The following is a 72,089-nucleotide window of genomic DNA, read 5'->3' as shown; positions in this document are numbered from 1 at the left end:
GAACAGCACTATGAATATGGAATAGAACTACTAATGACCTTTCTGGACATTGAAAAAAGTGTATTATGGTGTACGCAGAAGCAAAGAGGGGAAAGCCCTGGAGAACAGAGGAGTAGCAAAACAGATTATTTGGAGGATAAGAGAAATGTATCATGTAAGTGTGAGTTGTGTGAACGTGGGAGGAGAGAGATCAGCTTGGACTGAACAGAAGAATGGCTTGAGGCAGGGAAGTGCACTTTCGCCATTACTCTTCATTGTAGTGTAGGATGATATAATGAGTACAGTAGCACAAGTAATTGGTGAAAGGAAGATGAAAGCTATGGTGTTTGCAGATGATCTGATGATTTGGGGCAGTAAGGAGGAGGAAGTACAAGAGCAGTTGGAAGTATTGGAACGAACAGTACAAGAATATGGGATGCAATTTAGTATAAGTAAGAGTGAGGTGATTATCATAACAAGAAAGTAGAAGAACAACGTGAATAACAGTTGGTGGGGAACGATTGAGTAGAGTGGAGAGTTTCAAGTACCTAAGAAGCCTGATACAGGAAGATAGAAAAAATGACAGGAAGAGTAGCAGAAGCCTGATATGGAACAAGGATGTACCCAAAATCACTAAAAATGTTATATACCAGTCATACTATGTCCCGATCCTGACATATGCATCAGAAACCTGGGTTACGAAAGGAAGAGAGAAAAGCAAAGTACAAGCTAGTGAGATGAAATTCTTGAGAAACAGTATGGGAGTGACAAAGAAAGACACGTTAAGAAATGAGAGGATGAGAGAGTAAATGAAGGTGGAACCATTGCAGGAGGGGATAGAGAAATCAAGTCTGAGATGGTGTGGACACGTTAAGAGAATGGAGGGGAAGAGGATACCCAGGAGGATACACGAGATGAAACTGGAAGGAAAGAGACCAAGAGGAAGAACGAGAGACAGATGACTGAATGGAGTAGAGGAATGCGTCCAGAAGAAAGGAGAAGACTGGACCAAGGTGAAGACGAAGAGATGGTGGCAGAAGACAAGTGTTGTCTTGCTGCACACCGTGCTCTGTTCCACTGTCGCTTTTTTTCGGTATTTTGTCCTTGAGAAATTCTAGATGTTCTACACGTTCGGTCGTCCATAGGTCATAAGTTACATTATATGAAGGGGTTTCGTATGAAGATGCACTGAAATTTCAACTGGTTCAACCATGTTGAGTTCATATCTCCCATATGATTCGGTGGATTGCTATGTTTAAATATCCACCTTTATTTATTCCTTCTGTGCCGTCCTTCCCCATTTCTGAGTCTCTAATACTCATCTTTACACTGAAACGACATCACCAGATTACGTGTCCTTTGCACCAGTAACGTGGTGAAGGGAATGCCAGACATTCACCTGTAAACTCTTCCACTATAGAATTTTGGAAACTTCACTAGCACAAATAATGGCTGTGGAAGACTCTATTTATATTAAAGCCTCAGCTATTTAATCAGAGGTGAACCGACAATTCGCAATGTGGCGAAATATGCAGGGTAAACCAGAACGCCACCGACACACTTTGAGAGGGAGACTGTTTAGGAATAGGTCCTGAATATTGTAGCGTAAGGCACAAGCTGTCTACAGCGGATCGTTACCGAGTTCTTACATTTCATTTGATTTCTTGCCTAATTTAGCTTTGTACCTGTACCGCACTGAAAATGGTATACACAGTGCAAATATGAGTGGTATGAGTTCTGTTTTGTTTGGGAGCAACATAGTTTCATTCACTCGCGGTACTTGACATAGTAATGCCCACTTAAGTCTATGCTGTCGACGTTCCATTTAGCACAGTTTTGTTCTGTCTCGGGTTTGTTTACTGGAAATGTAAGTTGCACACCAACAGCGATACGCAGCAGTAGGGACAAATTTAGTGATGAACAGTAGGCCTCGTGTGTGGGTTCACTGAATACGCTGAGCTATTCCTGCAGAGACAACAATCTCGTCACTCTAGTTTGGCGTCTGAACGTAGGCAACTACTGAATACTGGATGCATCCGTGTAAATGATTGTCTAGAACAACCAGTTTCAATTATGCTCGAAACACGTCCATGTATGCTGTCCATTCTCATTAATGTGGCCACCCGCGTAACGACATTTGCAGCGCGAGACAAGGAGGAAGAGAGTCGATGAGGATCCAGTCCGAAAGGGATCTGGAGTCACGCTGATCCCAGTTCAGTGACCAGTTGTGATGGATTTGTTGGTTAGGGATCCATGCAGCTATCAGCCCAATCGAGGTAGTGCACAGATTGTGCACTGGGTTTAAATCCAGGGAGTTTGGTGACGAGTGGAGTACGGTTAATACATTCTGGTGGTCTTAGGACCACGCACGTATACCGTGAGCTGTGTGACACGTTACCCTGTTCTGCTGGTAGATGCCATCGTGCCGATGAAGAACAAACAGCATCTGGGGGGGGGGGGGGGGGGGGGACATAGTCCCCAAAGATAAATGCGCACGTCTGTTGATTCATTGTGTCGGCCAGAAGATCACCCAGGGAAAATCACGAAAACCTTCCGGAGATCGTAATGTTCCCTCGTGCTTGCAGGGGGCTTGCTTTTAGACGTTTCATGCTGTAGAGGAAACGGTCATCTGACCAATGGAGCACAAAACGTGATTCATCTGAAGAGGCCGCATGTAGCCACTAAGTGGGCTATCATTTGCGGTAACGGCGTGCAAATTCCAATCTTCGTCAATGTGAACAGCAGTCAGCTTGGAAGCATGAACCAGGTGCCTGCTGCGGAGACCCATACGCAACATCGTTCGCTGAACGGTGATTGATGGGACACTGGTGGTAGCCACTTGGTTCATCTGGGCTTTCAGTTGCTCGTCTGTTCACAACTCCGCAGTCGTGTTTCATCCATGTCGTCTGTAGCGTGTAGCGTATCATACCAGCTGGGTGCCGGTTTTAGATAACGCCATTTTGCCATAAATCGCTCATTTTCCGCATTACGACAATGAGTGCACTGTTTTCGTGTTCCCTTCGACACTTTTTATATGCTCTCCACTGCTAGTGCTGCCACCTGGCGTCTGGGAGGGGTAACTACTCTCTGATATCGAACGTAGGTGGTAGTCACTCTAATGTCTACAGCATATCATGTCGTTTTATGAGATACGAGCTCCAACATCGTAGCACTTCATTTCTGGTGCATGTTTTCACATATCGTAGACACATGGTGTTTCATGGGCTTCACGATGAAACATTCGTATTAATCTTCTGCTGTCGAAGAGAATAGTAGCCCATGTGTGGCATCAGAATGCAGTCAGTCAACTTAATGGTTTGCTGCATGATGAGACGGTATGTCGAGGAGAAAGATGAACCATGGCAATAACAGTTAATGTATGAAGTAGTGCAATCAGCAAACACACTGAGAGATGAAGGAACCGGCTTGGAAGGCGATATCCAACAGACGATACATGAAACATTCGTGTACCATAATTATCCAAAAATCGACTTACAACTTCCAGTAATGGAACGGATTAATACACAGCTGAGGTGATGATTAAAAATACTGTTTAGTTGAGAGTAACTGTCATTTATGTATATCCGGAGTGAACAGTTTGTTACAAGTTTATGTTGCTACACATATCACATGTTTAATCCACATTACGTAACTCTTATCGTCGACAACATGGGTATCCGTTGCTTCTAAGCCAGTCACAGAGTGCCACCATTTTTCTATTGGAACACAACAGCTGTTTCGTATTACATTTTTAAATTTCATGATGGAGTATCAACCACATCATGCTGTTCTTTCAACAATACAGACTACTGTAATTATATTGCCGCCAAACAGCGTAGCCACGCCCAGTCTCAGCTCTGTAACAGTTGATATGCTTCTCACTCGGGACATTTTCAAACAGTGCTGCGGATAGTTCATGGGGCATATATGATTACACAATTCGATGCAATGAATTCAAGTCAAGTCATAATTCATTTCAAATGCGCAGACTTCATCACATTTCATTCATCATTGTTTCGATATGTCATTGCAACACAGAATCAGACAGAGCATCACATGTTCTGTCAGCTAAGTGAATCTGTAAGTCCTATGACTTCAACACAATCATTGAAGTTTGACTACCCTGAATTTCACAAGAGCTCAGATAGCCAAATAAAGAGAATTTAGTTAATACTGTGAAAACATAACATAATTATCTTTCTAGGCATTTTTTATAATGTTGCTTGTGTGAAGTAGTACTGAGTTATGCTCTTGCGTGACTCGAGAAGTCATACGCACAACACTTGGAAAAGGAATTACAAGAGCAGTAGAACATATGTATTCGATCCCACGACCCACTCACAATGATTATTATACAGTAACACCTACCTTGTGTGAAAATCCTTTCCAAGGTATCACAACAGTACAGATCTGCCTAACCTGAAAAAAACGTTAGCACAATTACTATTTCGAAATTCATGTAGATCGTTCCTATTAAGTATAAACCTTGGTCGACATGTTTATAAGTGCAGGTGGGACTACTTCCCTGGATTTGATTTATCCATCATTTGAGAAACTTTAACGTAATTCAGCTATTCCAAGAACAATATAAACTTAAAAATCTAATGAGATGACTGGTAAAATCCTGAAACAAACATGGATTTCAAAAACATACACACAAAAATGCAACTCTATTACGCTACTTTGCTTCAAAGTGAAGTCTCCTTATTTTCAGTCATTTAAAAACGAATGTATATGTACACAGACTAACACATGTGAAAAGAAACCTTCGTTAGATATGTTACCAGTACACCTGAACTGTATTTATACACACTTTGTGTAAGATGCTATTCACAAGCTATAAGATGCTACTTACAAACTACGAAATTGATTTCATCTTTACATACATTTAAAATTCATTAATACTTCTGTCAGTTAGGAAAAATATTTCTTCGGATCCTTGTGGGGATGGAATCCTTTAATTTTGTGACTGTTAGAATAAACTATTAAATAAGCTCCTGGATGTGGCATGTTTACAATTTCAAGTAGTCCTACATACGATGGCAGTAGTTGCCACTTCTTGTCTCCCTTCTTCAACATAAAGGTCGAGGATGATTCCTCAGTAACACCTTGTTCCCAATATCAGACTTCTGAATCTTTATAACCTTATTATCATAATATATCTTCCACTGACAGCTCTTTGCTGTCAAGGTGATCAATGCTGCTCGTATTTTTTTCCTATGAATCATCCTTTCTAATGAGTTGTGGAATCCTTTGCACCCACCTACTACTCTCATTTTTCCTACAAATAAACTCTGCAGAGGCACAGTTCCTTGACGAGTGGGTCAAGTTGTTACATATTTCTTCAGTCGTCCGGATGTAGTGTATTCACACAGTTTGTCTGTTGTAACTTTTCTTCTGTATAAATTCACGAAGCTTCCATACCATTGAATTTGCTTCCAGGTGGTAGTATGAAGTCATACCTGCTTAATTTATTTCATTGTAAAAAAATTCTCGAGAGATATCAGGTAAAGTTGGTAGAATTATCAATAACAAAACAAGTGGTTTACCTACGTGAGGAACGTAGTCTTCCACTAGGTCTCTGCTCATCTATTTCCGCGTCACAGTTTCCATTGGATAGATTTTCATGCACTTAGTGAAAAGATTGTAGGATGATGCTGCATATTTCACAGACTACAGATATTGGTACAATACAATCTGCAGTGATTACTTTGGTAAAATCGAGTTTAACACCTCTTTACTGCCCTGGTTGGGAGGTCTGACTTTTTGACAAAGACAACAAGTTCTTAATAATTTCTGTACGCTCCTCCTTAGATATGGAACACGAGAATAGCCATATATATCACTTGCACATTTTATCACTCCATAGTGATTCCTGGTGTGATGCGAGTGCCATATCAATCTACCCTCATATTATGCTGTATTGCAGACAGACAAGTGTTCAGAATGATGGAAGTACACAACTCTGTGTACTGTACATGATGAAGACATCTTGTTATATTGATTTTGCGTTAGTTCTTAACACCGTGCCAGCGAGGATCGTAAGTGATATTTTCTGTGCACATTACCCTCCATGAGCAAAATCTTTAATGCAGACAATTGATCTTCTTCTTCCACAACTTCATTTAATCCTTCTGGTAATGATGAGACAGCATCAGCTAAGATATTATCACTTCCCTTCATGCAAACAATTTCAAAAATATATTCTTGTAAAATGAAAGGCCATCTTGCAGATGTCGGATGTAGCAGTTTACATGCGTAGTGCCTAATGGTCGCAATGGCCTTTAGTATGCTTTTCCGCTAGGTAATAACGAAATTTTTTGAAAGACCACACCACCGCAAGTGCCTCCGTTCTGTGGTGGTGTAAGTTCGATCACAGTCCGATAGATCCTACTTGCAAAGGCAGTTGCGCTAAAGGTCTGTTTTCGTTCTGTATCCTTCACTTTGAATAGTCATGAATCTAATCCGATAGCTGATGCAACAGTTAATAATCCAAACTCAAAGGGCATGTCAGAACGGTGTAGCAATTTTGAATCCACGAGTGCTAACTTAATATTATCAATGGCAAGTTGGCAGATGAGAGAACAGTGCTAAGGTAGATCCTTCCTCAACAGATTAAGTAGTAGTTATGCATCTGAACTCAGAGAAGGAAAATTTGTCATAGCACTAATCTTCTCGTTAACAAGTAGGATTCCCTTTGACGTAATTAAGTGACCCAGAAAGGGTATTTGTGGGTGCACAGTCTTTTCCAGGTTTACTGTTACTCCTGACTGTAAAAACCTCTCTAACACATTCTGCAACAATGATACGTGTATATGGCATACCTGAGATGCGATTAACAAGACATCAAGGAACAGAGTAACTCGGTGACGTAGTTTGTGTCAAAGAACTGTATCCAAAGCTGTGATATATACACTAGCATTTACATATAGTCCAAAAGAAAAAAAAAACAACCTCTGAACTGATATTTTCTCCCCGAGTAAATAACCGCTTTATATGTTCTCCATGCTTGGTCAAAAGAAACTTGCCTGTAATATTCGCACAAATCAAGAGCTGTCAAATAATTAACGTCTTGAAAGTACTGATATAATGCTTCTATAATTTGTGGTCAGCTTTAAACTGGAACGATCAGTATATTTTTCCTGCATGTCTCACACTCCGTCCTGATTTAGGCACTACAAACAGTGGATTGTAATAAGGACTATCAGATAGTTTCATTACTTCCCATTTAAGCATCCTTTTAGTTACGTGGTCGGTGGCTGATTTTCTTGTCTAGGGGACTAAGGATGAACTGAGGTAAAAGATTCTGTGGGGTACAGTGTTCAAGTGGTGTGAGTAACCTTGTAAATGCCAGGTCTATCTTCAAAAACTCTTGCACATAGCATTAATAGTTCAAGCAATACAAATAGCTAGGATTTCATCAACAAATTTATGTCACAGGTCTTGGACTTAATTTCTTCCTGTATTGATGAAATACTTTCTGTTACATGCAGCTGTCTTCGAAATCTGTTATTATCCCTAAGCATCTACCTCATTGTTATCCCCTGAGAATATTAGCCAGGGATTCGCTCTTTATTAACACATTCATGAAAACTTGGACAACGTTAACAGTAAAGTGGTACTTGTCCGAAGGAAAATCGAATACTGCATCCCTTTCCCTTAAGAGACTGTTCTGTGTGACTAGGAATTCTACATTTCCTAGCTTTATGTTGAGTCATGTCTGCGGTCTTAGATTCCATATCACGTCGCATCTGCTCTAATGATTCGACACTTAGTTATAGGAAGTAGCTCAAGTATTCTTTCAGACAGTGCAGTCGATATCATATTAACAGTTGAGACTGTGTTTGAGACCTCTGTAACTGTTTTTACTTCCACTTTTGCGTCTACGGCAGACTGAGACACAGCAAAGGTATCCAAAGTTATTATTCAAGCCTCGATTAACATCTTGTGACAAATCTTCCTGAATATCAGCTCCATCGTTCCCCATCCATGACCGACATTTGACGGTAAATATATCCTCACGTCTGTGGTTACTGGGTTTTGGTTCCGCCAATCAGTGTTACTTGACTGCAGCTGTTGACTACTTTGCCACCGACTGTTGCTATCTGAAAACTGATAGTCCAGATTGTCACCCTTGCCTCTTACACTTGTACGTATCTGTTATGATGGTTACTATTATTTCGATATTTGCTATTTCTGTTGTTACTCTTGTGACGCTTATTCGCTGTGATTTGGAAGGCGCCATTTCTTGGTCCACGATTGTTTCCACTACCGCTGATATTTTGATCATGTTGTGCACCTGATACATCTGCCAGATTAACGACCTGTGGCAGTCTTGGTTCGCAACTTTACGCATTACGTCGATTGATTCAAGGACAGACACATACTCTGCAAGATCCGATCAGATACATGTATCAATTTTTCGTGCGTTTCTTCTGGTAAAATTCGCAGTATATCGTGATTTGATGTCGCTTCATCCCGATAGCTAGCTTTATTGACATATTCCCCTAAATATTTTTGCAAACCAGCTTCTCTGAAACGGAAAGGTTTGGGACTGAAGACATCCGTCCTTAGTCTTTTTTATACTTCGTTGGGCTAGTGCTAAGCTAAAAATGTCCTTTAGAGTTCTTTGTAGTTTGCACATGAGTCAGTGGTTTCCACAGCACAAAGCACAGCCATTTGACTGCATCCATTGATGTAACATATCTTCTGGGTTTCACTCCAAGAATGTGAGAGTGCACCTCTAAAAGCTCGAATGAAGGCAACAGGGTGTACACATCTTTATTTGGTGAGAACGCTTGAAACTGCATATGCTTTGCTCTGTCAACGTAGTGGTGTATTTTGTCGACATCACCCATGCAAATGTGATGTTGTTCAGAAGTCTGCATCTAATTCAAATTTCTTATTTTGTGGATTCTATCACAATGTAGTAAGTACTTGCATCTGCTCACATTCTTTCGGTATAGACTGATCGTCGTAAATTGCTTGCCTACTGTTAAAAAGTTCCTTAAACCTGCTTTCGTCATATTCGCTAATATTAGCTCGCCACGGCACAAATATCTCCTATCTAATCTTCAGTCCAGTGAACCCCATACGCAAGTTCTTCGGCTACACTGTCCCTCTTGGAAGTCGCTGTAGACATGCTAGTTTCTAATTCGACATCTTTGTACAAGAAACTGCTCATTTATCTTCTCTTCTTCTTCCAGAGATATGTTGGTCACACGTTACGACAACTGTTTTACGGGTTCCCAAAGTGTTTCCTGGTTTTATTTTATCTCAGCTACCTCATTAGTTAAACATCTGATTCCTTCAGATAAATGCTGATCAGATTATTTCAAATGAGATACCTCATTAGCTAATGATACTTGTTGATCTATTAAATCCTGCTTTTCCGACATTTCGTCCCATTTCTTTGACATCACTTCCTGCTTCTGAGTAAGAACGCCCACCTGATGAGAAATTGCAGCCGAAGTTCCGCCAATTTTATCCATTCTACGAAATGTTCATACAGCGGCCTCATTATTTCCACAATTTGGTGCACATTACTTTCGTCTTTATTTTGCTGTCTGATTTGGTGTTGCATCTTAATCTTAACCTATAAACTAAGGAAAAACAGAAAAACTCCTACAATAACTATTAAGAGAATAATAACAGTCCCAAAATACGCTTCTGTTATTTAAATATAATAATAATATAGTTGAAATGTGATAACTAAGAACAAACAATATCACATCACTTATTAGTATGTTACATTACAAGAGCAGTTCTCTGCTGTAAAATTCTAAATACATCTACATTATTGAAGAACGGAAAGTGCCAACTTTAGAATGAATTCTCAAAGTCTTAAACGCCCTTCGTTCAAGCGAAATGTAAAAGGGAACATGCAACAACGTACGCCCATTCCAGCCTCATTACTTTCCTGGTCCTCCACTCACTGTACAGACTATGAAACAGAGGAACAAATAAGAGTTCTAATACACTTTACATGAATATACGAAGAACAATTTTATGACAATTATCCTACAAATTAATTCTTTACACGTTCTCTAACTTAGTCGACAGTAAGGAATACTTCTGTATTCTTTATGTGGCCGGACCGTGTATAAGAATTTTCGAACAGCAAAGCGACCAGTTATTCTAGTGACCTATTCAGCAGCGGTACATGTCACCTAAAATTTACGCCGTGGTGGCAGACTTCTTGCGCGACTTTGTGTCGCACCTTAAAAAATAATGATGCTGGATTTCAAAAATAAATGGCTGCGATAGCGGTTCAATCTCGGACCGATGTCGCTATGTTGTACACCACTTCGGCTGTCAACCATTCCCGCCGCAAAAAAGTCAGTGATCGGTATCTAAAGTTGAAAAGGGGCTTATTTGCTAGACCAAACTAAGTACACATACTGCATTGGAGACTACACGCCCTGTTAAACTGCAGTGAGAACGGAGTTCTACTTCCATTACATAGGTGTCTGTACACGGCAATTTCATGTGGTCGGAAGGGTGACAAATTACACAAGTATGCAAGTCATGAGACCGCAGTTAAGCATTTATTGAGCATTTGTCGTCTCCCGGTTATATTCTAATCGAGACAGTGACGACATAGAATTCACGACACCTGATGAAGTATTCGTCATTCTGAAATATTTGCTTATCAATAGTGCATCAGCTTTGACTGTACATTCTAAACACGTAACAAAAGTTCCTCAGATGTCTAAGTCAGTACTCGTTATTAATTTATCCAAAGATGAGAGCAGAGGGAAGGCAAGTGTCGACTACAGCCGAATGTCGAAATACTGAAAACACGCGTTTTGCGGTATTCTTACAGTATGTCAAAAGTAAGAAATGCGAGACGCAGAAGTACGAGGAGCGAGGTGAAGATGGAAGATGCTTCATAGAATGTCGAGTTGGTAGACTACCATTTAAGTTGGCTGCAAAAGGGTGAAACGCCACTACAAACAGGAACTGACTTCATGTACATCTACATCTATATGATTACTTTGCTATTCACAATAAAGTGCATGGCAGAGGGTTCAATGAACCACCTTCAAGCTGCCTCTCTAGCGTTCCACTCTCGAACGGCGTGCGGGAAAAACGAGCACTTAAATTTTCTGTGCGAGCTCTGATTTATCTTATTCTATCGTGATGATCATTTCTCCGTATGTAGGTGGATGCCAACAGAATGTTTTCGCAGTCGGAGGAGAAAACTGGTGATTGAAATTTCATGAGAAGATCCCGTCGCAACGAAAAAACGCCTTTGTTTTAATGGCTGCCACTCCAATTCACGTATCATGTCTGTGGCACTATCTCCCCTATTTTCCGATATTAGAAAACGAGAAACCCTTCTTTTTTACTTTTTCGATGTCATCCGTCAGTCCCACCTGATGCGGATCCCACACAGCACAGCAATACTTCAGAATAGGGCGGACAAGCGCTGTGTAACCAGCAGTCTCTTTGGTAGATATGTTGCACCTTCTCAATGTTCTGCCAATGAATCACAGTCTTTGGTTTGCTCTACCCACAACGTTATCTATGTGATCCCTCCAATTTAGGTTATTAGTAATTGTAATCCCTAAGTATTTAGTTGAATTTACAGCCTTTAGATTTGTGTGACTTATCGCGCAATCGAAATTTAGTGGATATCCTTCAGTACTCATGTGAATACCTTCACACTTTTCTTTATTCAGGGTCAATTGCTAATTTTTGCACCGTACGTATATTTTACCTAAATCATTTTGCAATCCGCTTTGGTCATCTGACGACTTTACAAGACGGTAAATGACACCATCATCTGCAAACAATCTAAGAGGGTTACTCAGATTGTCTCCTACGTCGTTAATATAGATCAGGAACAATAGAGGGCCTATAACACTTCCTTGGAGAACGCCGGATATTACTTCTGTTTTACTCGATGACTTTCCGTCTATTACTACGAACTGTGAGCTTTGTGACAGGAAATCACGAATCCAATCGCACTACTGAGGCGATATTCCATGGGCACGTAGTTTGGTTAGAAGACGCTTGTGAGGAACGGTGTCGAGAGCTTTCTGGAAATTTCAAAATATGGAATCAATTTGACATCATCCGTCGATAGTACTCATTACCTCGTAAGTATAAAGAGCTAGTTGTGTTTCGAAAGAACGATATTTCCTGAAACCGTGCTGAATATGTGTCAATAAATCATTTTCTTCGAGGTACTTCATAATGTTCGAATACAGTGTGTGTTCCGAAACACTACTGCAAATCAACGTTAGTGATATGGGTCTGTAATTCAACGGATTACTGCTTGTGGGTATTGGTGTGAATTGAGCAATTTTCCAGCCTTTAGGTACGGATCTTTCTGTGAGCGAGCGCTTGTATATAATTGCTAAATACGGAGCTATTTTATCAGCATACTCTGAGAGGAACCTGACTGGTATACAATCTAAACCAGGAGCCTTGCCTTTATTAAGTGATTTAAGTTGATTTGCGTCACCGAGAATTCCTACTTCTATGTTCTTCATCCAGGCAGTTGTTTTTGATTGCAATTCAGGAATATTTACTTCGTCTTCTTTGGTGAAGGAGTTTCGGAAAACCGTATTTAATAACTCTGCTTTAGTTGCACTATCATCAGTGTTTTCACCGTTGTTATCGTGCAGCGAAGGTGTTGATTGGGTCTTGCCACTAGTGTGCTTTATGTATGACCAGAGTCTCTTTGAGTTTTCTGCCAGATTTTGAAACAGAGTTTCGTTATGGAAGTTATTGAAAGCATCTCGCATTGAAGTACATTTCGAACTCCTGCAAAACTTTGTCAGGCTTGGGGGATTTTGCGTTCTTTTAAATTTGGCATGCCTTTTTCACTGCTTCTGCAACAGCGATATGACCCGTTTTGTGTACCATGGGGGATCAGTGCCATCTTTCAATTGCTGTCGATACTATCTCTTTGAAATCATTTCACAACTTTTCTGTGCTTACATGACCAGATCGGAAGGAGTGTAGACCCCCTCTTAAAACGGCGTTTAGAGCATTTTTATCAGTTTTTTTAAAACAGGTACCCTTTGCGTTTCTTTTTGATGGTTATAGGTGTTACGGTATTCAGCCTAGCAGCAACTGCCTTGTGGTCGCTAAATCCTATATTCTCTATTTGTTCAGAATTATTTGTTACTAAGAGGTCAAATACGCTTTCACGACAATTTACGCGTCGAGAGGACTCACGAACTAATTGTTCAAAGTAATTTTCCGAGAAAGCATTCAGTACAATATCGGATTACGTTTTATGCCTGCCGCCAGCCTTAAACGTATAATTTTTCCAGCATATCAAGGGTTGATTGAAGTCACCACTGAATGAAATTATGTCTACATTCGCGCGCACCTATATATGTACGTTTGTGTGTGTGTGTGTGTGTGTGTGTGTGTGTGTGTGTGTGTGTATTCGTATGTGACCTATATGTCTGGATGAGAGAGGAGACTTGGAGTGTTGAGAAAGGAAGGGAGGAATGGTAGAGTAGCGCTGGAGACCGGTTGGAATGTTGCCTGGCGACGGTGTTTATCGCGTGGTTCCTGGCGTCCTTCGTCACTACGGTAGAATACATTTCCCTCGCACTCGGTTGACTCAGTCCAATCGCAAGTCGCGAACGCTACTCAACGGCACTTTATCTCAAAACAGACTGTCTAAAAAATGGTTCAAATTGCTCTGAGCACTATGGGACTTAACTTCTGAGGTCATCAGTTCCCTAGAACAACTTAAACCTAACTAACATAAGGAAATCACACACATCCATGCCCGAGGTAGGATTCGAATCTGCGACCGTAGCGGTCGCGCGGTTCCAGACTGTAGCGCCTAGAACCGAGACTGTCTAAAAATACCACTCAGTAACTGCTGGCTCAACTGAAAGCATACCTTATCTTCAGACAGACCGGGACATCCACTCTTACGGTATATTTTTGAAGTATGATTAAATTCTTCAGTTGGATTTATAGGTCTTGCTTTACTATTTACTGATTTCGGCGCCCAAAGATACTATCTGTATGCCCCTATGCTACCTCCATTCCTTTACGAACTTCTCGCTTTGTGTACAGTGCATATTATGTGAAGTTTTGCTTCGTGGCCAGCGAAGATGCAGAAGTGACTGCAGTGAGTTAGCTCTGCGCTCTCTGGAACGAGCGACGCTTACTCCATACCATATCAATATGAACTTGAGAGATTTCCTACATATTACTTCTACTTGATATTACGTACAGTCTAGAAAGGATTGTATACCACTATTTTAGTTAAGTGTCACTGCTTGACGCAATTAACCGAATAGTTGTAATTTATCAGAGTACCTCCGGTGTGAGACAAGAATCCACTCATTGCGTTAAAACATAATAAAGCTGTAAACTATGGAAATTCTAGAAACATATAGTTATCCATATCAGTGAACGCACGCTCAGCGAATACCTCGATACTTACTAATTCCTATTTCATGTACCACGAACCTCCTGTACGTAAGATACAGGGAAGAGTGATGGCTTACGTATCAGTCGAATTGTGCAACATGGTCTTTGCTATTTACGTAACCCCTTAAGAAAGGGAATTGCATATTAGAGTATAGCATAATCAGAATAGTCAAGCAACCTCCATGCACATTACGCGAACTCCCTTGTTCTTAGATCAGCTGCAGCATTTCACGGCAGAGTAAAAGTCATTCACCGATAAATGATCTGAGCAAAGCTCCTCAGGTGTTTTGGCAGATCTGTCATGCAGCGTTGGAGTTTGCTGGACTACAAAAGCTAACGACGTCAACATTTGTTTGATTATTAACAGGAAGATTCAGTACCAGGAAGATGATGGAGACATTGAAATACTTTTCTGCAAAAGGAGGAATCTGATTACAGTTAACAGCATTATTTATCCAATTTCATCTAGTTCGTGTCTGATAGACTACAAACGTAAATGTCAGCTGCACCAGCAACCTTTACAGACACTCCATAGTTCTTTAGTTACCACCTAGCATTCAGTGACGTAGATATTGTTTAAATATTCCGGTTAGGTGTAGATAAGCGGCGACTGTGGTGGGACTCTAACCTGCAATCTTAGGATATTTTTCAGCATATCCTGACGCTAAAGGATATACATTATGTATATAGGCATTTCCTTACCAAACGCTTTGCCACAGCTATTATGTAATTTCTGGGTCCCTGCAGAAGGTTGTTGACGACGGAATTAAGAGAATTTAGGAGTTGGACAAGGTTAAAGGGCTATACTCTCATCAAGATTTAAGTAAATATTGTTCATGAGTGGAAGATAGTGACTCCAATTTCAGGGATCTTCAGTTGTTAATGTTCGATGAATGATAGTTACATGTTATTTAAGTACTACTAGTATATGGTTTAGCCAAGGGTGTGCTAATTGAGCAAAATTTGGGTTTTTTTATTTACAGTATTTTTTATTTACAGTACAGATTTTATCATTATTTCACTACTCAGTTTTTTTTCAGAATGTTACGACTTATATGGGTACTTTTATAGATTGTATCCCCCAGTTTGTCTTGTGTACAGGACTTCTTGAAATTTTGTATTGTTTTTTGAACAGCTGACTGAATTTTTGTTTTCAATTTTAATTATAAAAGGTCAGTCAGTTGACCAAATCCAGTTTTAAAACTTTTGTTCACGTTCACAATTACTGATTAGTCTGGGATTTTGTGGTTTAATTACATGTGACTGAGTTGAAATATGTGGATGAAGAAGTAAAGGTAGTGTTTAAAACATGAGATGGAATGAGTCAGCATCTTTCCTCAGTTGATGTGTAGGGTGTGAGGTACGGGCGAACTGTGGCGTCCTGAAAACTTCGCGGCCACCGCCCGGCTAGCCGGGGCTCGGCAGGCCGGCCGCATGGTGCCGGACATCAGCCGTTGCAAGAGGGTTAGCCCCAGCACATGCGCCATCGGCCACGTGGCTGGCAATTCCATGGTGACGCTGCGTAGATGAAGGAGACACGCCAGGAGTGTTAAAGATGGCGGACTTTGTCGAACCTTAATGGCAGACATTTCACAGTTCGTATAGAAATTAATAGTAGCCAGATAAATCATGATACCTCAAAAAAGAAACATGTACATTACTATTATTTGCACGACGATTCTGATGGTGTAATCAGATTTTCAACATCTTTATTACTTTAAAGTTCAGTATCTGACAGTAAAATAACACAAGTAACATCCAGCACCGAATTTCCAAAATCTAAACGGTTCATCAGGTTTCTTCGATATACATGTCTTTAGAAAGCTCTTAGTGTAAACCTAAATTGATATGAATTTCAGGCATGTAACTTGAATAGTACAGGATTTATTAGAGGTCAAAGTGGAAGATTACTGTCTATCGCGTTAGGTCATTAGTACTCCGCATTTACAGGAAAAACCGTAGCAGAATGCTTATAAACATATTTATTCAACTATATCTTTGTTTATATCCGATATATACTATTCATGAACAAGTTGGTTAAATATTTACTGTGTTTTAGATAGCACTGAGACAATAGGCTACTGGCCTACCTTTTGTTACTATTCCTTCGATAAATGTTTATTTTAATTGTTTAGGTATTTAATAATGTGTGTTAGAGCGTGTTTTTGGTCCAGCCATAGGAATAGCCATTTAGTTTCAAGTTATTTAAATGTAAATCCAGTATTTGGTATGTGTTTCATTGTGTTTGTGTGGGTGCATTGGCTTGAAGACATGGCGCGAGCACTCTAGCCACTCACAGTGCTCCTGAATGGGGAGACTCGATGGAAGGGGGAGAAGAGTGCTGGTGAGGACAGCACGGGACACAGGGACAGTCACACAGGGCAAGAGAGGTGTTGGACGCGACTGCGCGACGGACGCACAGTCGCGGGAAGGACTTGGAGAGTGGAGCGGTTTATGCGTGGTCGCGGCAGATAGAAATAATTCTGAGTGCCGACTTGTGCACTTGTGAGATTTCCGTGGCTTCTACAGTGAGAGCGTAGTTGGCGTTTAGAAGTGAATGTCCTGCAAGCTATGTTGTTGTCCATAGCTAATTACGTGCACTAGGAATCTATTGTTTCCCTGTCATTGAACTTATATTTTATGTAATTGCTGGACCATCGATACCACTAAGTGTTTTGCAGAAATATACCGCATTCTCAAAAGTGCTTGTGCTATCGTACTCATCATTTAAAGTCGTTAAGTTAGTACCTGCAGATTTTTTATTTATTGCAATCTTTCATTTATAACCGTCTATATTACGTTCAAAATTCGCAACTGCCGAGTGATAGGAATTTCGACCAATCGATTCATGTGTGTATTCTTATCGTATACTGTAGCCTCAGCAGTATTTGGCCTTTAATGCGAAATTACGTATCCCAGACCCAAGATAACGAAACCAGCAAAGAATTTTAATATTTCAGCTCAGAGTCGGAGGCCGCATAATAATTTGAAAGTCTGCAATCTGGGGCTCATCTGGGATTTGTGCCCTGCAAAGTGGTAATTCATTTGGTCTCTGTCATTCTGCGTACTATGCGAAGTGTAAAAACCTTTGCAAAACCAGTAGAGATATATGCAGAGTGAGCCTCTCTCAAAACATAGTGTGAGATCGGTTTTTTTTCTCGCTAGTAGGTTTCTGGAAGCAGTGAAATTATGCAGTAATTTTCACCATTAACGCATGCTATGGATAGAGGTCTTAATCTATCACGTTAAAGGCAATTTGCGTGGGGTCTCAGAGTCTAAATAAGTTGAGTGCAGGGAACAGTAGTGGTTAGCACGTTTAACGGACAGCGGTATCTGAGACGGTTGGAACACGCGGTAACCGGCAGGAGCTACAACTACATCAGGCGACTTCTTGAGTGGCAGACGCAGACCAACAGCAGTACGATGGCAGCTTTTTTGAGTGCTCCAGGGCAGCCTTCAGTGTCGACTTCCACTACAACCAACGGCATCACCAAGGCAGAGCGAACCATCTCAGATCAGATAAGTACTTGCGCAAATAGAGAGATTGTGTTCGTTTCTGAAGTTCAAACTCCACTTATAGACCTTGAGGATATAAAGCAGTCACTTAGTATGTGTAATTGTGAAAACGGAAGTGAGCCGGTTAGTCCAAAATCAGAACACGAAAGTGTAAGTATTAGGAATTCAGGTAAGTGGAATGAATGTAGGAGAGATATGATGCATCAGATACTGCAAGTGATCCAGGAATTGGGAAATAGTATGAATAAAATGGCAAATACTATCAGTACAATTCAAACAGTTACGGACACAATTCGGACTGTCAGGGGTACAATGCGAACTGAAATAGGTCCTGCAGTGAACGAGGAAGTTGAAAAATTATGGGTAACCTTGAAAAAGCAATTGATGATAAATTAAAATGTTTCTCAGTGGATATGGGGAAAATTACAGACGAAGTTGTAATAGTAAAATCTAAAATCGAATCAGTGGAAATAGATCCTGGGGAAAAAACGGATAAGATACAGACGGAACTTGGGGGCAAGGTAAACGACTGTATAAAAGCGCATCATGCTCATAAAAGCAATATAAATTTTTCAAATAGTGACATTGCCAATCGTGTAGGTGAAGGAGAGAAGGAAGTGAGCAAAATTAAAAATAAAATAGAGTATTGTATCACTAGTGAAAATTAATTTAAAAACCAAATGCCACAGATAAAATGTGATTTAAATTCGTTAGCCACCTAACAGACTACAGTGGTTTTAAGTATACCTTGGGCAAATACCGGATCTGTGAAATGTTAAACAGATGATGGAAGATATCACCCAGTAAATTGCTTGGTTGCGTGTAGGGACGCTTTTGTTCACGGCATGTCGGACAAAGCGAAAATAAAATACGCTTATCCTAAGGACAAACACACACACCCATGCCCGAGGGAGGACTCGAACCTCCGCCGGGACCACCCGCACAGTCCATGACTGCAGCGCCTTAGACCGCTCAGCTAATCCTGTTTAATAATACCTTAAACGACATTTGGAGGGAGACCCACAGTCTTGGCAAATGTTAAATGTAGTTCGTGCGAATCGTACGAAGAGTTCAAAAATGTTCAAATGTGTGTGAAATCTTATGGGACTTAACTGCTAAGGTCATCAGTCCCTAAGTTTATCCACTACTTAACCTAAATTATCCTAAGGACAAACTCAAACACGCATGCCCGAGGGAGGACTCGAACCTCCGCCGGGACCAGCCGCACAGTCCATGACTGGAGCACCCTAGACCGCTCGCTAATCCTGCGCGACACGAATAGTTCGAAAAGTGTTTTTTGAATAAATTTTGGAGCGAGGAAAAACAGATTCGGATCCAAAATGAATTTTTAAACGGGCCAAGTTACAGCTACGGTAATGGGACGATGAGAGATTTTTGCAAGTGTGAACTTCTCCGGCTTATGCACATGAAAAATCCGATGGGGGTTTTAATGGAAATCACCACATTAAAAAGGAGATTACCCAAATATTTCCAGTGGGATCTTGTCCATAGCCCATGTGAATCCGTGGACGAATTTTTAGAATTTGTAGAACAATTAAATAGGGCTTTGAGGTTCAAACCTCAGAGCAAACCGGGTGGTAGTTATCAAAATGGGAATCCAAATAATCACCACCAAGATAATAATTGTGATATAAATGAAAGGAATTCTCAGGGAGACCGTAGCTGTAGTGAGCAGAATGGTCGGAGAACGAACAGGAGTGATAACCTCCGCGAATGGGATCCAAGTAAAGAAATCCGATTTGACGGGGGAAATTCGCGCGAAGTTCAATCGCGTAACAATTGGTCAGGAAACTGATGTTCGCCACATCTCAGGTCCGGGGATGGTGATCTTAACAGGCGATGAAAAGGACTGGAGATCATGGTAGAAATGTTGATAGGTTTGGAGAACAACAAATAATTAATATGGAGTATGTTAAAGAGGAAGGCTATATAGGTGGCTCTTTCAATAAAAGCAGGCGCGAACGACGGAAGCATAGATTTGTGAGAGGTTTAAGTAAAAGTAATGTGAATAAATTTGAGGGGAATGATGTAAGTTATGAATGTGCAATGAATGAGTGTGTGAATGGTGATGATGAGAAAGATTCAGTGGTTCAAAAAGAAGTTAAAAACGAGAAGAATTTTGTGAAAGCAAATTGTGTTGACAGTTCTGAAGAGGTATTAACAAATAGTAGCAATCTCAGTAAGGAAGATGTTGCAGTAGCAAATATTTGTGAGTCGGCGAAAAGCGTCGATGTTAGTGAAGGCGGCGTAGCTTTGGTCTTGCCAGCTGCAAGTGAGGGTGATTGTGTTTCGGTGGAAATTGCCAACATTACTAAGGGAGGCTTTGCATACGTCTCGCCAGCAGTTGAAGTTAAAAACGTATCTGCGGAGGTACATGATTTCTGTTTAAAGGAACAGAGTAATGGTAATTTATGTAATGATGTAAAAGCTACTGGTATTGATACTCCGGAGGAAGAAATTTACGAGTTTCTAGTCACGAATGAAGGGGAAAAGAGACTTATTGATGACTGTGTGAATCTAAGACGTTTGTCAGAGTGTGAAAGTGAGAATGAATGTAAAATAGGATCGGGGTTAATTTGGAGGAAAGGTCTGTAGAAATGGCAGTGTGTGCTGATTTTTGTCCGATCACAGTGGAATGTAGCAAGTCTGTAAGTCCCAAAATTGTACGACAAAGAAGGAGCAATTTGTGTAATGTAGCGGCGGAGGATAAAGTTGTGTACGATTCACCTAAACTTAATTTGTCGACGGAGGAAAGTAAGGTTCCTGATGTGAATTTATGTAGTGGTTTATATGGAGTAACAGCAGATAAGGTTGCTGATATGAGCATTTATGATGATGATGGCTTAGGCATCTTTGTGTTATTTCAGGAAGATAAATAGTTGAACGGTGAATTGATGTGTAATTTGGTTGAAGCTGCAAATGTCGATATTTTGGAGGGAAGAAAAGATAAAAGATGTGCATGGTGTGGGTAGTGAATCGGCGAAAGGTGTGGAAGAACTAACAGAGAGTTTAGTGACGGCTGAAGTAAATAGTGTGGATGGCGATAGTTTGTGTAATGAAGTTCGTACGGATTGGTGTATGAAGCGGGAGTGTGATTTTAGTGTGACTCATTGGCGTTGGTACAGTAGAACGTTATGGTCGTTACTGCCGCATATGTGGAAACAAGAGAAGTTTAAAATTGATAGAGATTTAGAAAAGGGAAGGAATGAATTTGGGTCGAAAGAAATGTTTAATGATATATTTTGGGATTAACCTGAGATTGAGGGATGGATAGGACAAGATGTGTGTACGCTAGAATTTGAAGAGAAGAGACGAGACCTAGAAAATGATGTATTAAGGGAGAAATATTTAGAACGAAAGAAAATGGTAAATGTACAGCCAATTATTGAAATGAAACTTGCCAAAGATATGGTAGATGCACTTCTGGATTCACGTAGTAATGTGTCAGTGATGTCAGAAAGTTTTATGATCATGATCAAAAATAGGAAACTAGTAATCTTCCCAGTCATTGGCGTTTAGGTTAAAACGACAGTTGGTGGTATGAGTAAACTAATAAGACAACAAATACCTTTAGAATTGAAATGTGAAGAAAGTAAATTCGAGATAGAATGTTTTGTAGTGAGTGGTCTAGTAAAGGAGGTACTTTTAGGTACTGACTTCCTGTACAAATACAATACTTCGCTTAATTGTGTAGGGAAATGCCTAGAGCTTGAATTTCAGAATTAAAAACGGCAAGTAAAATTTAAAAGACTTTGAACAGTGAAAATCAGTTTGCTCATACCATAGTTACTGAGAGTTGGAGTGAAGAAGTCGATATGTAGAATTAAGGAATTGATTGATGCAGTCCAGAGTATGTAGAGAAAGAGAGAAAGGGGAGAAATGAAAGTTGTGCTAATTTTTAATTAGTTGTAGTAATTTTGGAGGGATAATTTATATGTCTATTTGGGGGTTTACTTGTAATTAGTAAGTTTATTGTGGCACTGTACGTGTGCAAAAGGGCGAAGTTTAGGCACTGTGGGTGCGTGGAGGCCAGTGATCTAGTGGATTTAAGGGAAACATGTATTGAGTTATGCTTTGTATAAAAGTGCAGCAAGGAATTTAACGGTCAATTTGAAGGGTATTATAATTGTAATTGTATGTGCAAGCAATTTTGGTGCGTGCAGGTAAGAAGGTTGATTAAAGTCAATTAAATAGAACTTATGGGAATTACAGCTTACGTGACTCAGTCTTTTGCCTTGTGACTTTGTTCCTATAGTATCGTTTTCAGCTGGAGGGAATCTTTACCAGGATCCTGGTTGGTTTTGGGAAATGGAGTGTTGATGGGTTTCTACTTTTGGTTTCCGTTGTAAACAGATTTGTCACGATAAGCAGTGGAGCTCGAAATTCAGAGGCAGACACGATTTCTGCGAGGCACTTGGTCAAAAAACTGATGTGAGTTGATCAATACTTAGTGCTAAAATCCGTGTGAACGTGTGTAGTGCGACGGAAAAAATTAGCGCAAGAAGGAGCCTTAATGCTAAGTCAGTGCCACAAGAAGTGCTTACAAAGTCGAACATAAGTGAAAGTACCATTCAAAATTTTATTTCTTGTCCCAAAATTCATGATGCATAACTGAAATACAGGTATTTAATTAGTATGACGTTTAGTTCATAATTTTAAGTTATTTCGAAATTCATGCTGCTCCCACCCCACTGCAAAGATCTTTGTAAACACTATTGGCCTTGCGTTTTAATCATTTAATTCTGTTCTTTGTAATTTGTTTGTATGTACTAGTATGGACTGAAGGACGCTACTTCTGAACATTCTGGCGAGCCAGAATTTTAATATGTGGAGGTGTGTGAGGTAACGGGCGAACTGTGGCGCCACCGCCCGCGCCGCCCGGCTAGCCGGGACTCGGCAGGCCGGCCGCATGGTGCCGGACACCAGCCGTTGCAAGAGGGTTAGCCTCAGCACATGCTCCATCGGCCACGTGGCTGGCAATTCCATGGTGACGCTGTGTAGATGAAGGAGACACGCCAGGACTTTGTCGAACCTTAATGGCAGACATTTCACAGTTCGTATTGAAATTAATAGTAGCCAGATAAATCATGATGCCTCAAAAAGAAACATGTACATTACTATTATTTTCACGACTATTCTGATGGTGTAATCAGATTTTCGACATCTTTCTTAGTTTAAATTTTAGTATCTGACGATAAGTTATACAAGTAACACCCAGCACCGAATTTCCAAAATCTAAACGGTTCACCAGATTTCTTCGATGGTTCAAATGGTTCAAATAGCTCTGAGCACTATGGAATTTAACATCTGTGGTCATCAGTCCCCTAGAACTTAGAACTACTTAAACCTAACTAACCTAAGGACAGCACATACATCCATGCCCGAGGCAGGATTCGAACCTGCGACCGTAGCAGTAGCGCGGTCCCGGACTGCGCGCCTAGAACCGCTAGACCACCGCGGCCGGCATTTCTTCGATCTACGTGTCTTTAGATAACTATTAGTGTAAACCTAAGTTGGTACAGGGTGTTTCAAAAATGACCGCTATATTTGAAATGGCAATAAAAACTAAACGAGAAGCGATAGAAATACACCGTTTGTTGCAATATGCTTGGGACAACAGTACATTTTCAGGCAGACAAACTTTCGAATTTACAGTAGTTACAATGTTCAACAACACCCTGTATGAATTACAAGCATATAAACTGAACAGTACAGGAGTTATTGGAGGTCAAAGTAGCCGATTACTATCGATTGCGTCAGGCAATAAGTACTCCACATTAAGGCGAAAAAACGGTAGCAGCATGCTTATAAATATATTTATTCATCTGTATCTTTGTTTACATCCGATATATACTGTTCATGAAAAAGTTGGTTAAATATTTACTGTGTTTTAGATAGCACTGAGACACTAGGCTACTGGCCTACCTTTTGTTATTATTCCTTCGATAAATGTTTATTTTAATTGTTTAGGTATTTAATAATGTGTGTTAGAGCGTGTCCAGCCATAGGAATAGTTATTTAGTTTCAAGCTATTTACATGTAAATCCAGTATTTGGTATGTGTTTCATTGTGTTTGTGTGGGTGCATTGGCTTGAAGACATGGCGCGAGCACTCTAGCCACTCACAGTGCTCCTGAATGGGGAGACTCGATGGAAGGGGGAGAAGAGTGCTGGTGAGGACAGCACGGGACACAGGGACAGTCACACAGGGCAAGAGAGGTGTTGGACGCGACTGCGCGACGGACGCACAGTCGCGGGAAGGACTTGGAGAGTGGAGCGGTTTGTGCATCGTCGCGGCAGATAGAAATAATTCTGAGTGCCGACTTGTGCACTTGTGAGATTTCCGTGGCTTCTACAGTGAGGAAGTAATGTGCGTTTAGAAGTGAATATCTTGCGAACTACACTCCTGGAAATTGAAATAAGAACACCGTGAATTCATTGTCCCAGGAAGGGGAAACTTTATTGACACATTCCTGGGGTCAGATACATCACATGATCACACTGACAGAACCACAGGCACATAGACACAGGCAACAGAGCATGCACAATGTCGGCACTAGTACAGTGTATATCCACCTTTCGCAGCAATGCAGGCTGCTATTCTCCCATGGAGACGATCGTAGAGATGCTGGATGTAGTCCTGTGGAACGGCTTGCCATGCCATTTCCACCTGGCGCCTCAGTTGGACCAGCGTTCGTGCTGGACGTGCAGACCGCGTGAGACGACGCTTCATCCAGTCCCAAACATGCTCAATGGGGGACAGATCCGGAGATCTTGCTAGCCAGGGTAGTTGACTTACACCTTCTAGAGCACGTTGGGTGGCACGGGATACATGCGGACGTGCATTGTCCTGTTGGAACAGCAAGTTCCCTTGCCGGTCTAGGAATGCTAGAACGATGGGTTCGATGACGGTTTGGATGTACCGTGCACTATTCAGTGTCCCCTCGACGATCACCAGTGGTGTACAGCCAGTGTAGGAGATCGCTCCCCACACCATGATGCCCTGTGTGCCTCGGTCGTATGCAGTCCTGATTGTGGTGCTCACCTGCACGGCGCCAAACACGCATACGACCATCATTGGCACCAAGGCAGAAGCGACTCTCATCGCTGAAGACGACACGTCTCCATTCGTCCCTCCATTCACGCCTGTCGCGACACCACTGGAGGCGGGCTGCACGATGTTGGGGCGTGAGCGGAAGACGGCCTAACGGTGTGCGGGACCGTAGCCCAGCTTCATGGAGACGGTTGCGAATGGTCCTCGCCGATACCCCAGGAGCAACAGTGTCCCTAATTTGCTGGGAAGTGGCGGTGCGGTCCCCTACGGCACTGCGTAGGATCCTACGGTCTTGGCGTGCATCCGTGCGTCGCTGCGGTCCGGTCCCAGGTCGACGGGCACGTGCACCTTCCGCCGACCACTGGCGACAACATCGATGTACTGTGGAGACCTCACGCCCCACGTGTTGAGTAATTCGGCGGTACGTCCACCCGGCCTCCCGCATGCCCACTATACGCCCTCGCTCAAAGTCCGTCAACTGCACATACGGTTCACGTCCACGCTGTCGCGGCATGCTACCAGTGTTAAAGACTGCAATGGAGCTCCGTATGCCACGGCAAACTGGCTGACACTGACGGCGGCGGTGCACAAATGCTGCGCAGCTAGCGCCATTCGACGGCCAACACCGCGGTTCCTGGTGTGTCCGCTGTGCCGTGCGTGTGATCATAGCTTGTACAGCCCTCTCGCAGAGTCCGGAGCAAGTATGGTGGGTCTGACACACCGGTGTCAATGTGTTCTTTTTTCCATTTCCAGGAGTGTATGCTCTTGACCATAGTTAATTACGTGCTTTAGGAATCTATTGTTTCCCTGTTATTGAACTTATATTTTATGTAATTGCTGGACCATCGATACCACTAAGTGCTTTGCAAAAAAATTCCGCATTCTCAAAAGTGCTTCTACTATCGCACTCATCATTTTAAGTCGTTAAGGTAGTAACTCCAGATTTTATTTAATTGCAATCTTTCATTTATTACCGTGTATATTACGTTCAAAACTTTCAACTGCCGAGTGATAAGAACTTCGACCAATCGATTCATGTGTGTATTCTTATCGTATACTGTAGACTCAGCAGTATTTTGCCTGTAATGCGGAAACTACGTATTCAAGCCCCTAGACAACGAAACCAGCCAAAAATTTTAATATAGCAACTCTGAGTCTGAGGGTACGTAGTTGAGGGCCACACCCACTTCCTTTCATTTCTGTCATTATTTTTGAAATCCCGCAAGGTCTTGCTCTCTTTCCATCGTTCTGAAATCCATTACTCGATTCGCTGGTCGAAAGTGGGTGTGATTATTGGAAAGGATGAATAATGATCAGAATTCAGTTGGTTTCCGAATGGTATTCCTTTCCATGTATGTAGAGATTAATTGGAAGAAGTATGATACTGTTGTTTTGAGATATAATCCAGGAACAACTTTGAACTAATAATAACTAATGTATGTGTACTGAGATGATTAGAAGAATTTTAATTTATCTGACACGCCAAACCAGAGCTGACGTTTCTTCTTATACATAACACAGCCTATCGGCATCGTGAAGGAAGGCTACAACCATTTCATTCCAGATCTACCCTACCAAGATCAACTCCCAGTCCTTGCCGGTACGTCGTCCCTATTTCGGCATTCTTCTGTTTCTGCTCTCCTCTAAGGAAATTTTGTTCCATACCTCCTGGTTCACCATCAGTTTTAAAATTCTCAGAATTGTAATCAACTTCTGTGGGAACCCTTACATTATTAAACTTACGTAAACCAGGGTTGACCGGGTTTCAGTCGATGGTTTTACGCGATTCCCTTTTGATCCTGCTACCGAACAAAAACCCCAGAATTAAAATGTTCATTGCACTGACATATTAGCAGCTAACTTGAATTAAAACCAACTGACCTTCTGAAATTCATCTTTGGTCATACTTTAAGGCAGCTCAATGTCACGCACCATCAAACCATAATCAGCTGATCATTCCTAATCAGCGACGCCCATTGTAAATTCAGAATCAAGATATTTCAAGTATTGTAATTTCTCGAATTCGGAATTTAACCTTAAATGATGCATTCGAAACAAACTATGAGTGATTTCAGGTAATAATTTAATGAACAATTGTATGTATTTCAAACAAGATAATTAATGTAAGGTATGGCAGACCATTTCGTGAAGGACTCATTGTCTACCACGGGGACCATATGTTATCCCCATCCATCTACGAACTTCTTGATATGTGTGTGCATTGTATATTATGTGAGGTTTTGCTACGCGGCCGAGCGCAGCCACCGATAATATAGAAATGACTGCAACGACTGTCTGGAACGAACGACGCTTACTTCATGGGATATATGAACCTGACAGGCTTTATTCGGATTAGTTCTACTTGAGACAAAATACAGACTGGAAAGGATTATATAACAATGTTTTACTTAAGCTACGATGTTTGACGCCACTGAACGAGAAGCTGTAATTTATCAAGGTATGTCCGATGCAGCGCGAGAATCTACTCGTATTGTTAAAGGATAATAAAGTTCTGAACTGTAGAAATTCTGGAAATATGTAATTATCTATATTAATCAAGGTACACTAAGCAAATTCCTCGATTAATGTGGAGTCCTCTTTCATGTGCTACGAATTTTGTCTACGGAAGCTACGGGGAAGCGTGAATAATGACGGGCTGTTCGGGTCCTGTAAGATGGTACTTGCTTTTTACGTAAACTTTTAAGAAACGGAATTACACGTGCATGCGCAACATTGGCAGAATAATGGATCATCCTCCACGTCGAGCTTCATCGCAGTGCATCAGACAAATCCTAGATTCTATGATCAGATCCTGCATTGCTGGACTACAAGAGCCAATGATATTACTATTTGTTTGATCTTTAAGAGAAAGGTTCAACACCAGATGGGCTATGAAGACACTGAAATTATTTTCTGTAAAAGAAGGAATCTAGTGACAGTTAACGAGCATTGTTAATGCAATTTCGTACGATTTGCGTCTAATACACCATAAACATCAATGACAATTAGACCAGCAACTTTGTCGACATTTCATAATTTTCTTTCACTTGTCAGTCAGCGTTCAGTTACATAGATATTGTTTAAATATTCGGGTTAAGTGTAGTGTACCAGTCTGTCATAAACCTAGTAATCATGCGGATAATTTGCAATGTGGGATTCTCTTCTTCTTGTTTATGGTACTGACAGCGCGAGAGCACCACCGACAAGGATTAATCCATATTTAAAAAAAAAACAACAAAGGTTCATGTCTAGATGTCGTTAACACGAGTTTCAGTGTGTGTCTCTTAATTTAACAGACCACGAGACAGCGAGGAAGTGTCTTGAAAAATTCTTCTTCTGGGCTATATAAATAGTACAATGTCGGAAACAAAACGTTAGAGAAACTAATATTACTGCTTATGGCTGATTATCTGACAGTTAGAGCGGAGGAGAAACACTACCTTGTTCAACGAAAAGCAGAAAGCGACGTTTAATGTATTCCGTTTTTACCGATGTTATTTAAAATGAATTAAATGTTCGTTGGGCCCAGTCAGTGCCACAAAAAGCATAAAAATGCCGCCCCCAACTTCCCAATTAATTTAACCTTTTTAATTATGTGACGCATTTATGATTGTGCAATTATAGTTAAAGAAACTCTGACAATTGAGGGCAGGCTTCAGTTGAGGAACGGGCTTCAAACAGTAGGGAAGAGTGAGGGAGAAATTGATGTACTCAATTTTATATACACTCCTGGAAATGGAAAAAAGAACACATTGACACCGGTGTGTCAGACCCACCATACTTGCTCCGGACACTGCGAGAGGGCTGTACAAGCAATGATCACACGCACGGCACAGCGGACACACCAGGAACCGCGGTGTTGGCCGTCGAATGGCGCTAGCTGCGCAGCATTTGTGCACCGCCGCCGTCAGTGTCAGCCAGTTTGCCGTGGCATACGGAGCTCCATCGCAGTCTTTAACACTGGTAGCATGCCGCGACAGCGTGGACGTGAACCGTATGTGCAGTTGACGGACTTTGAGCGAGGGCATATAGTGGGCATGCGGGAGGCCGGGGGGACGTACCGCCGAATTGCTCAACACATGGGGCGTGAGGTCTCCACAGTACATCGATGTTGTCGCCAGTGGTCGGCGGAAGGTGCACGTGCCCGTCGACCTGGGACCGGACCGCAGCGACGCACGGATGCACGCCAAGACCGTAGGATCCTACGCAGTGCCGTAGGGGACCGCACCGCCACTTGCCAGCAAATTAGGGACACTGTTGCTCCTGGGGTATCGGCGAGGACCATTCGCAACCGTCTCCATGAAGCTGGGCTACGGTCCCGCACACCGTTAGGCCGTCTTCCGCTCATGCCCCAACATCGTGCAGCCCGCCTCCAGTGGTGTCGCGACAGGCGTGAATGGAGGGACGAATGGAGACGTGTCGTCTTCAGCGTTGCGAGTCGCTACTGCCTTGGTGCCAATGATGGTCGTATGCGTGTTTGGCGCCGTGCAGGTGAGCGCCACAATCAGGACTGCATACGACCGAGGCACACAGGGCCAACACCCGGCATCATGGTGTGGGGAGCGATCTCCTACACTGGCCGTACACCACTGGTGATCGTCGAGGGGACACTGAATAGTGCACGGTACATCCAAACCGTCATCGAACCCATCGTTCTACCATTCCTAGACCAGCAAGGGAACTTGCTGTTCCAACAGGACAATGCACGTCCGCATGTATCCCGTGCCACCCAACGTGCTCTAGAAGGTGTAAGTCAACTACCCTGGCCAGCAAGATCTCCGGATCTGTCCCCCATTGAGCATGTTTGGGACTGGATGAAGCGTCGTCTCACGCGGTCTGCACGTCCAGCACGAACGCTGGTCCAACTGAGGCGCCAGGTGGAAATGGCATGGCAAGCCGTTCCACAGGACTACATCCAGCATCTCTACGATCGTCTCCATGGGAGAATAGCAGCCTGCATTGCTGCGAAAGGTGGATATACACTGTACTAGTGCCGACATTGTGCATGCTCTGTTGCCTGTGTCTATGTGCCTGTGGTTCTGTCAGTGTGATCATGTGATGTATCTGACCCCAGGAATGTGTCAATAAAGTTTCCCCTTCCTGGGACAATGAATTCACGGTGTTCTTATTTCAATTTCCAGGAGTGTATAAGAGGAACCATTTTGCTGTGGCACATAATTAATTATAAGCCTGGCTAGCTGTATACAAGTCTAATCAAATAATAGGTTAGATATTACTTCGTGCTGAGCCGTAGACACTCCTTGTAAGACACTGTTCGTTGGCAATGTGTGGCACAGACTCTTATTTTTGCAGCTCCACAATAAATAAGACTGGACCTTGGTATCCTTTTGCAGTGATTGTACTATGATCGTTTAATGTGTTATACTGTGCCTGGCCACACGAAACTTGCGCCGAGCCATTTCACATTTTGGCACTGCTGCCTTACTACCAAGTCTCAACACACACGCCGCGTCGCTACTCTCTCCACCATTTTCTGTATGCGACTCGACTCGACTGTTCACATCTGAACACCGTTCTACACTGTACAGCCGGAGGCTCGCACGCACAACGGCAATTCGATTGCAAGTTCACTATACTCTTTGACAGAGACGTATAGCCCTGACTAAGTCAGAGTTTTCATACACAGGTAGCCTGTATTTGATATTCATTCCATTTTGCAACAGGAAAAGAGTATAACGTTTCAACGTTTCGTAAGAAAAATATTACTTTAACTATTTACATCAATTGTTTCACAGAAGGACACATTGTAAGAGCAAAATTGAGAGGAAAGTATTAGTAATTTATACAGTTGTAGTATTACAAAAGGTGCACGCCTATGTAATTTTATGTTTAAAAATTTGCTTTTATATTTTATTTTTACTGTACAACAAATGTGATGAACATATTACACATTAACACAGAAGAACGTAATAATACCACTGTTAAATACTATTTTGTCGATAAGACCCTAAAAGCAACAGAGAGAATCCATAATCGAGAGGATTGAAAATAGTATCAAGTTGGCTGATAGCATCGAGTATCACCTCCATGCAGAATCTAATGAGTCTGCAGAAAGATAAACAGCTGTGTATTAATGTAAAGATAGTAGCTACAAATAACAAAAAAAATCTTTTTCTGTGTGGTGCACCGCAGAGAAGGAGATTAATTTTGTATTTATTTGTCGACTATAACTTGATGTACACTGGTAATATACGAACTTCTTCTGCTAAATTTCGTTCATGTAACAAGAAGAAACACGACGGTAATTGGCCTAACGGGTAGGGGCAAATAATATGAACAAATTACTGTCAGCATAGCGTGCGCTGTTTTTTCGGACGCGTCCAGTCATCAGAACAAATTCTGTCCAGTACTAAACAAACAGCAGCTTAATAAAAGGGAAGTAACGAATTGTGGGTAATACAGGTTCTCATGTGGGGCAATTCCGGGAGAGTTTGACCACTGTGTGAGACAGACCAATGGTTTGTTTCACAAACGCGACGCTGGAGAGCAGCTTCCGCTAATTACAAGAAAGCTATTTTGTGAAGAAGCGTGGTGCAGAGGCTTTTCTGTAATTTTCGTCTTAGTTGTGGAGAAAAATTCACATTCTCTGCTCTGGTAAGGCGAAAAGTTTTATCGTGTCGTTACATAACTTTAGTATTAAGGCTTACTTGGCAGAGTACTGATGCAGTTTTCTTTACTGCGAGCTTGAGAAATATGCCGGCATGAAACTAACATAAAATGGCCACTAAGTTTGTTGCCTACAGATAGAACATGGAGCGGACCGTCTCTCCCAGACAATCGGGAGAGATGGGACACTGTTATTTGGCAGAGATGGATCACTTGTTTCAATGTGAGAGAGACAGCGCACATTCAAATTTAGGCTCAAGGCATGTGCGATAGTCCCACAGACTGTGGCTGCCGTCTCAGACTACACTTATTTCTCGAAAGATAAGTCTGTGCCAAGAACTGCAACAGTATAATCTCACACAGAGGCCAACCAAGGACTCACTGTAAGGCACACCAAAAGACCTACAACCCCAAGATCATGAGAAGAATAGAGTTACCTGCGCAAGTGAAACTATTTCACTGACGCAACTTCAGACAACACTCCCACACACCTAAAACTTTCAAGATTACCAACTGACTACTCCTAAGCCAATGCAGACAAAACTCTTGGAGGAAAATCACCTTTTCCTTTTCTGATAAAACCATGAAATTGAAGAGGAGGGTAGCAACAGTGTCTAGAGGGCTAAACTCTGTTGAAAACACTGAAACTGTATAGAAAATGAATGACAAGGAAATAAAGGAAACAGAAAGAAGGCACAAGAAGATCACCAAAGGGAAATACAAACGAAGAGGAAAACAGACCGAAGGAGTTAAATAAGAAAAATACTACAAATAGCTCACCGTGTTCATCATGAGCAGACTTTGTAGAAGATTACGAAAATAGCTTTAATGAACGAGATGAGGATGAATGTGTTGGCTGTAGTGAAATCTATTATGAAATTAATAAACATGTGGATTGAGTGTTTTGCCTGTGTTTAGCCTTTTGCTAGTAAGTGAATTCCTATGACGAGAGGAAGACTGGCTAATGTTTGAATATAACCATCAACTCATTCGAAAAGGCAATGTTCAATTAAGATATATAATAAACTGATGACATTGTTTTGAAGTACATAATAGTATAATTCTGTATTCGTTAAACATTTTCTAAACAAAAGTATGAAATTTTATTTGACTATTCTCTTCATGTGTAATCATTGTTATACGGACCATCTCTCCCAATACACTGATCCATCTCACCAATACACCTATCAGTCCGATGGACCACTCACCAAAATTTTTCATTTTATCATACCTCTTATCTTTTAAGTCTCAGTGAATCAATAATATATTATACTTAAGTTTATATGACACTGTGTACGGACAGACTGCCAGAAATCAGAAAAAGTTGAGTAAAACACATATTTTATGCTGAAGAGAAAAAGGTGGTACACCTCTCCCGGAGTTATCCTACACATATTTTGGAAATGATTGATCTCAAGAAATGAACATGAGCAATTTGTGTCTTGGTAAACCAATGACAGTTACGAACGAGTGTTGTTCCAACATTTTCGTGATTTCAACATATGACAGTACGAAATATTTTTTTTCTCCAATTTTAAATATTTTGTAAGACATCTAGACTGAATCCGACAACACATGTAAGCTCAAGTAAGATCGACAAACACAAATGTAAAATACGGCCTACTTAATTTCGATGGCTGAATTCAATTGCAGTATTTCGCAAGCAGCAAAGACAACTAATTAGCTAAACCAACTTTTATTGAGAGACAATAAATACAGACATCAAAGTTCATGATGGTCCACTTCACTCTGAAAATGGTTGGAAATGGCTGTTAATAGGTTGTGTGAACATCGCAGACGGCAATGCACAGTCTGCAGCATGATCCTAGGATGGCCACTAAGTTATCCTCCCAATAATTTCAGGACGGGGTGAGCTCACTGAATGTATGGCCTGGTGCAGCCGACATTACAGCGATGTGTAGTTTCGCAAGTGATGCTTCTACACCAAAAGTTCCATAGCGAGCCAGATAGAAAACTAGTCACCTCTAGGAAACATCACGCTGCTATCGTGTAAAGCTCTCTCCAGTCACGATAATTACCACATTTTGGCTAGAAAAACAATCTACAATATTGTTTAGGTAATTCATATCCAGCTGAAGCAAGTTAGGCTATCAGATTGCGCGGATGTTGATTATTGTGTTTAATACTCTGGTCAAAATAGTCCCAGTGATTTTCATTGGGATTAAGATCGGGTGATGTAGCGTGCTTGCTGAGATGTGGTGCAATGCACGAATGTTGGAACAAAACAGTAACTTATGCATGTAGTCTGTAAGTAGGCTGTTTAGGTTTTTAGGCTGGTAACACCACGTAGCGCTCTATATGAAAATCACTGGCTGTGCTTTGTCCAGTCTGTGGCTGGCTGGCATTGTTGGTTCATTCGCTATTGTAGTGTTGGGCAGTTGGATGTGAAAAGCGTGGAGGTGAGCCGCCAGCAGTGGTGGATGTGGGGAGAGAGAGATGGCAGAATTTTGAGAGCGGAGGATGTGGATGTGTTTCCATCTGAAAGAGTAAATGTGTAAGACTGGATGTCATAGATTGATATATACTATTAAGGTAAATACATTCTTTGTTCTCTATTAAAATCTTTCATTTGCTAAGTATACCTATCAGTAGTGCCTTCAGTAGTTAGAATCTTTTATTTAGCTGGCACTATTGGCGCTCGCTGTACTGCAATAGTTCGAGTAACGAAGATTTTTCTGAGGTAAGTGTTTCGTGAAAGGTATAGGTTAACGTTAGTCAGGGCCATTCTTTTGTAGGGATTATTGAAAGTCAGATTGCGTTGCGCTAAAAGTATTTTGTGTCAGTTCAGTGTTGATCACAATAAGTAAAGAGAGAAATGTCTGAGGACGTTCAGTTTTGGTCCGTTGTTTGAAAATCAAATAGCGTAAGAGGTTTATCAGCACAGTAATTCATTAATTTTTCCACAGGGGACGTTTCAAGCAATACGCGGACGGCTATTGTCGTGTTAAAAAAAGGAAAAAATTGGAAGTTTGTGGTAAGGTCTTTTGGGACCAAACTGCTGAGGTCATCAGTCTCTAAGCTCACACACTATTTAATCCAACGTAAACTAACGTAGTCTAACGGCGACACACACACCCATGCCCGATGGAGGACTCGAACCTCCGACGGGGGGGGGGGGGGGGGGGGGGGAGAGGAGCGCACTGAAAGATGAGGGTATCCACGGAGCACTCATTAAGGTGTAGCTGAGAGACGAACGACTGATCATTGGAAATCTTACCTAATCGCGCTGACATATGTTCACGGGGAAACGAATGAGTGAGAGCAGTTTATAGCACTAAGAACACCTCATTGCATGATCAAATCCAGCTTAAACTACAGCCTCGATAAAACTGTGCGTGTAACTGCTTATTGAGTGATTTATGCACTCGACGCCTTAAGTCATCCGAGAAAGAAGCAAAATCGTGATTTGTTGGATCCAGACAGCACGCCTTGAGTCAGAAATTATTGAATTTCTTTTAATTGCACCATTGCAGACGATTAGTTTTATATGCAATTTTCCAGTTGTACGCGTCCAGTTATCGGTTTCATGCAGTTTCCTTCGGAGGGTTCGCTCTAGGACTGGCTGACCGTTCAATTCTTGTCGTGGTTGAAACCGATTGTTTCAGAGGCGAGTAGTACGCCATTCCTTGTAGACATAATGGATAGTACATGTCTGCACACAAACAAATCGACCAACTGCACTCACGGTCTGATCACTCCGAACACGGAGCACTCATTAAGGTGTAGCTGAGAGACGAACGACTGATCATTGGAAATCTTACCTAATCGCGCTGACATATGTTCACGGGGAAACGAATGAGTGAGAGCAGTTTATAGCACTAAGAACACCTCATTGCATGATCAAATCCAGCTTAAACTACAGCCTCGATAAAACTGTGCGTGTAACTGCTTATTGAGTGATTTATGCACTCGACGCCTTAAGTCATCCGAGAAAGAAGCAAAATCGTGATTTGTTGGATCCAGACAGCACGCCTTGAGTCAGAAATTATTGAATTTCTTTTAATTGCACCATTGCAGACGATTAGTTTTATATGCAATTTTCCAGTTGTACGCGTCCAGTTATCGGTTTCATGCAGTTTCCTTCGGAGGGTTCGCTCTAGGACTGGTTGACCGTTCAATTCTTGTCGTGGTTGAAACCGATTGTTTCAGAGGCGAGTAGTACGCCATTCCTTGTAGACATAATGGATAGTACATGTCTGCACACAAACAAATCGACCAACTGCACTCACGGTCTGATCACTCCGAACACGAAAGTCACCTCCTCCATCCCCCCCCCCTCCCCCAAAGCCATCACACTGTGCTGATTTCATACAATCGTCTAATACATACACTGTACTCCTTTGCCACAGTTAACGACACCGCTGGATGTTCACATGGCTACCTACTTCCTTTCTTACACCATCTACATCGGTACGAAGTGTCCTCGGGGTGGGTAGGGGAGGGGGGGGGGTAGGGCGAGTAGCATTTTGTTAGTTCGGAGTGATTAGAATGTGGAGGACGCAGGGACTGTCGAAGCCATATTTGTATCGTCATTGCCCATATCAGATGCACTTGACATTGATGATTCTGCACTGCTGATGTTCCTTTTCGATAGTATATTAATTGGCGCAGATATTGATAGGGCAAGGTAAACCTGCAGCATCCAAGGGGCAGGCAGCAACGACAATGGCGAAACAGTTCGAGGTCTAAGACTATGGTCATATCTTCTTTTGTGATAATGGTCCGAGCGACGCCGGTCGTTGGCTGCGGTAACTATGATAACGACAGTGGATCACGAGAAGTCAAGCGTGGATTTTGGTGATGGCGGCATCTTCGTGGCGGTCTTGACATAATTTACGACGATGACAGAGTTGCCTCAGGAAGTGCCACTGAAATGTACACTGTTCCATAACAGAGACAAATTCATGAATGAAAAGCTGGTTATAATAATTTAGACGTTGGTCAGGAACAGCCTGAAAAGTTTCAAGAGTGTTGCAGAGTGGATTGCACTGAAAAATAACTGTCGAGAAAAATTTCGATTCGTTGTGCTGTTTCCGAGTTAATTAGCATTATAATCAGCGAATCGACTCTAGTACAGAATCACCACCTTGACTTTTACAGATTGAGGTTTCCAAGATCTGAAATCTTCCTACACACTTTTCTGATCACAGGAAATCGCAGGTTACTTGCGTAAAGTGAGATACAACTCCGGTCTCTGTGTGCTTGAGCAAAGTGCGCTGTATCACCGAACGATCAAGGGGGCTATGCGATTAGTGTACACTACCTGTCTCTAGACATCCCTCGAAGGTTTATTTCAAACTTAGAAGGTACGCACAATGTCACTTCGTGGCAAATTGGGCTGCCAGTATGGGAAGTTGCCCGCCGTAATTGAGTAGGTCACTGCGATGTGACCGGAACTTTTAAGCCATGTTATGACATGTAAAACACAGATCTGGCCCATAGTAGTCGCCCGTACCTGTCGTCTAGGGCTAGCGTCTTTGATTCATAATCAAAACGCCTTCGGTCCCGGGTTCGATCCCCGCCACTGCCGAAATTTTGATAAATTATCAACATTCGCGGCCGAAGACTTCCGGCATAACAAGTCACCCTCATTCTGCCAACGGCGATGTCAAAGAGGGCGGAGGAGCGGATAGAGGTTCAGGGCACTCTCTTGTCCTAGGGGTGAGAAATTGCCCCTAAAGGCGGAAGAATCGGCAATGATCAACAACATGAGGATGCAGAAGGCAATGGAAACCACTGCATTAAAGACACGTAACGTGTATCCACAGGACATGTGGCCGGTAATTGAAGAAGTGCAATGATGATCTCTCCATTGGCAAAAGATTGCGGAATAGTCCCCCATTCGGATCTCTGGGAGGGGACTGCCAAGAGGAAGGTTACCATGAGAAAAAAATTGAATAATCTACGAAAGGATAACGTTCTACGAGTCGGGGCGTGGAATGTCAGAAGCTTGAACGTGGTAGGGAAACTAAAAAATCTGAAAAGGGAAATGCAAAGGCTCAATCTAGATATGGTAGGGGTCAGTGAAGTGAAGTGGAAGGAAGACAAGGATTTCTGGTCAGATGAGTATCGGGTAATATCAACAGCAGCAGAAAATGGTATAACAGGCGTAGGACTTGTTATGAATAGGAAGGTAGGGCAGAGGGTGTGTTACTGTGAACAGTTCAGTGACGGGGTTGTTCTAATCAGAATCGACAGCAGACCAACACCGACAACGATAGTTCAGGTATACATGTCGACGTCGCAAGCTGAAGATGAACAGATAGAGATAGTGTATGAGGATATTGAAAGGGTAATGCAGTATGTAAAGGGGGACGAAAATCAAATAGTCATGGGCGACTCGAATGCAGTTGTAGGGGAAGGAGTAGAAGAAAAGGTTACAGGAGAATATGGGCTTGGGACCAGGAATGAAAGAGGAGAAAGACTAATTGGGTTCTGTAACAAGTTTCAGCTAGTAATAGCGACTACCCTGTTCAACAATCACAAGAGGAGGAGGTATACTTGGAAAAGGCCAGGAGATACGGGAAGATTTCAATGAGATTACATCATTGTCAGACAGAGATTCCGAAATCAGATACTAGATTGTAAGGCGTACCCAGGAGCATATATAGACTCAGATCACAATATAGTAGTGATGAAGAGTAGGCTGAAGTTCAAGACATTAGTCAGGAAGAATCAACACGCAAAGAAGTGGGATACGGAAGTACTAAGGAATGACGAGATACGTTTCAAGTTCTCTAACGCTATAGATACAGCAATAAGGAACAGCGCAGTAGGCAGTACAGTTGAAGAGGAATGGACATCTCTAAAAGGGTCCATCACAAAAGTTGGGAACGAAAACATAGGTACAAAGAAGGTAGCTGCGAAGAAACCATGGGTAACAGAAGAAACACTTCAGTTGATATATGAATGGAGGAAGTACAAACATGTTCCGCGAAAATCAGGAATACAGAAATACAAGTCGCTGAGGAATGAAATAAGTAGGAAGTGCAGGGAAGCTAAGACGAAATGGCTGCAGGAAAAATGTGAAGACATCGAAAAAGATATGATTGTCGGAGGACAGACTCAGCATACAGGAAAGTCAAAACAACCTTTGGTGACATTAAAAGCAACGGTGGTAACATTAAGAGTGCAACGGGAATTCCACTGTTAAATACAGAGGAGAGAGCAGATAGGTGGAAAGAATACATTGGAAGTCTCTATGAGGGTGAAGATTTGTCTGATGTGATAGAAGAAGAAACAGGAGTCGATTTAGAAGAGATAGGGGATCAAGTATTAGAATCGGAATTTAAAAGAGCTTTGGAGGACTTACGGTCAATTAAGGCAGTAGGGATAGATAACATTCCATCAGAATTTCTAAAATCATTGGGGGAAGCGGCAACAAAACGATTATTCACGTTGGTGTGTAGAATATATGAGTCTGGCGATACACCATCTGACTTTCGGAAAAGCATCATCCACACAATTCCGAAGACGGCAAGAGCTGACAAGTGCGAGAATTATCGCACAATCAGCTTAACCGCTCATGCATCGAAGCTGCTTACAAGAATAATATACAGAAGAATGGAAAAGAAAATTGAGAATGCGCTAGGTGACGATCAGTTTGGCTTTAGAAAAAGTAAAGGGACGAGAAAGGTTATTCTGACGTTACAGCTAATAATGGAACCAAGGCTAAAGAAAAATCAAGACACTTTCATAGGATTTGTCGACCTGCAAAAAGCGTTCGACAATATAAAATGGTGCGAGCTGTTCGAGATTCTGAAAAAAAGTAGGGGTAAGCTATAGGGAGAGACGGGTCATATACAATATGTACAACAACCAAGAGGGAATAATAAGAGTGCACGATCAAGAACGAAGTGCTCGTATTAAGAAGGGTGTAAGACAATGCTATAGCCTTTTGCCCCTACTCTTCAATCTGTACATCGAGGAAGCAATGATGGAAATAAAAGAAAGGTTCAGGAGTGGAATTTAAATACAAGCTGAAAGGTTATCAATGATACGATTCGCTGATGACATTGCTATGCTGAGTCAAAGTGAAGAAGAATTAAATGATCTGCTGAATGGAATGAACAGTCTAATAAGTACACAGTATGGTTTGAGAGTAAATCGGAGAAAGACGAGGGTAATGAGAAGTAGTAGAAATGAGAACGGCGAGAAACTTAACATCAGGATTGATGGTCACGAAGTCAATGAAGTTAAGGAATTCTGTTACCTAGGCAGTAGAATAACCAATGACGGACGGAGCAAAGAGGACATCAAAAGCAGGCTCGCTATGGCAAAAAAGGCATTTCTGGCCAAGAGAAGTCTACTAATACCTAATACCGGCCTTAATTTGTGGAAGAAATTTCTGAGGATGTACGTCTGGAGTACAGCATTGTATGGTAGTGAAACATGGACTGTAGGAAAACCGGAACAGAAGAGAATCGAAGCATTTGAGATGTGGTTTCAATAGACGAATGTTGAAAATTAGGTGGACTGATAAGGTATGGAATGAGGAGGTTCTACGCAGAATCGGAGAGGAAAGGAATATGTGTAAAACACTGATAAGGAGAAGGGACAGGATGATAGGACATCTGGTAAGACATGAGAGAATGACTTCCATGGTACTAGAGGGAGCTGTAGAGGGCAAAAACTGTAGAGGAAGACAGAGATTGGAATAGGTCAAGCAAATAACTGAGGACGTAGGTTGCAAGTGCTACTCTGAGATGAAGAGGTTAGCACAGGAAAGGAATTCGTGGCGGGCCGCATCAAACCAGTAAGTAGACTGATGACCAAAAAAAAATAAAGTCGCCCGTGACATACAACATCAGCTGCCGACCGATTCCTACAAATCTTGGTAACAGGAACCACGATGAGAATCCAACAGATGCGTGTGCTACGTGTTTCGAGATACGTGGTAAGGCTGTATCGATGAAGAGGGTAAGCTATCTTTCATACGCAACCAATTTGAACTCTAGGCGCCATTTATGAGCGACTACAAAGTTGCCTGCACCGTTTTGTGTGAAGAAAAACGCAAAAGACTATATGTTATGGAGACGGGATAAATGTCAGCTGCCTGATGATAAACGTAAAAGGAAGCACTCAATGCTAATGGTTCAGCATCGAGATGGGTCAGTACCAATGTGGTTTGACATCGTACACAACTATCGGAGGTCTCTTACAGTTATCGACAACTGTGCGATATTGGGACTTGATTCTGCAACATATTGTCCAGCCCTATGGTCAACATTTCTGCGATGGATACTTCTTTCAAAACTGTCACTAGATGAGCACACCGAGTCCAGCTCATTATAGCTTCCACCAGCAAGATTCCATGCAGAAAATGGAACTGCCTACGCTATATTCTGAAAGGAATCCTACTGAACACTCTTCGAACCAGTTGAACCCCTGCCACACTGGATGTTACCTGAAAGGTCTACATCTATATCTACATTTATACTCCGCAAGCCACCCAACGGTGTGTGGCGGAGGGCACTTTACGTGCCATTGTCATTACCTCCCTTTACTGTTCCAGTCGCGTATGGTTCGCGGGAAGAACGACTGTCTGAAAGCCTCCGTGCGCGCTCTTATCTGCCACACTGGATGTTACCTGAAAGGTCTACATCTACATCTATATCTACATTTACACTCCGCAAGCCACCCAACGGTGTGTGATGGAGGGCACTTTACGTGCCACTGTCATTACCTCCCTTTCCTGTTCCAGTCGCGTATGGTTCGCGGGAAGAACGACTGTCTGAAAGCCTCGGTGCGCGCTCTTATCTCTCTAATTTTACATTCGTGATCTCCTCGGGAGGTATAAGTAGGGGGAAGCAATATATTCTATACTTCATCCAGAAACGCACCCTCTCGAAACCTGGCGAGCAAGCTACACCGCGATGCAGAGCACCCCTCTTACAGAGTCTGCCACTTGAGATCGTTAAACATCTCCGTAACACTATCACGGTTACCAAATAACCCTGTGACGAAACGCGCCGCTCTTCTTTGGATCTTCTCTATCTCCTTCGTCAACCCTATCTGGTACGGATCCGACACTGATGAGCAATACTCAAGTATAGGTAGAACGAGTGTTTTGTAAGCAACCTCCTTTGTTGATGGACTACATTTTCTAAGGACTCTCCCAATGAATCTCAACCTGGTACCCGACTTACCAACAATTAATTTTATACGATCATTCCACTTCAGATCGTTCCGCACGCATACTCCCAGATATTTTACAGAAGTAACTGCTACCAGTGTTTGTTCCGCTATCACATAATCATACAATAAAGGATACTTCTTTCTATGTATTCGCAATACATTACATTTGTCTATGTTAAGGGTCAGTTGCCACTCCCTGCACCAAGTGCCTATCCGCTGCAGATCTTCCTGCATTTCGCTACAATTTTCTAATGCTGCAACTTCTCTGTATACTACAGCATCATCCGCGAAAAGCTGCATGGAACTTCCGACACTATCTACTAGGTCATTTATATATATTGTGAAAAGCAATGGTCCCATAACACTCCCCTGTGGCACGCCAGAGGTTACTTTAACGTCTGTAGTCGTCTCTCCATTGATAACAACATGCTGTGTTCTGTTTGCTAAAAACTCTTCAATCCAGCCACACCGCTGGTCTGATATTCCGTAGGCTCTTACTTTGTTTATCAGGGGACAGTGCGGAACTGTATCGAACGCCTTCCGGAAGTCAAGAAAAATAGCATCTACCTAGGAGCCTGTATCTAATATTTTCTGGGTCTCATGAACAAATAAAGCGAGTTGGGTCTCACACGATCGCTGTTTCCGGAATGCATGTTGATTCCTACATAGTAGATTCTGGGTTTCAAAAAACGACATGATACTCGAGCAAAAAACATGTTCTAAAATTCTACAACAGATCGACGTCAGAGATATAGGTCTATAGTTTTGCGCATCTGCTCGACGACCCTTCTTGAAGACTGGGACTACCTGTACCCTTTTCGAATCATTTGGAAACTTCCGTTCCTCTAGAGACTTGCGGTACACGGCTGTTAGAAGGTCGTGTTTGAAATACTGACTGCTTCAGCACCTATGTCTCAATCACCTTATGGATAGCTTGCCAAATAGATCCACGCATCTTACAATGCAATGGATGGAATAGTTCATACTGAATGTTACTCAGCAGCATATATTGATTTCGCGGTGGCTCTTATCTCTTTGCTTTGGTTATTGTTTCGCTTTTATTTAAATTTTTTTAGTTCCATGATGTTTGTTCTTTCATTCTATTTCCTCTTCAGTCCAACCCCATACGTCTGCAGATTTGCAGATGGTGTGAAACATTTTCTGGGCAATTTATATTGGTGTAACTTTCTTTAGGATTGCCGGACCGAGACTCACACTCGGAGTAATGCCTACCACGGGTAATGTTCTTACCAACTAAACTACCAAGTATCTGGATGGCTCTGTCTGTAAGAGCGCTTCCCGCAGCAGGCCAGAATTCAGGTTTGTGTTCTGGACTGGCACACGTTTGAAACCCAACAGCATTCACTGCAGGGCTAAATCTTTGTTTTCTCGATTTCGTTCATTATCAGCAAAAATGTGTTCTGCAGTTTTCATGAAAAAATGCAAATTGTAAAAGATTTGTAAAATATTTTAATGGAACCATGTCTTAAACTAAGACTGGTGACATATGGAGCGTATTTTGTCAAACCTAACACATCCATAGAACTGGTCTCATTCTTCAACAAACTACCGGAATATTCAAGGGAATATGCAATAATTTTGTGTGCTCTTGACATGAATGTATTGAGAGTGACGGACATGACTTTCAACTGTTCCTAAGAACTTGAGTATTTGCTATAATTTGAGGACACTTGTACCACTGCTGAATACGTCGCTAGAGTAACTGATCACTTGCTGTAAAAGAAAATTCTTATTCATTGACAAGTTTCGGGCACAGCCAATCATCAGAATATACAAGTCTCCATACAGTGTGTGGAGTGACATGAATCAACTGTGAGCATGAGAACTAGAGATACTCACGGATACACATGTCACTCCGTACTTTTCTTGTTGATGTTTTGAAGATGAGCTGTGGCCGTAATTCTGTTATTATGAACAACAGGTGATCAGTTACTCTAGCCACCTATTTAGCAGTGGCGTAAGTGTCCCCCAAATTATATCGTAGGAGGCTTGCTGTGCAACGCCATATCGCACCTTATGTTCGTTGCTCTACGCTCTACGTAGTTAATATCAGTAAGAAAGTAATTATGTAATTTCGAATATTCTTTGTAACATCCATTTTTTCTATCTTCCATCATGCGTATCATTTAATCCCAAAGCTATGGGACACTCTCTGTATAACTTACTTGACTTCCAGACCGATCATAGGTGACTCGAAGTATAACAAAATGGATGAGTAATGACTGTAGGTTGATTGATTAGGTCACCGACTATAAATAGTCCACAATTAATATTTACTGTAATTTACATCCACAAGCGTTTCAAATAATATATTAATATAACGCTAAGAAAACACAGTGCTTCTCGTTTAAGTTATGTTCTTGTGGATACGAAGCGTACACTGCTTTGGTCTACTGTTTCACCATCGTTATTTTTATTAATGACTCCTTGCTTCATGAAAATAATTTGAGAGATGTAATGATGACTGTTAGGCAAGGCATTAACATTTGTAAAACACTGTAATTCATTGTACTTTTGTATAAGATCATATAGTAAAATAGAAAGAATATGCAGTGATAGCTCGCAAATATATTTTCAGCTGAAGTGCTTAGCTTTAAGGAAGGCAACTGCGAATAATCTTTGAGCAGCAGAATAAATATGACGAAAGATGTACAAAAATGCTAAAAATAGACAGGAAGTGTACGGAATTTAGGGCGAAGCAGCTAGATGGAAAATATGGAGCAGTCGGAAACGCATGAGGAGAAATTTGTTCGTCGCCAGGATAAGTATGTTGAGAAACACGTAGACACGAAAAGTAAAAACGTAGTAGAACGTTGATAAAGGCTGTTTTATTTAGGAAGCATGATACGTTTTCACATGAAAATTCGGAGCCTTTACTTAAAGGCACTGCCTCGTAGATCTAAGCACAGGAAAGATGAATTCGAGACTGAGATTAACAATAAACATATGAATACGTGTTAATCAATAAACGATATTATTTATTAAGTCTCGACCAACAGAATTTTAGTTATTGTTCAGTGCAGCTGTAAAGATAATTGGAAGAAACGTAAGCGTTCGTGAAATTTCGGAGCTGGAACCTTCTAATTAACGGAAAAACTATTAGAATTAAATGAGTGTACATTCTAATATGTTTCAGGAAAATTTGTGTTTCTTTTCACATGAATCTTTCGTAATACCCTGATTAAAATAGATGTATCCGTGCTCATGCAAAGACTTGGCATATCTATCTTGCTGCAGCAGCTACAGTAATTGTTCATTAGTTGCTTACTCTTGTTTAATATGGTTCTAAAAGAATCATTCCGTGTAATGAAAACGTAGGTAACACAACGAATAATGGTGGCTCTGAAAATGCAACGGCTCTCCCTGTTTTTAGCGAGATCTCTCTGTCAAGAGATAGCACCAAGATATTTAATTCATACTCTTGCGCACGCGTTTCCATTTCCATGAAACTCCAGCCTCAGTTAATATCCACGATGCTGTGTGCTTGTAATTGCACTTTCCGTAGCGGCATATCCATGCCCCAGATACTAACAATTTTCATATTATGTTTCGATTATTCAAGCACAGAATTACAGCTTGTTATTGTGGTTGTTACCCACGGTGATGACACAGATTAGTGCAGTATTTATTAAGCCCTAAGCTGTAGGAAGAGGCTTGCATGAAACCTTACTACCTTTGTTTGCACGGGCTTTTACAAATCCTTACTAGTTACTTTTCATTCATCCAACACATCTGCAGATACTCGAAGGCAGTATTAGATCATCACTTTAGATATTCTTCAGCATAGTTTCCAGACTTCTTTTCGCTCCCTCACCTGATATTAGGGATACAGGTCACGTTACAGTAGAAACAATGCCCTCGTTTTCCAGACTTATTGCGTCGTCAATCATTAACTATTCCTTATGGACAATAATGTGACTATCAAGCAAATGACAGATAGCTGACTTTATGATATAAAGAGTCACTAGTCTTCTGCTCGCCACGAATTACTCTCATGTGCCAACATTTTCAACTCAGTAACGCACTTTCAGCCTACATCCTCAGTTATTTGCTTGATGTATTCAATCTGTGTCTTCTTCTACAAATTTATCCTCTACACCTTCCTCTGGCACCATGGGAGTCATTCCCTGATATTTTAACACATGCCCCATCATCCTGTACCCTATTTTTGTCAGTGTTCTCCATGTATCCTTCGCTCGCCGATTCTGCAGAGAACCACTGCATTCCTTAACTTATTAGTAAACCTAATTTTCAGCATTCTTCTGTAACACCACATTTCAGCTGCTTCGTTTCTGTTCTGTTCAGTATTCCCCTCAGCTCATGTTTCACTAACATACAATGCTGTGCTCCAGAAATTAAGACTTAAGTTTAATGTCACTAGTTTTCTCTTCGCCAGGAGCGCTCCTTTTGTCAGTGCTAGTCTGCTTTTTATGTCCGCCATGATCTGTCCGTCATGGGTTTTTTTGCTGCTTAGACAGCGAAATTTCTTTACTTCAGCTAGTACGTGATCACCAGTTCCGACTTTAAGGTTCTCGCTACTTGTCATTACTTTCGTCTTTCCTCGATCTACTCTGAGTCCATATTCTATACCGGTTACAATGTTCATTCCATTCCACAGATCCTATGATTCTTATTCACTTTCACTGGGAACAGTAATATCATCAGCGAACTTTATCACTGATAACCTATTACCGTTAATTTCAGTTCCACACTTGCACCATTTTTTTTTTATTTCCGTCGTTGTTTCTTCGATCTTACGCCCTTTTTAATACGAGCACTTCGATCATCTTTTCCCACTGTTTTTGTTCCATCCTGGTCCTCGCAGCATACCACTTCTTGAAACATGACTGTAAGAAGATGGATGTTTGGCACAGTAAGTATGACATCTGTACTCTTTATCCCTCTACAAGAACTTTGGAAGATAGTTTTTTTCTTTTTTTTTTTTTTTTTGTCATCAGTCTACTGACTGGTTTGATGCGGCCCGCCACGAATTCCTTTCCTGTGCTAACCTCTTCATGTCAGAGTAGCACTCGCAACCCACGTCTCAATTATTTGCTTGACGTATTCCAATCTCTGTCTTCCTCTACAGGTTTTGCCCTCTACAGCTCCCTCTAGTACCATGGAAGTCATTCCCTCATGTCTTAGCAGATGTCCTATCATCCTGTCCCTTCTCCTTATCAGTGTTTTCCACATATTCCTTTCCTCTCCGATTCTGCGTAGAACCTCCTCATTCCTTACCTTATCAGTCCACCTAAATTTCAACATTCTTCTATAGCACCACATCTAAAATGCTTCGATTCTCTTCCGTTCCGGTTTTCCCACAGTCCATGTTTCACTACCATACAATTCTGTACTCCAGACGTACATCCTAAGAAATTTCTTCCTCAAATTAAGGTCGGTATTTGATATTAGTAGACTTCTCTTGGCCAGAAATGCCTTTTTTGCCATAGAGGGTCTGCTTTTGATGTCCTCCTTGCTCCGTCCGTCATTGGTTATTTTACTGCCTAGGTAGCAGAATTCCTTAACTTCATTGACTTCGTGACCATCAATCCTGATGTTAAATTTCTCGCTGTTCTCATTTCTACTACTTCTCATTACCTTCGACTTTCTCCGATTTACTCTCAAACCATACTGTGTACTCTTTAGATCATTCCGTTCAGCAGATCATTTAATTCTTCTTCACATTCACTCAGGATAGCAATGTCATCAGCGAATCGTATCTTTGATATCCTTTCACCTTGTATTTTAATTCCACTTCTGAATCTTTCTTTTATTTCCATCATTGCTTCCTCGATGTACAGATTGAAGAGTAGGGGCGAAAGGCTACAGCCTTGTCTTAAACCCTTCTTAATACGAGCACATCGTTCTTGATCGTCCACTCTTACTATTCCCTCTTGGTTTTTGTACATATTTTATATGACCCGTCTCTCCCTATAGCTTACCCCTACTTTTTTCAGAATCTCGAACAGCTTGCACCATTTGCTTTTTGCAGGTCGACAAATCCTATGAAAGTGTCTTGATTTTTCTTTAGCCTTGCTTCCATTATTAGCCGTAACGTCAGAATTGCCTCTCCTGTCCCTTTAGTTTTCCTAAAGCCAAACTGATCGTCACCTAGCGCATTCTCAATTTTCTTTTCCATTCTTCTGTGTATTATTCTTGTAAGCAGCTTCGCTGCATGAGCAGTTAAGCTGATTGTGCGATAATTCTCGCACTTGTCAGCTCTTGCCGTCTTCGGAATTGTGTGGATGATGCTTATCCGAAAGTCAGATAGTATATCGCCAGACTCATATTTTCTACACACCAACGTGAATAATCGTTTTGTTGCCACTTCCCCGAATGATTTTAGAAATTCTGATGGAATGTTATCAATCCCTTCTGCCTAATTTGACCTTAAGTCCTCCAAAGCTCTTTTACATTCCGATTCTAATACTGGATCCCCTATCGCTTCTAAATCGACTCCTGTTTCTTTTTCCATCACATCAGACCAATCTTCACCCTCATTCCAATATGAACAACAAAAAGAAGCGTAAATACATGGATAAAAGAACACAGAAGTCTTTGCCGATTAGGAAAATAGATAAATCGGCTGTAGCAGAACACTCTTTTCAGTCAGGAAATCATCAAGTGAAGTTTACCGAAACAAAAATTTTATCTACGACGACGAACTATTACCCACGGCTTTGTAGAGAAGCAATTGAAATATATAAACATAGGGATTAATTTTAATCGGAAAGAAGAGACCATGAAACTTAGTGATATTTGGTCAGTAGCACTACAGAATTGCTAGACAGTTTTACCCGTGACGAGATTACGATCGATAGTTAAGTTTTATCTCTGACAAAGATTATCTCTGCATATCACGTGTAACTCTGGTCACGCCCACTTTCTACGATATATAAGTTACTCTCAGACGTCCGACCTGTCAGTCGGCACTACTCACCGGAGGAGAAGCACCCCTCTGAAGATGTCCAGCGCAGCTCTGGACGAAACGTTAGGAGCTGAAGAGTTTCATGGACCACGACCTAACATCTCGGAAGGTTTACCAGAAGATACAATTTGGTTTATTTTCAGAATTTTTCCTCAGTCTCTTGAGATGCGTCTCCTTTAATCTGGTTTCAAAAGACCTTATCAGTCTCAAAGCAACATTTTACACTGTGAATGATGAGAGTTCCCTACTCATTGAAACCTCAGATTTGAACATCTCACCTCATTAGAATTTTTATTTTACCCATGCACCTGATGTTCAAATATATGATTTTCCTGCAATATGTATACAAGTAGAAATTCGTTTTCTGATTCCTTTTTTCTAAATTTTTCAGTTAGACAACTATTTGTCTTTCACCCTGGGCTTTTATGGCGTCTTGTATAAGGAAAACACCGTGTGCTTTATTTTTCATGTGATTCTGAAATTAATGTACTACGGAAATCTATTCTACAAAAAAAAGTTAATTTCATTATAATATTGATCAGTACTAGAATTGCGTATAAGTCTTCCAAAGTCCTTTAAAATTCTGATTTTAGTACTAGATATCCTATTTCTTCCCTTCAAATCTTGTCTCTTCTGTCATCTCGTTAGTAACAACGAATTACTTACTAATGAGATAGGCTATTAATAGAGTATATAGGCAGCAACAACATATAAAATGTGCCATATGGTGATGTAATATTACATAGTGGCACAACTGTCACAAAAGTAGTACACTGAGGAAAATTTCAAATTTTATCCGATTCGACAACATAGTGAGATAAAGTTTCAATGTAAAATACCTGACGTTGACTACTTAACTCATAACAATAATAAAACATATGATAATGAACTCTCTCTACTTAAATCCCGTCATGTCATGATGAAAGTAAAGCACAAACTGACTTTTTAAATACCAAAGATGAAATGAAAAAATGCGTCTGGCTAGGCCGGGAACACCACATGTGGAACGCCCGCCCGACCCCCTCGTGCAAGTCTGTTTAGACGGCGCCACTTCGGTGACTTGCGTGTCAATGAGGATGAAATAATAATTAAGGCAAAGCGACACCCAGTCTCGGAGCACAGAAAATCTCCAACCTGACCTATCATCGAACGAAGGCCTCTTTCATCGCATTCCACCGCTCTTACCACTCAGATACGGAGGCGGACAACGTCATAGATAATATTATATAAGAGAAGAATGTAGTTGAGTTAAATTACGTGTGAATGTCGTTTCTCCTGAGGCAGCCGCTGACTGCTCTGTGTTTATGATTCATACAATCAGACTAACCATCGACGTATCGAGCTGACGCTTCAGATGCTTATGACAATTGAAAAATTGGCCACGAGAAATTTCTTTTTCCTATATTTAGTTTTGCAGAAAATCATCATAGAATCACTGAATTCAAGTGGAATCACGTATGACCTCACTTCTCTATTGGGGTTTTATACATCGATGTTGTCTTACAATATATACTTGTTGCTATAATTACTTTGTTACAGTCCTCACAATATTGTTGGAAAGTGCGACTTTTAACAGTACTTCATAAGCTGTCCGTTATTCAGTACATGCTTACGCAGACTAGTTCTGTGTCTGTTGCATCCAATTGAAAATAGCTCGTCACCTTTGCGAAAAGGAAGTGCTGAAAGTATTACTATAATATAAACATCCCTCTGAGGAATCAGATAGTGATATCAGCGATGTACATGCTGATGTCTCATGTTTTGATGGAGTAATAAAGGTCTTAGAATATTCCTGAACAGACGAAAGTACGGAAGTGCTAACGTCCAGCCTGTAAAGGGAGTGACACATGCTTCTGACTTATGTACATAAGTACTTACATTACATTAATATTTGTTTCATAGATTATGAAGTTTACTTTACACAGAGCTGTCATTCAGACGTTCTTTTAATTTGTTTGCAAATGTTGATTGGCTATCTGCTAGACTTTTAATGCTATTTAGCAAATGAACAAAGGTTTTGGTGGCAGTATAATTCACCCCTTTCTGTGCCAAAGTCAGATTTAACCCAGAGTAGTGTAGATCATCCTTTCTTGTGGTGTTGTAACTATGCACGTCGCTACAATTTTTTTAAAAGTGGGATGAGTTATTAATAACCAATCTCATAAGTGAAATATATATTACAAAGGTACTTTCAATATCGCAAGTTCCTTAAAGAAATATCTGCAAGCTGACCTTGGGTGGGGTCCAGCTGTTATTCTGATTAAACACTATTATACAATGATATTTTTCCTCTTAATGATGAATTACCCAAAAATATGTTGCAATATGAAAGCAGTGAATGAAAATTATGATAGCAGTCTAACTTTGTATATCAGCAAAATCTGCAAGAACCCTAACAGCATAAGTAGCTAAACCTAACTGTTCCAACAGATCATCAATGTGTTTCTTGCAAATCAATTTCTCATCAATGCATACATATAGAAATATTGAATTTCTGCCTCAGCGACAGACTTTTCTTCAAATTCCATATTTATCAGTGGTGTTATGCCATTTACTGTGCAGAATTGTATGTACTGTGTTTCCTCAAAATTTAGTGAGAGTCTATTTGCAGAGCACCACTTAACAATTTTCTGAAAGGCATTATTTACAACCTCCTCAGCTGATTCTTGTTTGTTGGGTGTGATTGTTATACTTGTCTCATCAACAAAAAGAACTAGTTTTACATATTCATGAATACAGAGTGTCAAGTCGTTAATATATATTAAGAACAATAAGGAACCCAAGACTGAACAGTGTGACACCATTCTGGATTCCTCCCCAGTCAGAGAACACCGCTGATTATTGCAGAATATCTGTAATGTTGATTTCAATCTTGTCCATTCTTCCAGTTAAATATGTATTAAAACATTTGTGTACTGTCACACTCATACCACAATACATAAGCTTATCTAGAAGAATTTCATGATTCATACAGTCAAAAGCATTTGGAGACCACAAAATATCCAAGTGGGTGATGTTTAGTTATTCAGAGCATTTAACATCTGATCAGCGAAAGTATATATAGCATTATCTATTGAAAAGCCTTTCTGAAATCCAAAACGACATTTATTTAGTACTTAGTTTTAACAAATATGTCATGCTACTCTTGAATACATTACGTTTTCAAGAATTTTTGATAAAGCTGTCAGAAATGAGATTGGGTGATTGTTATCAGCAGCAGACCCGTCCCCTCTTTTACGCAGCAGGTTAACTGTAGCATATTTCAATCTATTGGGAAGAATGCCCTATTTCAATAAGCTACTATATATGTGACTGAGAATCTTACCTATCTGTTGGGAACATGCTTTTAATACTCTGTGAGAAATATCATCAATTTCATGTGAGCTTTTACTTTTGAGTGAATTTATTATTTCCCTACTTTCAACAGAAGAGGTGGGTTGAATTTCAAATTTATCAAATAGCGTAGGTACTGCCTCTTCCATATATTGCCTTGCATTTTCTAATGAATAGCTGGATGCTAGTTTCTCTACAATATTTGAAAAATGATTAATAAAAGTGTTTTCTACTTCTAACTTTTTGTTAACAAAATTGTTTCACAGAAATACAATCTCCCTGTGCTCTCAGCTGCCCTGTTTCCCTTTTAACAACATTCCAAGTTGTTTCAGTTTCAGTATCAGTGGTGCTAGTCTCAGACATAATGCACATACTTCTTAATACAGTGCTGTAGTTTTTATAATGATTCACGGTTTCTGGATCATTACTCCTTCTAGTTATAAGTTATATTTCTGTTTTCTGTTTATAACATATTTTTATCCCTTTAGTAAACCATGGCTTTTTAGATGCTTTCTTGGAATTATATTTCGCTGTTTTCATAGGGCAACAGTTTTCATATATACTCACAATGGTATCATGGAATAAGTTAAATTTTATATGACTATCAGGTTTCCTGTACAACTCATCCCAGTCTAAATGTTGCAAGCTATCGGTCAACATTGCAATTGTTAAATCGCTAATTGAATGCACTGTTTTGTAGGACTGTTTTGCTTTACTGTATGGGGCTTTTGTCATATACTGTAACTAGCTGCTGTAACTAGCTGTGCACCATGATCAAACAGACAGATAGAAAAAGGTTTTATTTGATTAAATTTATTTTGGTCTATAAAACATTATCGATCAGTGTGCTGCTTTCCTGTACCACTGGAGTGATATCAAGTTGAAAAAAACAGTTAATACTTCCAGGTCAAACTTTCTATTGGACTCTTTCAGAAAATCTTCGTTGAAATTCCCATCAGCAATTATTTTCTTCCCTCTATTTGACAGATATAAAAACAAATAATCAGAGTTTTTTTTCAAAAATAGCTGAAAATTTCCAAATGGGGACCTATACACAGCTACAATTACAAAAGTACATTATTTAGTTTACGCTCACATGCCACGCTTCTACATGTCAGTCTTCAGAACATTTTTTAGTTTCCAAACTTTTCAGACTATTATAAATTTTAACAAATATAGTAACTTCTCCTCTCTCCATAGTGTCTCTACTTATATGTGCTAAGAGCTTATTTCCACCTACAGTTGCCTTTGCCATGTCTGTGACTATATGATTTTCTGTCAAGCATAATACATCTATTCCACCCTCAGTATATAAATCTTCTGAACAAACTAGAAGATCATCTGTATTGTTTCATAATCAGATGATATTCTGATGCAATATACCAACATTATTTTTTCACTTTGCTTTTATGAGAACCTTAAAATATGCTAACAGTGTTTTCTACTGTACTTTTATGCGGATATTGTGATATTTTAACATCTATCATACCTGCTTGTCTGAGCTTCTCATTAAACTTAATTTTATTCAATCTTGAATCATTGTACACTGATCTTAGCCTAAACAAAATAGTTAGTCTCATGAGCTTCAGTGCCCCCCATAAGGATATTGCTATCATTACAACCAATTTACCCTTCACTTTCCTACAGAGATGCAAGCCATGTCCAGTAAAGTTGCACCTACCAGTACCATGAAGAAGAACCAAACCTATGCCTGACAAAGTAGCACCTGAATCAACTGGTCTAGCTCCATGTTGACCCTTCTGACGTTGGGGCTGATCATACCACATGAAAGCAGGAGCCAAGCAAACCTTTGTATGGTTCATTGCAGATGCTATTTTCACCAAGTCACACTCAATATTGTAGTCCTGATCCCTACAGCACTGCCCTCCCCCCCCCCTCAGCCACCATCACAACATGATCCTGCTTTGTAAAACCCTTGCACAATGATCCTACATCCTCTGTCACTTGTCTAAGACATGCACTGGAATTGAAGAAACTTGTGACCAGACATATGTCACACCACTTCCATGGCTGCTACCTAACAACAGAACTTTCCTCCCACTTTCTACTTTTTTTTTCAAACAGTCGGTTTCCAGGTGAAAGTCTATTGAGACCTGGATACACTTCATCTACCAGAGCCTCTTCCTTAGTTAACTAAGATAGTAAGGCGAATCTGCTGTTTGTGCCGATGTTGAAACTGTTGGGTACTGTTCTATTTCTGTGTGCCCTGCTCCTTGCTACCATTTCCCACCTGTCTTCGCCCTTTTCCCCCTTAACCTCCCCAGCTGCTCCATAGCACTATCCACTTCAGCCTTAAGGGCTCTAATCTTCCCTTCCTGTTCGGCTATTTTCCTATCCTTTTCAACACTGCAATACCGTGGAAGAGATCTATTTACTTCCCTAATTCCCATGCCATTACATCCCCCCACCCCCCATCAATGTAACCATCTGTCACAACAGATGCGTAGAACCACAAAACTATCTTTCCCACAGCACTACACTTCTCGCTCACGGGTGCTTACAATATTTTTACAAAATTTATCTAGGCGATAACAATAATGTTCTATAAACCAGAGATCAGAAAAGTCACTAAAATTATGTGGATCACTAACGTATGTGTATACTATTAATGTAGTAATGTAATGCACATAATCCACGTTGAAACACAAACCGTGTGTACCCAAAAAAACTAGGCCTAAGATGGCGTATGTGCGGTACAGACTTCAGGCGTTTTGAAAAGAAATAAAATATAGATGTTAAAAACTTTAATTCCCTAAGTAGATACGGCACTACTAAATATGTTTATGATAAATTTGTATGTAAATCTATGTTTGAAGTATGCGGAAACCGGTCCTCACGTTATGCTTTTTTTTTTTTTTTTTTTTTTTTTTTTTAGAAATACGTGGAAACGGTTGCATCAATAAATTATATGAAAGAGGCTCTAATTAACTTCCATATTTATTGTATCACAAGTTACTACTAACCTGCAGTAGTCTCTAGTGCCTTGACACATCCATTTTACCTGTCTGTTGAAGGTCATAACCAAAGACGTTTGGCACAAGTACACCTCTCGAACTAGTTGTGGAAGAGAGGAAACATGCAATACGGTGTGAGTAAAACCAGACCAAACAAAAATTCGCATAAAACTATGTGGACTCCATGCTACAAGCTTTCCACTTTTTTCTTAAGAAGAACTTTATTGTTGAAATATTAAAAAATATTAACAAAGAGGGATGTCTTATTTGCTGCAGTAGATGGCCAATAGATGCTGCTAAACTGAAGTGCTTTATCGGTTTCTTAATTCTAGCAGATACTTACACATCCGCGGTAAAGAGAATGGTAGACATATTTTATGTGGGGTAATGGCTAGAAATCATTTTACTCAAATTTCAAAATACAGTCGAGTTGGCGATGTTAATGCGAGACGTCGCAGCCGTGCTCCTGACAAGGTGGCTCACGCCAGATAAATATTTGAAATGCGTGGAAAGACATTTCAAGACGCTTATGTTCCTCACTGCAAAGTAACACTCGATGATCAGCTTGTGAAACTTTTTGTTAGGTGTCCATTTCGTTAATACATTCGGAACCCAGGAAACCCAGGAAAATTTTGGTTGAATTTATGAACTGTAGGTTATTGTGCAAGATTTTATGTTCTCAATCTGCAGGTTTACACTGGTTGACAGGAAAATGAATCACGGTGAAGTTGGTCGAGGCAAGAGAGATGCTTTAAATACGACGAAAGGCTCAGAAGACGGTGCCACGAAAGTAACAAATAACGATTTCTTCACAAGCTTTAGTCTGGCAAGAAAACTTCCGAAACTCGATCTCATACCTTTACGAACAATTGTTAGAAATAAAGGAAAAGTAGTAGTAGCTTTCAGCCAGTTCAAAGATCGAGTTAAATATTTATCCATGTTTCGGTCCCAAGGGCATACATCAATTATTCTGATTTGTCCTAAAAAAATTATAACTTTGTTTAGTACAATGCAGCCAAGGAAGGAAGTGGAAGATCATAAATAATCTAAGCCTACATCAACATCTAATGATTCTGCATTATAAAAAACAAATTGAGAAGTGGCTACAACGGACAAGATGGTTAGAGCGTGCTCTGCGTAAAGATGTGAGTTGAAGATGGCCAGTGTTACATTCTACAACATGTTGACACTAGAGCGATGAATGCATTTATCATATATCGGCATCTTACACTAGATTGGACAGAAAAGACGGAATTTCTCATGACCTAGGAAAGAAACCCATTGGTAGAAAACTACGTAGTACTATTTCCACAGTAGTTTATCAACAACAAAGTTCAAAAACAGAAGACTGTCTACTTTGTGAAAGAACTGTGGATAGAAAATAAACCGGTAAGAGCGCAAAATTTGGATGTTGAGTGTGTAACACTCTCACGGAAGTTTCTTATCTTAAATGCACACCTCATAGTTGCCGCTACTGTCCCTATGGGACTTGATCGAAAATATTTAGTTTCAGCGAAACCGTTAATACCTTTTACTGAAATAAATGCATTGAAATAATTTTGCACTTTCATTTACATTCAAGCCACTACCATCAAGTTATAGAACTTTTAAAAATATAAGAATGTAACTATATTCAACCCTTATTAAAATTATCCTTAATAAAACGAAGATCCTACTGGAGTCACTAGAGATGCCGTTGGTACTCAGTAAAACAAAAAATATTCGGTATTAGGAGGGTCAAGTTTCAGATGATGGTCATTTTGATGGACCTTCTGTTTGCTCTGAAACCATAGGTGGATTGCGAAATTTCGTCAGATGAGGGCGCTGTGCTTGATTTGTGACGGTACGCTCTGGTGTGCCGTACCGGTACCTCTGGCCTTTGCTACTTTATCTAAGGCCTCGTTGAATAACACTACAGTGTGCTAGGATATACAAATCTTGCGAGTTTATCTGTGACTAATTTCCTGTTGTCGGTTTTTGTTTGTATGAGAAGTATATTTCGTTTTTAGCTGTCGGCCACTAATAAAATACAATGTGTTCCTTTTTTTATTATTTAAAAATTAACTTTTTGACACCTACATTTTATCGTCTGTGTATCAGGTTTGGATTTCTACGATAACTAAGTGACCTTTTGCTTTGCACTAAGTATTGTTTACGAGGCACATCATAGTTGTCATTTAAAACTTGTTGAATTGCTCCTTCATTTCCCTGGGCAATTTATTGTGCAGCTGTACTCTCTTGTGTGAAATTCTGTTTTTGATTTTTTGTTTAATTTTTCTTTGTGTTTAGCGTAAGATAAGGAAGTTGGGAGTATTTTCAAAGAAGTGAGGTTATTCTGTAGTAGTGGTAACGTAACTTTGCAAGATAACGTTTCATTAATCCTGCTGTAGCAGTCCTCTTCTTTAGAACTTGAAGGTTCACAGCAATTGTCATGCAGCTAAACTGCTTTCTTAGTCGGTTGTTTTTGGCAGCTGTTATGGTAGGGTACGAAGCAAAAACCATCGTGTCCATGATGAACCTGTTTTTTTTTCACGTCAGTTACGTCTCTGAAATTCTTGCTTCCAATAATATTTACTACAAACCTATTGCAGAAAGTGTAGAACTGACGTAAAAGCGACGTTGACAGTAGTCCAGATGAGTAATCCAAGATACAGTGCGAGTGTCGTAACGCTAAGAATTGACTTCCGAAGGTTGCTATCGTCAAATACTTCAAAAATAAATAAACCAAATTTTTCGTATGAATTATTTGTATATCACTTTAGGTGTCATAGTACCTATTGTGCATAAATAAAATGCACATTGCTTGCTTATTGCAGACCTAAAATGGATTCACAACGATGAAGAAAAAAATCATCGTGAAATGCTCCACACAACAATTCCTTGTTTAATCAGCGCACGATTCTGACCACGGGAGAGCGCAGATAAATTGTCATGCTGTCCATTGGCAAAACTAGGAAAGACTACACTGAATGGGATCATTACATCCAGCTCATAACAAAATGCTGCAAAATTACCTAATCTTCGGAATTACCTTATCCTACCCTATAGGAATGGTTCCTTTAAAAGAGCACTGCCGACTTCCTCCTGCATCCTTCCGTAATCCGATAGGACCGATGAAATCCTGTTTGTTTCCTTCCCCTGAAGGAACCAACCAACCGACCTTACCCTTTAAGTGAGGTTTGGATTTGTTCCATTATCAGGAATAGAAGTGTTCGTCTAACAAATACGAACGTTTTCAATATATGAAATATACAGCCAACCGCTTGCGTAATTTTACTGTAAAAACATTGACCAGGTTTCAATACCACTAAAGCTATCTTCTTCAGAAGGAACGTCACATAATTTATATGGCGTTCCTTCTGAAAAGAAGGAATGTTATTGACACATGGTCAAGGTTTTTTCAGTGAACTGACACAACACGTTGGCTGTATGCATCACATATTGAAAATTTATTTACGGATGCTGCTTTCAGCCATGTGGGTGTAGTGACCGATAACAGTGAAATTCTGGCTGCATTTCAATAAAGTTGTTACGCAGAATTTGGCGGCTTGACGTTGCTGCCTTACATCGCAGAAAACCTTTTACCTTAATATATGAATATGTAGAGGGTATCTGTTCCTTCGGAATCGTCCGAAAGAACAGATACCATCGGTGACCGTTCAGCTCGTTAGAATGAAATTACAATAATATCAATACAGTGGAATGAATACCCTTAGCTGCATACAGGCGCTGATATACGTCAACGGGGACAGTTGAAAATGTGTTTACCTTAAGCCTGCGTTCGAACATCTCTTTGTGGAAGACCGATCATTTCAGGCTTCCTTAGCTGCGATTGTTGGCCTTATATTCCACTGCAGAATGTTAATCTTTTCGTCTGGCCTTATTTGTTAGAACGCCCTCTTCTTCTTTTTTGCATTTGATATCCATGTCAAAATCTTCTACAACAATATCAAACTGTCACTGTCCGTGAATTTGTAGCTTTTGAAGTTCGTAATTATTTGGCCGATATAGGCTCCACTTTATAGCTGAAACAGGATACTGAATTTCACTAACAAGATGCAGCTACCTGCCCGCATAACATTGCCTGTCCGTTGCTGACTGCATGGGGGCGGTGGGGATCCATTACTGCTTGAAAGAATGTATCCCGTGCTGCGTGTTTGGTAGTTTCAGAGTAATTTGGTTGGGCTACGATCTCTTTAGCTTATATAAAGATTTATCGAATGACATTCTCTTAAAAATGTGTAAGAGAATTTATCTTCGATTTCGAAAGTAGTTGACATTCGGATGTGAAAAAACCCTTAAAATGTTTCGTATAGGTGTACATCAGACATTTTAAGGTGCTTCGAGTATCATGAAGCCAACAAAAATACCGCAATGAGTGTATATCATATCATAATATGATGAATAAGTCTGAGATTAAAATATGGCTCCAAGAGATTCTGGGAGAGATAGGTACGGGAAGATGGTGGGAGTGGTAAAAGGGGACAGGTAGGAAGTAACATATAAGAGGAGGGAGGGGCGTACGACAGCCTACTCTGATTTATTTGACATAAATATTTTAAAAGCATATGCAAGGGCGAAGGTACTTGAAGTTACCAAACGTAAAACTTAAACGAGAAATTAGAAACATTTTCACGTGTCAGCGATTATCACATCCGAACTCTGTAGCGGAGTGCGCGCTGATATGAAACTTCCTGGCAGATTAAAACTGTGTGCCCGACCGAGACTCGAACTCGAGACCTTTGGCTGTTGCGGGCAAGTGCTCTACCATCTCAGCTACCGAAGCACGACTGACGCCTTGTACTCACAGCTTCACTTCTGCCAGTATCTCGTCTCCTACCTTCCAAACTTTACAGAAGCTCTCCTGCGAACCTTGCAGAACTAGCACTCCTGAAAGAAAGGATACTGCGGAGACATGGCTTAGCCACAGCCTGGGGGATGTTTCCAGAATGAGATTTTCACTCTCCAGCGGAGTGTGCGCTGATATGAAACTCGGTCGGGCACACAGTTTTAATCTGCCAGGAAGTTTCATATCAGCGCACACTCCGCTGCAGAGTGAAAATCTCATTCTGGAAATATCCCCCAGGCTGTGGCTAAGCCATATCTCCGCAGTAGCCTTTCTTTCAGGAGTGCTAGTTCTGCAAGGTTCGTAGGAGAGTTCAGTAAGGTTTGGATGGTAGGAGACGAGATACTGGGAGAAGTAAATCTGTGAGTACCGTTCGTCAGTCGTGCTTAGATAGCTCAGATGATAGAGCACTTGCCCGGGAGAAGCAAAGGTCACGAGTTCGAGTCTCGGTCGGGCACACAGTTTTAATCTGCCAGGAAGTTTTATAAAAATATGGATTATTTTACACCAAAACTATTATAAAAATTTATAGAAAAGTTTGTTGCAGTAAACTGGTCTCTTAAACTCACAACGGCAAGCCGTCGCTTGCTTTGATCATAAATATATCTCTGCGTGACGCTAAACTTTATTGTCTTAACATAAAGAAAATTATTATCTTTTAAGTAACCTTCAAATCGTAAGCTAAATACATAATCTTTCATTTACGAAATTAGTGAATTTACGCATGGAATTTTCGTTGCGTATGTCTTCAGGCACTTTCAGAACTCAAATTAATAATCAGATTAACTAATTTAATAAGATTTAACCTTGAACTGCTGGTGTTGCACGTGTATTATCATAAAAAAAATCAGATGTCCAACAATTGTGGGAGCACAAATGCGGACAGTGGCGTATTTAAGCATATAAAGACAATGACAAGTTCTTATTCATCTTTTTATAACTACAATGACCCGATAAATCTTACAAAGGAAATGATAAACACAAATCAGAAATAAAGATCGTGCTTGACTGACAAAGCAATCATTGGAGTGGAAACTGTACAAATTCTCCCCTGAATTAATTCCTTTTATAACTCAATCTGACTTCGTTTACTTGAATCCACTGTGAGGCCCCATTCGATTCAAATGTAATCAACTGCAACCAAGTACACCACAAACTATGGTTCACTAGAGAACAGGGAGCTGTGAATATCATTCAACAATCCAACGCCAGAGTAGCAGTGCTTTACCTTTCACCTTGATTCAGATGGCAGCAGAAATCGGCATGCTGTGGGCGAGTAGCGGCGCTTAGCCGCAGCTGTAATGTTCTGACGGGTGCACGAAAATTTGCGAACTACACTGACTGACGTTCTGATTATTGGAACGCGGGAAACTTCCCTCTCACAGCCCTGAAACCCGATAGATTTCAGTGTGAGGTGCACCTGTTTGCTGGACTGCATATATCAATTTGATTCAGAGGCGTAACAGTGATTGCTGGAATTGTCAAACGTCAGACGGCAGAGTCAGGATGAATAAGTTCAACCTCGTTACATACGATATGTCCAAGATGTTGTGCAGTTCCACTGCCGATAGAGCTGAAAACTGCCATTAGCTCTTATTCCACCACAAGTTGCAGACCACAGGTCTCATCCACTAGGGAAAGACCTGAAGCTCTCCACCAGAGGAGGACCAGAAGAAGAAGAAGGCGAAGAATCATAATCATTTTCTACCAAGCCTCGGTAAGGGAGCCGAAGAAAAAAACCGCCTCCACGCTGTACAAATCAATCGAACTGTCTTCTATTCATTGAATCTCCACTCTTAACTGTTCTGTTAGCCTTGGAGGCAATCCAGACACAGTACCGGGGTTCCCACGCTGGGGGAGCAAGCCTCTGCTTTGCATTTTCTGAGAGGAGCCGATCAGTGACTCAAAATCTCTCTTGTCTGAAAAGCGGAGATTTTAGACTAGAGAGGGGTTGTTGTCACGGTAAACATGGCCATGTTTCGGAACAAAAGTCTAGCTAGACGGGACCACAGTCTCTAATTTATGGAGACATCTAATCTCTCGAGGCCGACCATTAAGCTTCCCACATAGTCGTGTCGGGAAATATATGTCCCTGGCGCTAGCGAAAAGAACCTGACAACTTCCTGGCATCAGGGGAGTTAGAGTTTTGCCTCCACTAAATACGTGCACCAACTGCTCTGTCAGTATTATCCCAGCTTCTAACATGAGAATCGTTAGAGTTTTATGACCGTCCCACAGCTTGCACAAAAGCTCAGATTACAGTAGTTATTTCTTAGACGGGCTACTCCACCCGCTTTCTGGCCAGTCTGTCACCTGGCCCAGATAAAATTTTTGGCGAATTGGCGCCTTTCTGCTCCTATGTGGGATTAGGGAGTGCCACAGTCCGAAGTACATCTCCAGCGCTGATTTCCAGAATCACTTGCACTGCCAGATCGCTAGACACAGCATTTATGGCCCCCAGTCCGTCTTTCTCCCTGTTCTCCATTGCCTCCACTACGGCTCTTCTGGTACACGTTCCCTACAGGCTACACACGCAGTTATATGAACATTATGCCCACAATTTCCTCATGAAAAAAGTCATAAACGCCACATACCAGATGAAGTAGTGCGGAACGCCAAGATCATGAACTACAACATGAAAATAATCTGACTGACAGTATTGTTAAAGTTAGAGAGTGGCATGCGATCTCTCAACTACCTGTCCCTCCACACCACATGCAGTGATGCCTATCAGCTGAGGCTGACAAGACGTTCAGTCGGTACTGTACGGCCACCTAACCCTGTTCGGACAGAAATTAGTTGTAATAAAATAGGAGTTCTCACTTTAATACATTTGTTGTTATTTCCTCTTCCTCATCCCTTTTGGGTAGGTGGGACGAGCTGTCAGCAGTACAATATTTTGCGCTCCTCAGCCCAGTTTTTTTAAACATATAACAAAGTTGAGAAGAAATACATTACAAGTCTTTTATTTTGCAAATTAAAAATCGATATATATTAGTTTTTAGCAGTCTGTCTTTGAGTTTTAATTTACAAAGCAAAAGAATTATAATGTTTTCCTCTCAACTTTGTTATATATATCGGAAGGAGAGAATATGTTCCACAAGGTTGGGTAGTGTGGGTAGAAAATATGGGGTACTGTTTGGTAGTAGCCCTGTGGAGATGGGTCAGGTAGTAATCCAATGGAGATTAAGGTAGGTGTTGCTATGGATACTGGGAACACAGAAGGTGGGAAAGACACAGGGTAAGGAGGAATCTGCTGTGTGGGTAGTGTAGTGGTAACAGAAGGAAAGGGATGTTGATGAATGGAGAGGGACAGGGAGAGGGGTGCCTTGATATGAAGTGGGATGGTTTGGGAAGGGTTGAAGTTTGTTAAATGTCAGGGCAATTGGAGTTGGTTGCATTTGTGCTGGGAAAAGGGATGGAGTATGTAGCAGTACGGACAGTGGGATGTTTTTGTAGAGGTGTGGTAGCATACCAGGGTTGGTGATCAGAGGGGCGGGAATGGGATTATTGGAATCTTTTTTGTGGGTAGTGCAGGAGATGTTTGTTGTGGGTGAGGTGTGGTGGGAATTCGATTGGTGATAGAGGATCCACGTGGGTGAAGATAAAAAGATGCAGAAAGTGAGATGGAGTGCATGAGGATCGAGGAATTGGAGGGACTCACAGAAATCTAATTTGCGTAGCAGATGACGGGTCGTATTAGGGTTCTGTAGATGTGGAGACTAATGGAAGGGTGTAATCCTGTATGTGGTTTTCATAGCTTTAGCCTATTGTGGGCATTTTGTTGGATGGTTAGCAGGTGAGACTTACACATCAATTATCATGGTCGTAAACGTTAGGGTAAAGTCATCAACGCGGAAGAAGCTAGTGGTTTGTCCTGTAGATATTGTCTTGGTTTCGGAGGGCCCAATCTTAAGGAGCCACTTGGTACACAGTAGGATAAACTAATGGAAGTGGGTTTGGGGATATTGTTGCGAATTGCGGAATGTAGGGTACAGGGCCAGAAAAATAGTGTCATCAACGTACTGAACGATAAACTAATGGAAGTAGGTTGAGAGATATCTTTGCGAATTCTGAAACGTAGGGTACAGGGCGAGTAAAGCGGTGTCACCAGCGTACTGAAGGAGATGAACTGGTGGAGGTGATTTGGGCATACCAGCAATGCAGAGTCGGTAAAGGGGATAAGAGAGGATGGAGCCTTGGAGCGCTCCTGCAATGGGATGGAGTGTAAGTGGACTGGCGTCGTTAATAGATACAGAAGATAAGCGGTAGATAGGGAGAAAGTGGATATATCTGCAATTTGAAAGGGAGACCTGGATGCCATATATGGTCATAGGCTCACTTTAGTTCGAGAGACACAAAAATAGCAGATTTACGGGTGGTACACTGGTGGGATACCAGATGAGTGCTGGCGCTAGTCGTTGTAAGAGAAACTGGAACGAAATGCACACTGGTTAACATCAAGGAGTGGATGCGTCTGGAGTGATGGATTCGAAGAATTAGTTAAACACTGAGGAAAGGCAGAAGTACCGGCCGGAGGAGGTATTAACCGGAGGTTTGAGAAAAGCTTAGATCTTTCAGGTTTTCTATAATCGGGTAAAGTAACCTGTGGAGCGGATAATGGTGACTAGAAAGGAGTGGGAGTGTTTATTAAGTTGTCGATAGGTAATACCGTGGTGACTGAGGGAGTTGTTGATCTTTTGGTGGATTACTTGTCTTATGTCATGTGCTGTAATAGACGTATTTAACTCTGTGGAATACTGTCCAAATACAGGAAGCTGTGAGCCAGGGACGAGACAGCACTGTTTGTGCGATCATGAAAGGTAGGTAAAAGGAAGTAATCAGAATGAGGGTCATCAAGATTTCAGGAGATGTCAGACAAATACGTTTGCGAAATAATCAGCTCTGCTCAGGTGTCAAGTGTCAGGTGTCACCTCTCATGTTAAAATACGTATATGTCTATAGACAGCAAAAGATCAAAGGAGCCTCATTCAAGTGCTTTTATAAAAGATATGTCAAAGAGAAAATGTATAAAGAGAGAGTGATTACTAAAAAGTGGCTGTAAATATTATCACAATGATAAGAAAGTAAGCAGTTATTTGCAAAAAAAACTGTTAATATGAAATTACAATAAATAGGTTGACATTAGGTTAGCAGTGCCTCCTGGTGTTCTTTTGTATTACAATACAATATATTGCCGGTGCAGCATTACTTCCATGTCCTCACCTCAGTAGTTTACTGCAGGCTCGGCACGCCGCCTCGTCCAACATAGTCGCTGCACTGCTGCAATTGCCAGTTCCCTCCGAGTCCGTCTTAGGGCATTTCGCTGGAGGATAGGATGGTCAAAAGAAGCGAAAGGGACTGCAGGAGAAATCGTTCTCATCGTTTAGCACCTTTACGGTATCCTGCATCATGTTTGTGTGAAAGAGAGGGGGGGGGGGGGAGGAGATCACTCACAATAGTCATATCACAAGAACTTTAATCTGGCGTACAACCCCATCTTTCTTATGTAAGATTTACTTCTGTTCACTCAACACAGTGTTAGTATTCGACCAAGTTATATTATTACTATGGTGTTCTTTAAATCTAGTTTCAGTATCCCGTCTATTTCGTCCTTTTCTTAATTCTTAACAATTACTACACTTGATTAGATATACTCCTGAATTTGCAGGTGGATTCTTGTTTTTATCAGTGTTGTGGTGTTACTGTGTTTTATATGTTTTTCTATAAAGTATACAGGTATAAATGTTTTTAATACGAGCACTTGTATTTTATTACAATAGATTATTATATTAATTTCTTAATGTTAAACTGGGCATATAAACACTATATAAATTTTATGATTTCAACTATATTTACTTGTACTATGCCTTTCAAATACCAGTATTCAATGATTAAGAGTACTTTGTCATCTGCCCCACTTTTTTCCCAACCTACACCTTTTACATCCTCCCCCCCCCCCCCCCCATTTACACGTACCACAATCTCCCATAATACCCACATATGCTGAAGAACTAAAGAGACTGGTATAGTCATGGGTACCCAAACACAGACATATGTGAACAGATAGAATACGGCGCAACGTTCGGCAACGCCTATGCAAGACAACAAGTGTATGGCGCAGTTATTAGATCGGTTACTGCTGCTAAAATGGCAGGTTATCAAGATTTAAGTGAGGTTCAACGTGGTGCTATAGTCAGCGCACGAGCGATGGGACACAGCGTCTCCGAGGTAGCGATGAGGTGGGGATTTTCCCGAACGACCATTTCACCAGTGTACTTCGAATATCAGGCATCCGGTTAAACATCAGACCTCCGACATAGATTCAGCTGGAGAAAGATCCTGCAAGAACTGGACCTACGACGACTGAAGACAATTGTCAAACGTGACAGAAGTGCTACTCTTCCACAAATACTGCAGATTTCAACAATGGGTCATCGACAAGTGTCAGCGTGCTATCCATTCAACGAAACATCATCGATATGGGCTTTCGGAGCTGAAGGCCCACTCGTGTATCCGTGATGAATGCACGACACAAGGCCTTACGCGTCCCCTGCGCCCGTCAGAACCTACATTGGACTGTTGAAGACTGGAAACATGTTGCATGGTCGGACGAGTGTCGTTTCAAAACGTATCGAGCGGATGGACGTTTGGAGGATACAGAGATAACCTCATTAATCCAGGGACTCTGCATGTCAGCAGGGGAATGTTCGAGCTATTGGAGGCTCTATAATGGTGTGGGGCGTGTGCAGTTGTAGTGATATGGGGCCCCTGATACGTCTAGATACGATTCTTACAGGTGACACGTACGTAAGCATCTTGTCTGATCACCTGCATCCATTCGAGTCTATTGTATATTCCGACAGATTTGGGCAATTCCAGCAGGACAATGTGACAAGTCAAACGTCCAGAAATGCTGCAGAGTGGCCCCAGGAAGACTGCTGAGTTTAAACACTTCCACTGGCCAGCAAACTCCCCAAACATGAACATTACTGAATACATCTGGGATGCCTTGCTATGTGCTCTTAAGAAGAGATATCCACCCCCTGGTACTCTTGCGGATTTGTGTACAGCCCAGCAGGGTTCACGTTGTCAGTTCCCTCCAGCACCACTTCAGACATCACCCGAGTCCATGTCATGTCGTGTTGGAGCACTTCTGCGAGCTTGCGGGAGCCCAGCACCATATTAGGGTGGAGTATCAGTTTTTGGCTCTTCAGTGTAATAGCAGTGGGTAATATTATAATTTCATTCTTTATATCATGTGTTGATATGACGTATATGCACTGCAATATTTTAGTTCGGTTCATGATGTTCGAAGCGCCTGATTGTATCTGTTATACGTCTGTATGAATCATTTTAGTGGGTTTATCACATTTCAAGATGGCAAGTACTTGCCGAAACCGGTAATATCAATATTTTAAGCAATTATGGTGTTACAAATAATTAGACACAATTTTTAAAGGTCACTTCCTTCCAGTTGACAATATCTCAATTTTAGTAGAAAAACTTTGGCTTCTTTAAATCGGATAATGAGATTCACTGTTGTCCAGTTTATCTGAAAACACTTGCGTTGCAGTCAGGAAAGTATAGTTTGATTCGAGATGATTTTGTTTCACACGGATTAGAGCTGGACGTATACACAAGAGACGTGGATGGATCTTGAATATTTTGTGTAGCTGATGTTAGTCATTTGTTACTTCTGAGGAAATCGAAGAGAGATGACACTGCTATACCGAAGAAAAAGATAAGGCACATCTCTGCCTATACGTTGACACTGACACGGGAAGGATTTCAGAGACGATTTTGATAACGCATGTTTGTGGAAGTGCTCATTGTGATGTCCTAGGTTAGTTAGGTTTAAGTAGTTCTAAGTTGTAGGAGACTGATGACCAAAGAAGTTAAGTCCCATAGTGCTCAGAGCCATTTGCTCATTGTGTAATTTATCTAATTTCATACAGGAAAGAATAGTTTCTGCAATTTCTTATTTTCTACTCCAACGCGCGAAGTCCTTGCCTTGTCGTCTTTGAGCTACAGTTCATGCTTCAAAATATTCACCTAAGAAAAGTCATATTCGACTAGTTTGTTGATATTTTAAAGTTACGAAATATCCTAGTTCTATTTCCACCAATCCGAACACAGAATATATGTTCCATATTTTGGAATGAAGACAAATATGAGTTTTACGAAGCATCTGTTGGGGAAATATCTCATTTCCAGACTTCCACTCTATGTAAATAAAATAGAGGCCTACTGCGTTATCGTGATAAAGATTATTCTTATGTTGTTTATAGGTTGCTGGGTGTTTCCGGGGTATTCTCTGGTATGCATTTGCTGACATTAAGGCTTCAGAAGTGAAGAACAATGTAGTAAATGGTTAGACTAATTACACTGACATTCAAGTGTGCTCTGCTGAGGACTACAAGTTATTTGCGCAGGTATCTAATTTGAACCTGTACAGCGTGTTTTTGTCACAACTTTCCTCTCAGGCTTTATTACTTGATGATAACCGCCGTCTCCTTGTGTTATCAGCAAGTGGACAGGACATGTAAGGGCATTATCACGATCTGCATTCAAGAAAAAGGAGTCAGAAGCAGTGTCGACCGTGAAAGGAGTTTGCCAAGTCGGCATTCTCTACTACTGTTGTCGAAGAGCGTGGAGTTAGGTTTAAATGAATAGAATAACTGTCAGCAGAATCTGAGATGAAATGCAGGGCTCTCTTACATTCGACAGTGATAAGATCGGAAGGGTTTTGTCTTGTAAGTGCTTAGGGTATCATAGCAACGATAACTGGAACTTGGCTAAAGAAATTCTATGAAGAAATTAACAGTCCAGAAATTCTTACACGAAATTGAAGACAGTGGGCTGTGACATAAGTATTATACTACGCACTCCACTACTTCGATGACAACGTGTTCAGTATCACACTTCATGGAGACTTACCACAGTATTAGGTAAGAGATTGGAAGCATTTGAATTGTGGACGTGTCGAAGAATATTAAGGACACAGTGGAAAGGTAAAGTCACAAATGCGGCAGTACTGCGGAGTATAACAAAGATTTTAGAAATTCCCAGTACCACCAAGGAAAAAGAACGCTATTATTTGGTAATATCATACACATAATTAACTCTACCTGTCGCAGCTAATACTTCAACAACACGTCGACGGTGGATTTGGTCTAGTGCATAGAAGGTTATATTGCTTGAAGAACTGAAGTCAGGGCTGTGGGCTGAGAACAGAATCGCTCTTCAGAAAAATCGTGGGCAAACAACCAATCACCTTACAGGTACCCGTGGTATTGGAGGACGAGACACTTACAGAAAAAGATGATTGAAAACTGAAACGGCAATTGACAAAGCTGTGCTGAGGTCACTCAAGCTCAGACAAGTGGGAGGTGTTCAAACAGTGAACGGGAGCATAACAGTATTGCCCATTGTCTCTTGAGAGAGTCTGTTTAAAATAATGAGATCTAACGGCATCATACTGTGATGAGTTCTCAGCCTGTTGTAAATTTACTTGTACGCAACCACGTAAAAGGAAAAAAATGCAACATCAGCCAATACCGCGCATGATGCTCACACTTCCAATTTCCGAGCATAACTCCAAAATAAACCACTTCATGTCATAAGGTCCCAGTGTTAAACATGCTTTTCTGCTTTGTCACTTAAAACGTTACTTTTTTTATGCACACATAAAAAAGGTTTCCATCACTCGGTTCCGAGAGTTCAGGAACCAGTACAGAAAACTGGAACAGAGATCAACATAAACATCATTTCCGCCATTTTTATTGTTCATTAAGACCACACATCGCATGTTGTACCACCATAAAGCGTGACCTTCAGAGGTGGTGGTCCAGATTGCTTTACACATCGGTACCTCTAGTACCCAGTAGCACGTCCTCTTGCCATGATGCATGCCTGTATTACTCGTGGAATACTATCCAAAAGTTCATCAAGGCACTGTTGATCCAGATTGCCCCACTGTTCAACGGAGATTCGTCGTAGAACCCTCAGAGGGTCACGTCGTCTATAAACAGTCTTTTCAATCTATCTAAGTATGTTCGATAAGGTTCATATCTGGAGAACATACTGGACACTCTAGTCGAGCGATGTCGTTATCCTGAAGGAAGTCACTCACAAGATGTGCACGATGGGGCCGCAAATTGTCGTCCACGAAGACGAATGTCTCTGAAATATGCTGCCAATATGGTTGCACTATCGGTCGGAGGATGGCATTCGCGTATCGTACAGCCGTTACAGCGCCTTCCATCACCACCAGCGGCGTACTTCGTCCCCACATGATGCCATCCCAAAACAGCAGGGAACCTCCACTTTGCTGATCTCGCAGGACAGTGTGTCTAAGCGTTTAGCCTGACCGGGTTGCCTCCAAACACGTCTCCGACAATTCTCTGGTTGAAGACATATGCAACACTCATCGTTGAATAGAACGTGATACCAATCTTGAGCGGCCCATTCGGCATGTTGTTTGGCCCATCTGTACGCGCTGCATGGTGTCGTGGTTGCAAAGATAGACCTCACCATGGACGTCGGGAGTGAAGTTGTCCATCATGCAGCCTATTGCGTACAGCTTGAGTCTTACCACGAAGTACTGTGGCTGCATGAAAAGCATTATTCAACGTGATGGCGTTGCTGTCAGGGTTCCTCCGAGATATAATACGCAAGTAGCGGTCATCCACTACAGAAGTAGCTCTTGGGCGGCCTGAGCGAGGCATGTCATCGACAGTCCCTGTTTCTCTGTATCTCCTTCACGTGCGAACAACATCGCTTTGGTTCACTCCGAGATGCCTGGACACTTCCCTTGTTGAGAGCCCTTCCTGGCACAAAGTAACAATGCCGACGCGATCGAACCACGGTATTGACAATGTAGGCAGGATTGAACTACAGACAACACGAAACGTGTCCCTCAAAGCTGGTGAAATTACTGGAACTGATCGGCTGTCCATAGCCTCTGGTCATGCATGGTCGTTTACATCTTTGGGTGGGTTTAGTGACATCTCTGAACAGTCAAAGGGACTGTGTATGTGATACAATATCCACAGTCAGAGTCTATCTTCAGGAGTTCTGGGAACTGGGGTGAGCAAAAATCTATTTTGTTGTGTGTATTTATCATTTTTTTTTTACTTGACGAAACTTGGTTGCAGTTTTCTTTAAGTCTTGTTTGAAAACGTGAAAATATGAAGGGCGTGGCACTCAGTCAATGAAGGAGCTTCTGACGTGACTACAGCAGCCCGACTGCAGCATTTCGTCCGCTGTGGCACTATTAGTGGGAGGGGGATGGCGCGCCTGCGCCACATTTAATCCCTGGGCGAAATCGCCGGTTTTCAGTTTGATAGCAGGCTAATTGTACTTGGGGCCATCCTAGAGAGACTGAAATGTGGTAAATTCATCGACTCGACCCAGAATTGAACCCAGGGCCTCCAAGGCAGCAATCCAGAATACTACTCACTAGACCACCACAGTCAGTGTTCTAGTATACTTTATACATGATCCACTTACATTAATTTGACCACTGCCTATGTTCGCCGTCAACGTGCAATACCTATTCACACAAAACAGGTGGCAGCATTACCAGTGAGGAGTATATGTAACATGTCCGAGTGGATGCCAAGAACCGTATAGCACTGTGGAACGGAGAGACGTCAAAACGGTATGATTATTGGCTTTCGGGCCAAGAATGGAAGCACTTCCGAAACGGCTATTCGTAAACTGTTCGCGTGACGCCGTGGTTAAAATAAATCGTGCTTGGCAAATTGGCACTATCCTACACCTTTGCCGATGCTTCTGTGGTGCACAAAAGGGCATAAATGACAGGGGCGAACGACGGATGTGGAGATGTGTATGGTCGTAAGGCTTGCAGGTGTTGAGCAACTGACAGTGCAAATGAACCGAGTCACTATCAACAGGATCTCCTCAACGACACTTCACTGAAAGTCTGTGTAAACCTCCATAGCAGGCGCTTGGTTCATCCACCCACGCTGACAGCCGTTCATTGGTCACAAAGGCTGCAATGTGCACGCTAGTACCGCAAATGAATGCCCATTAGCGGCGACATTTGACCTTGACGTTTATTACGTCGATCAGATGACTATTAACGTTTGTTGCGTGAAATGACCGAACGCAAACTAGGAGGGAGCGTTGTGGGCTGCGAAATATTTTCGTGGCATTCTCTGGGTAATTTCGTTATTCTGGAAGACACAGT

This window comes from Schistocerca piceifrons, chromosome 3 (assembly GCF_021461385.2).
Source record: "Schistocerca piceifrons isolate TAMUIC-IGC-003096 chromosome 3, iqSchPice1.1, whole genome shotgun sequence".
In the NCBI taxonomy this organism is placed as follows: domain Eukaryota; kingdom Metazoa; phylum Arthropoda; class Insecta; order Orthoptera; family Acrididae; genus Schistocerca; species Schistocerca piceifrons.
This window is presented reverse-complemented; position numbering follows the sequence as displayed.